General features: G+C 40.2%; 2 protein-coding genes across 3 annotated transcripts in view; one reads left to right on the top strand and one right to left on the bottom strand.

Annotated features, from left to right (window-relative positions):
- Positions 1 to 12,759: 12,759 nt before the first annotated feature.
- Positions 12,760 to 35,091, top strand: LOC113096019 (zinc finger protein 239-like). The gene is made up of 2 exons (XM_026261396.1): positions 12,760 to 12,815; positions 33,587 to 35,091. The coding sequence occupies exon 2, from the start codon at positions 33,778 to 33,780 to the stop codon at positions 34,657 to 34,659; it is 882 nt and encodes a 293-aa protein (XP_026117181.1). The 5' UTR covers positions 12,760 to 12,815; positions 33,587 to 33,777; the 3' UTR covers positions 34,660 to 35,091.
- A 20,530-nt stretch (positions 35,092 to 55,621) lies between these two features.
- LOC113096009 (zinc finger protein 658B-like) overlaps positions 55,622 to 72,089 on the bottom strand; it is a 19,856-nt gene continuing 3,388 nt past the window's right edge. Inside the window, exons 1-2 of one of the 2 annotated variants that reach the window (XM_026261387.1) lie at positions 59,692 to 60,087; positions 55,622 to 59,214 (exon numbers count right to left, since the gene is read on the bottom strand). In XM_026261387.1, the coding sequence (XP_026117172.1) occupies positions 57,584 to 59,214; positions 59,692 to 59,716 (1,656 nt within the window). In that variant the 5' untranslated portion in view covers positions 59,717 to 60,087 and the 3' untranslated portion in view covers positions 55,622 to 57,583. Of the gene's footprint in view, positions 59,215 to 59,691; positions 60,088 to 72,089 lie in introns of those variants that run through there. The other variant, XM_026261386.1, reaches the window with a different exon arrangement.

Genomic DNA, 72,089 nt, shown 5'->3' with positions numbered 1-72,089 from the left:
GAGATCGGAGCGGTCCCGACATTCTTCCCAGCAGAGGAGAGCGGTCTTAACACACCACACACGGCAGGAATATTTGATCAGATTATTTTACAATAATCGGAGCATCCTAAGATTGTCGGAAGGGGTGAATCGGGGCTAAAATTCCATGTATAAGGCAGTAGCTATCATTGGTCATTCTGTAACATTCTTTTGTCTTTGGCGTACCAGAGTTAACATTTAATTTCTTAGAACTTGAAATTGCTTGCCTCTCTGCCAATCTGTTAGCTACTTGAATCAGTGGATCACTTGAACCGCGGATAAACCTCTTGATTTGACCCATATTGTTCTCAAACTTGTACGCTGAACAATAGTGTAATGATCTGTTGTAATTTGCAACATCAGTGAGATGTAGCAAGCAATGCACATTATATGAGATGAAACTCATGCTATACATTCTGCTACCTTTTTCAACAAAATATGTTAACAGCTCATCTGCATAATCACAATGCTCCATTAGGTTTTCACTGTACAAGATGCGCATTCCAATACTAAGTGAAAGGAAGTGAATATACTTCTCCTAATCGAGAACATATTTCAAAATCACTGGTCCAGTATAAAGCAAAAATGTTCGGAATTCAGTTGCTTTCCAGTGCTTCAGTTCATCTAACCCCCTGGGTTTCCTATTGAATTCAGGAGGTATGTGATGTCGGACAGCTTGATGAAAATAAGTAATGGTGCTAAAATGTCCAGCTGATAATCTATGGGCCAAAGGTTCTTCTTTCCACAGCATCAACAGTCGCTTAGTCACTCCTAGATCTACACAATGCATGGGATCTATTGGGAACTGCCTGATCATATCAATGTCCAGATTCAAAAGAATGCTATCTGTTTTGTGATGTTCAGGATTTGTCTTCTGTCTAAATGACTCATTGGTTCTGATTTCCTTTATACAAAAAAAAACATTTTGCTCTCATGAACTCCCTTTACATCACAAAATTCATAGCCATAGCGGCCATTAAACTGAACTATTCCTTCGATGAGGGCTCGTGCTGGTGCATCACATATGATGTTTTTGAGGACAATTCTCTTCCCTTTAAAGCCTGTTTTCATCAGTTCTTGAAGCTCCTCCATAAAATCCCTCAAAAACTCCAAATAATTTGGTTTCTTTGCTCCAGAAAACAGAGCAACAACAAAAGGACTGTTTTTCACTTCGTCAATGTTGATGACAGCACACTGAAGTTGCCACATTGTGAGGTTTTTGGACTTGAAAATGGGTAGGCAATCAATATTCAAAGAAATCTCAAAGTGGTCGTATTTTGAAGTGTCTTGCTCAGACAGAGTATGCGTAAGACCTTCCTTTAATCCAAAATATGTGTATTTGCCACCTAAAAACAAGATTTTACAGTTCAGTGAAATTTCTGACTAATATTGCCAGATGAGTGCATGGATATTTTCAAAGTATTCTCAAACTGCCAGAAAGAGGTGTTTTCAATAGTGTTCGTCCGTCTGCTGGAACATCAATATGTTCCTTCAAAATCTTAAGCAATGAGTGAGAGAGGTCATGGAAATGTTGAATTTCATTGTCTCTGGAGAAAAAGCTGAGTGGGCAAAGCTAGCTCTGAGTAACTTTCACTGGTAACATCCATGGAATCATTTAGTCTATCAATTTCATACCATAGCACTTGATCTTGCATATTAATTATGGTATTCTGTTGTGATTCTGAATCATACTGTTTTTGCAAGTCTTCATTTAGATGCTGCTCCACAACATTCAGCATATTTCCTGAGTCGTCTGATGAGAAGTCTGATTCAAGTTCTCTGGAGGAGTGTTCACTATCAGAAGTGTTTTAATTTTTTTCCTGAAGAGCCAAAAATATCTTTTTTGATTTTCTTCGAGCTTTTTGTTGCTGTCTTTTCAATGCCTTAATTTTTGTTTTCAAATCCTAACAGGCCTTAGCCACTCTCACTGATTACTGTATTTGATAATTTAAGAAGTCTTCTTTGGACAATTGTTGTGTATCCTAAAGAAAGTGTGTATCATAAAGTACTTTAAACTACACTTTTGTAGATCTACACTTTACATTCTTAATGATGTAGTGTTGCATCTGATGTCTGGGTAAAGTTGCTTGTTATGTTAATAAGAGGATGAATGTCAGTCACTTTGAGTTTTGGTAAATGGGAAGTGACGTGGAAGCTTTTAACAAAACAGCTACAGTTCCGCAGATAGAAGTTGTTGTTAAAAAAACTAGTCATATAGCGTGGTGAAATAAGGCTTTTTATCTTTAATATGAGTGTCTAAGAGTAGGCGTACTTCATCTTTTTATGAAGAGCAATGATAGGTTACGCTATTCCACCAGTGCAGCTGTAACGCCACGCCAGCAGAGGGAGCCCTCGCCTGAGTACTGACTGTGTTCCACTCCCTCTGCTTCTCTTGTACTTCCTGTTTGATAGACATTTAAGCATGGCTGCAACCACAATAACGTTGCGAAGTATTGCCAGCCTGTCTGCCTTACCAAGCGTTTTCCCATTGCCATAGTTTGCCTTATTGTGTATGATCTTTGCCTGGTTTCCTCGTCTCTGCCTTTGGATTTGCCCACTGTCTTGTTGTTTGGATTGGACTGCCTATTTGTGTATGATTCTCTGCCTTCTACAATTACGATTCTCTGCCTACTGTTTGGATTTGTCTGCTGTGGATGTTATTAAACTGCACATGGATTCTAACGCCGCCTCCGCGTCATTACATAATACTTCACCACCGAAGAATCCAGCAGAAGTAACGGATCTACAGGCCGCATTGGCTTATCAGAACAACATTCTCACGGAGTACCGTGACCAACTGGCTAAGGCTCAAGTGGCTAACGACTATCTCACACAATAACTACGATCGCTACCACCACCCACACCCATAAAGGTACACTTTGCTCTTCCTGATAGATTCAACGGTTCTGCTGAACAATGTAAAGGTTTCATTCGGCAAGTTGAGATCTTTTTCATGTATCAAGAGGGTAGCTTTGACTCTGATGAGAAGAAATGTGCATTCCTCATGTCACTACTAACGGGCAAAGCGATCGAGTGGGCCGCAGCAGTTTGGGAAACCGACCGTATGTTACAAACATCCTATTCATATTTCATAAAACAACTCAGAGATGTGTTTGAATACCCAGCAGGGGGCAAGGATGTTTCCACTCGGCTACTGCAACTCACTCAAGGCCGCAAATCGGCCGCCGACCATGCTATCGAATTCAGAACAATTGCTGCTCAGAGTGGTTGGAACGACGTAGCTCTTAAGGCCATGTTTCGTCACAGTTTAAGTCTGGAGCTACAGGCAGAGCTTGCTTGCAAAGGTGAGGACTATTCCTTTTCTGATTATGTCACGTTGGCTATCAGGATCGATAATCTCATCCGCACTCACCGCCCTCAACCCAAGTTTACGAATGCCGTGCCTATCTCTTTAACTACGCAGAAGTCTGAATCATGTCATGTCAATGATCATTCCAGTTCTGAGGCCATGCAACTAGGAGTTACCAGGCTGTCATCAGAAGAGAGATCAAGAAGAGTCACCCAGAAATTATGTTTCTACTGCGGTAGTGCAGCCCATCTCAATGCAATGTGTCCGCTCAAAGCCCGGAGGGACTACACGGATAACGGTCGGGTGAGTGTTTTCAAGCGCAATATCAAGAATCTGACTACCATGGTTAAGATAACTACTGAAAACAACTCGTTTGAACTCACGGCGCTGTTAGACTCCGGCTCAGCATTAAACCTCATTCATCGAGACCTTGCTGAAACATACCACATCCCCGTACTACCATGTGACCCATCTATCAAGGTAAACGCCGTGAATAACAAACCCATTGGAAGTGGTATAATTCAACAAACACAACCCATGAAGATGCAGGTAGGCCTATTTCACCAGGAAACTATCACGTTCTATGTCATCGACTCACCATGCCATGAAATTATCCTTGGATATCCCTGGTTATCTGTTCATGACCCAGCCATCTCCTGGCAGAGTGGTGAGATCAAACATTGGTCACAATTCTGTTTTTCCACATGCCTGAATAACGTCCTTTCTAAGCCCTGTCTCACTACCAGTGTCGAAAGTCCGGAGTGTAAGCTTGTCACCATACCACCCCATTATCAGGATCTTCAAGAGGTCTTCAGCAAAACCAGGGCCACTCAACTACCACCTCATCGTCCTTGGGATTGTGCCATAGAATTACTACCCAACGCCATGCCACCCAAGAGTAAGATCTATCCACTGTCACTTCCGGAAAGTCAGGCTATGGACGCATATGTTGAGGAAGCTCTCAGTTCTGGATTTATCCGTCCATCCACCTCCCCAGCTGCTGCAGGATTCTTCTTCGTGGAGAAAAAGGATGGAGGTCTACGCCCCTGCATCGATTATAGAGGTTTGAACAATATTACTGTCAAGTTCCGTTATCCACTGCCCCTCGTTCCTGCAGCACTTGAACAACTTAGGGAAGCCAAGATTTACACTAAACTAGACTTGAGAAGTGCTTATAACCTCATCAGGATCAGGGCAGGTGACGAATGGAAGACTGCATTTCTGACCACTAGGGGGCACTATGAGTACCAGGTTATGCCGTATGGGCTAGCCAATGCACCTGCGGTATTTCAGTCCTTTATGAATGAGATTTTCAGGGACCTCTTGAACAAATTTGTGATAGTCTACATTGATGATATCCTGATCTACTCCAAGTCTGAAGAGGAACACAAGGGTCATGTCAGAACAGTACTTACCAGGTTATTAGAAAATCAACTCTATGTCAAGGCAGAGAAATGTGAATTCCATGTATCAAGACCCTCTTTTCTAGGCTACAACATCAACCATCAAGGTGTGGAAGTGGATCAGTCCAAGATAAAAGCAGTCACTAAATGGCCAAGACCCACCACCGTGAAAGAGCTTCAACGCTTTCTAGGATTTGCAAATTTCTACCGACGTTTCATAAGGAACTACAGTATCACAGCCGCACCTTTGACATCGTTATTAAAGGGAAAGCCATCCAAGTTGAAATGGACTGATCAAGCTACACAGGCATTCGCTAACCTCAAGAACAGCTTTTCCACAGCACCTATCCTGAAACACCCTGACCCCAACTTGCCATTTTTACTGGAAGTTGATGTCTCCGATTGTGGGATCGGTGCAGTACTCTCTCAACGCCACGGACAACCAGGCAGGCTCTTCCCCTGTGCTTACTTCTCCAGGAAACTCACGGATGCTGAGCGAAACTATGATGTCGGAAACAAAGAGCTACTGGCTATGAAGGCAGCCATTGAGGAATGGAGGCACTGGTTGGAGGGTTCCGCTCACCCCTTCCAGGTAATCACTGATCATAAGAACCTCGAATATATAAAGAGTGCTAAAAGATTAAATCCTCGCCAGGCTCGCTGGTCCTTGTTTTTTGCCAGGTTCCAATTTGCAGTGACTTACCGCCCTGGCAGTAAAAATAGTAAGGCAGACGCCCTGTCCAGAAGACATGACCACCCATTGACCGATCATCAACCTGAATCTATCCTGCCACCGTCCATCATCATAGCACCAGTCACGTGGGACATAATGGATGAGATCCAAAAAGAACAGCACAACGAACCCACACCTCAAGGTTGTCCTGCTAATAAACACTATGTTCCGTCCAGGATTCGACCACGAGTCTTATAGTGGGTCCATACTTCTCTGTGTTCAGGGCATCCAGGTATCTCTCGCACACTACACCTCATGCAGAATTCCTTCTGGTGGCCTACTATGATCAAAGATGTAGCCAATTACGTCAAGTCATGTCCTGTGTGTGCACAGTCAAAAACTCCCAAAGAGCTCCCATCAGGTCTGCTACAACCATTACCCATACCGCAGAGACCTTGGTCACACCTATCCATTGACTTTGTCACCGATCTACCCCCATCTGATAATTTCACCACAATCCTTGTAATCATTGACCGCTTCTCTAAGGCATGCAGACTCATACCTCTGAAAGGTCTTCCCACAGCTATGGATACAGCTCAAGCGATGTTCCACAACGTCTTCAGGATGTACGGTATCCCCGAAGATATTGTCTCTGATCGAGGACCACAATTTACGTCTCAGGTATGGAGAGCATTTTGTAAACAATTGGACATTAATGTCAGTTTAACTTCAGGTTACCACCCTCAATCGAATGGACAAGTGGAGAGACTGAATCAGGAAATTGGCAGATACCTCAGATCATACTGTGGACGTGAGCAGCATCGGTGGTCAGAGTTCCTTCCATGGGCAGAGTATGCACAAAATTCATTAAGGCATTCATCCACAGGCCTTACACCGTTCCAGTGTGTGCTAGGATACCAACCCCCAATGTTCCCGTGGTCTGGAGAACCATCACTAGTACCTGCAGTCGACGACTGGATTTGTCGTAGCGAGAGGGTATGGGACAGTGCTCATGTACGGCTGCAAAGAGCCATCAGGAGTCAGGAAGCCCAAGCTAATCGACGACGTTGTCCACATCCCCCCTACCAACCTGGACAAAGGGTCTGGCTCTCCACTCGGGACCTCAAGTTGCGGCTGCCCAGCAAGAAACTCAGCCCACGGTACGTAGGCCCATTTAAAATCTTACGACAGATTAATGTGGTCACTTATGAACTGGAGCTGCCCGTTAACTACCGTATCTCCCCCTCCTTCCATGTCTCCCTCCTGAAACCATTCCACCCGAATACTGACCCCAACGTCGAGAACCAGGAGCCACCTCCACCGCTGGACATTGATGGAACCCCGGCTTATGCGGTAAAGGAGTTGTTGGACTCCAGACGAAGAGGGGGTCAGCTTCAATACTTGGTGGACTGGGAGGGCTACGGTCCAGAGGAGAGATCATGGGTGGCCACCCACGACATACTGGATCCTTCGTTAATTCAGGAATTTCATCAAGCCAGACCCGATCGTCCAGCACCGCGACCACGGGGACGTCCTCGTAGAGCGCCAGGAGGCGCTCGTAGGGGGGGGGATTCTGTAACGCCACGCCAGCAGAGGGAGCCCTCGCCTGAGTACTGACTGTGTTCCACTCCCTCTGCTTCTCTTGTACTTCCTGTTTGATAGACATTTAAGCATGGCTGCAACCACAATCACGTTGCGAAGTATTGCCAGCCTGTCTGCCTTACCAAGCGTTTTCCCATTGCCATAGTTTGCCTTATTGTGTATGATCTTTGCCTGGTTTCCTCGTCTCTGCCTTTGGATTTGCCCACTGTCTTGTTGTTTGGATTGGACTGCCTATCTGTGTATGATTCTCTGCCTTCTACAATTACGATTCTCTGCCTACTGTTTGGATTTGTCTGCTGTGGATGTTATTAAACTGCACATGGATTCTAACGCCGCCTCCGCGTCATTACAGCAGCATTCTTGCTTACTGTTGTTTTACAGCGCTTTTTAATTATTGAAATATAAGTATAAATAAAAAAAGTAATATATTGAAATATAAAGTTAGTAATGTTGTAATGATCTGACATAACAGGCCTAACAATTCACAAATACTGATATGCAAACTAGCTGCAGCTAGCAATTTTGGTGTGATTACTGAAGGTAAGATGGCTGGTGCACATGTAGCATGTGTCAGCAGTACTCTGGTAAAAAAAAAAAAAAAAAGACCATACCACATTGCACATCTTAAAGTATGTAAATAGGCGGTGTAACAATACCATGCACAACTTTTTCTTCTTCTTTACATGTTTTATGGTGTTTGGAAGACCAACTTAGATGGTGCATTTACCACCGCCAACTGGACCGGAGTGTGAAGCATTCACAATGAGCTCACACTTTACACACTTGCTGAGGATCACAGTATGAGGATCAGATGAACTCACGTTGAGCTCACGCTTTACACACATGCTGAGGATCACAGTATGAGGATCAGATGAACTCACGTTGAGCTCACGCTTTACACACATGCTGAGGATCACAGTATGAGGATTGTGTGATGTCACTGTGATCATCGCATGATCTCAAGGGGTTGACTGGGTTAGCGGATGTGACACAGTGAGCTCTCTGTACCGAAGAGGAAAAAGGCAGGCCTACACAACTGCTATTAAACACCTGACAGACCTTCTGCTGCTGTGCAGGTACAGTGACCCTGAGGAAAGCCTGGATGTTCAGGAAAAGGTTTTAACAGCAGCACAGTGATACATGGTGTCACTCTATGACAGGAGTGACTTTGGTAGCACTCTAGATGCACTGCGAGTCCGTCTCTTTGTGAGCATCAAAGGAAATGTGCATTGCCTTGCACCAACTGAAGACATCTTCCTATTACACCTTCGCCGAGACCTGCATCAGTTGGCTGTGTGTAAGCGGGAACACATGGTTCAGCTAACCTACCCAGCTGCCACTGATTTTGGGAGACAACTTGTCAATGGCAAATTGGTGGCAACCCTGATGCTGAAAGAGGCAAAACCTTCTGAACTCAAACACAGCCAATACTGCCGCTGCAATAAAAGCATGTGTACCCGAGGATGCTTCTATGCAAGAGCCAATGTGAAGTGTGGCATTGCATGTCTCTGCACTGCGGACACCAACAGATGTTTAAGGATTGAACTTGCGCTTGAAAACAGGTGTGTGTGTGTGTGTGTGTGTGTATATCCTCAGGTGGTGAGGGTCTGTCCCCAGAGCAGTATCTGCAGTGTGCCACCCTCCTGATTATCACACCTCACAGGGACCTGCACCTAGTGAATTAAGTTATGCTAAATATATTTTTCATTAAAGTTGTAATAGTTGTCATCGGAGGCAATAAAATAATGAAAGTCATTTTGCTGTATTATATTTCTTGTGTGACACATTTCCATTGGGAGAATAGGGTCATGTTGAAATTAAAAAGATGCCTAGGTCATGATGCTTAATAATGTGGACATTAAAAACCCTGTTCAATATCCAGCATGTCTTTCGGAATTTTGAGAGTAGCCTTAAATTCTATTGAGACCGGCTGATCAACTCTTAGTGAAATCATCACAGATCCACTGATTTAGGTTGGATTTTTATTATTTTTTTTCTGTGGAATGAGTAAACTGTTTGGTGAAAAGAATGATGTCATAACTTGGGGGAATAGTTAATAGGAAAATATTGGAAAAAAGTGAGAAAACGCAACTTTTTTTTTTTGCATTAAATTAAAAAAATATATCTAAATATAAATATAAATATATCTAACCCTTACTAGAACCAGGAAGTATGACCATATTAGCCCGGTCCTGTCGACGTTGCACTGGCTCCCTATCAAACATCGTATAGATTTTTAAATATTGCTTATTACTTATAAAGCCCTGAATGGTTTAGCACCTCAGTATTTGAATGAGCTCCTTTTACATTATACTCCTCTACGTCCGCTACGTTCTCAAAACTCAGGCAATTTGATAATACCTAGAATATCAAAATCAACTGCGGGCGGCAGATCCTTTTTCTATTTGGCGCCTAAACTCTGGAATAACCTACCTAACATTGTTCTGGAGGCAGACACACTCTTGCAGTTTAAATCTAGATTAAAGACCCATCTCTTTAACCTGGCATACACATAACATACTAATATGCTTTTAATAACCAAATCCGTTAAAGGATTTTTAGGCTGCATTAATTAGGAAAACCGGAACCGGAAACACTTCACATAACACCCTATGTACTTGCTACATCATTAGAAGAATGGCATCTACGCTAATATGTGTCTGTTTCTCTCTTGTTCCAAGTTCACCGTGGCCACCAGATCCAGTCTGTGTCCAGATCAGAGGGTCACTGCAGTCACCCAGATCCAGTACGTATCCAGACATGATGGTGGATCAGCACCTAGAAAGGACCTCTACTGCCCTGAAAGACAGCGGAGACCAGGACAACTAGAGCCCCAGATACAGATCACCTGTAAAGAACTTGTCTCAGAAGAGCACCAGGACAAGACCACAGGAAACAGATGATTCTTCTGCACAATCTGACTTTGCTGCAGCCTGGAATTGAACTACTGGTTTCGTCTGGTCAGAGGAGAACTGACCCCCAACTGGGCCTGGTTTCTCCCAAGGTTTTCTTCTCCATTCTGTCACCGATGGAGTTTCGGTTCCTTGCCGCTGTTGCCTCTGGCTTGCTTAGTTGGGGTCACTTCATCTACAGCGATATCATTGACTTGATTGCAAATAAATGCACAGACACTATTTAAACTGAACAGAGATGACATAACTGAATTCAATGATGAACTGCCTTTAACTATCATTTTGCATTATTGAGACACTGTTTTCCAAATGAATGTTGTTCAGTGCTTTGACGCAATGTTTTTTGTTTAAAGCGCTATATAAATAAAGGTGATTGATTGATTGATTAAATTGATGCAAAATCATGTAGAAATGTGTTTTAAGAGAAATTCTTCAGTGTATGTTGTCAGCACATGTGTTCTGTGTATCTGGACTGCATTTATTGACAGCCTACCAAATCAACTGAGGATTGGAGGAAAAAAATATTTTTTCAAATTTTTCTGATTGATTGTTCGCAGACCCTCCAATTATTGTCAGGTTCAGCCCATTTTATTGAACTTTTGAGACTTTGGCTCCCCGACTATAAGTTATTAAAATTAACCCCTGCAGGTCTAAACTGCAGTCTATGGGGTTTGCGCAGAAATCTGGGATAAGCGACAGGTGTAGATGTTGAGCATTAAAAACTATGCCTTGACGAGCGATGTATGTAACGCTTAGGTCACAGTATTCAAACATGACTGGAGATAGTACGTATGTCATTTTCCATTTCTAAATGTCCGTTCAGATTCAACAACTGGCGAACAGTGTACCTGACAGCCATTCGGGGAGGATCACAGCCTCACAGTAGTGTAAACAGTGTACGTCCTGGGCCAGGCAACAGAATAGTAATTCCAGTAAACCACACTCAGAGATAAAAGCAGTAATCCAGCATGTGAAGCATGACTCCACATCACAGAAGAATAAAATGACAAAGGTAGTATTCACTGGTTCATAGAAAGAAACTACTAAAAATTAATGCGAGAGAGGAGCGGCAGCCAAATGCGCCAGCGTGCCCTTTCAACTGGAACCGGTAGATGAGGGATTATTGATACATTTTTTTATTTGTATTCCTTTTGGATTGTTCTTCTACAGGTTTTTGACAATACATCCATGCACAAACACAGAAGCTAAAGTTTGGGATTATTTTCATCTGTTTTATACAGTATGTTTCCTAAATAAAACTGCTGTTTTACAATTTTGAGCATGTGGTAGTTTATTGAAGTTTATTGTAAAGCCATTGCTTCCAGTCATTTGATTTTTAATCTTTAGAATGTACAGTGTTTATCTAAAGCAGAGTTGGGTATTCACCCATGTTGAAAGGTACGACAATGAAACAACGTTGTAGTATCAACTTTGATTCTACTGGCAAAATCGAATCAGCCTCCCTGTCAATCGATCACCAGTGAATAAACGGTGAAATTCCGGCTGGGTAGAGTAAGATCTTTCTTAGGTTCAGGAATTAAATTACCTTGCAGCAATGTAGGAGGTAAAGCCTCTTTTTCAATACTTTTAGTTAAAAAGGGAGTAAGTTCATCAGTAAATAATTTGTGCCACTCAGCTGTAAATCCATCACACCCTGGGGATTTATTGTTTCTTAATTCCTCTGTTCCTCAGGAGTAACAATGCTATCACAAAAAAAGTTCTATCACTTTCAGATAATTAACTGAGTCTAGAACTGAGGACTCTGTCTGCTCTAAATACCACGAACTATAAAGATTCATATCAAATTGGCACTGTGGTTTGCTATTTCCTTTGGATCTTTAACAATTTTGCTATCAGTATCAACACAAGTTGTTCAGTTGTTGAGAGGGTAAACTTACACTTTTCAAGATTAAAAAATATGCTGAATTGATGCGGACTTAGTTTTATTCTATTTTATTAGTATTTTTAATTATACTACATCTTATCATTGTCATGTTTTTGTGCAGATCTTTTTTTTTTTTTACAAACATGACAATGATAAGACTTGTTTTCTTTAAAAAAATACCTGCACAAATAAATTAAAATGAATTAAAATGATTGACTTGTTTGATCAGCATTAGAGTACAAAAACGAACTAGTCAAATATTTAATTCAATATAAAACAACGTTGCAGCATGTAATATAATCTATGGAAACACGTGACAATAATATGTAGTCAACAAATCGGCTCACGAAGTAATTTTCCCCTGAATTTCTCTCTCTCTCCAGTCCAGCGTGTGGCGCTAAAACACACGTGTGTTTGTCAAACACCAGCATCAGAGGAAGAAGATTCGTTTCACCGCGTTCTCTGTTGCTTTGTTGTGGTGTTTAAAAACTGTAAGAAAATTAATTTATGTAAATAAAAACATATCTGGTCAGTAAATACCTGTAATATTCTTATCTTCATAGTCGTGTTTACGTTTTGAAGCAAGGAGAAATATATCGGGAAGAATATCAGCTAAAGATGGTGTTTGTTAAAGAGGAGATTGAGGAGAACACGAGTGAAATAAAACACGAGGAACCAGAAACCTGGAGAATAAAAGAAGAGGAACCAGAAACCTGGAAAGTAAAAGAAGAGGAACCAGAAACCTTGAAATTAAAAGAAGAGGAACCAGAAACCTGGAAATTAAAAGAAGAGGAACCAGAAACCTGGAAAGTAAAAGAAGAGGAACCAGAAACCTGGAAAGTAAAAGAAGAGGAACCAGAAACCTTGAAATTAAAAGAAGAGGAACCAGAAACCTGGAAATTAAAAGAAGAGGAACCAGAAACCTGGAAAATAAAAGAAGAGGAACCAGAAACCTTTATAATAAAAGAAGAGGAACCAGAGACATGGAGAATAAAACACGAGGATCAAGGAGGTAACGTTAAGTCTTTATTCATATTAAATGACTGTTTGTGGTACATTAGTCTTATCAGTGGCGAAGCCAGGATGTTTTTATAGGGGTGGCCAAGTAAGGGCCAGCAACCAGTCTGGGGTGGTACAGAAATCTTCATTATTTTATATAAAAAATGCGTTTGACTATAATGTAGGCATAATGGGCTATTTTAGTGCCTTAAACACAACTGAGTACATTTAATTTCTACTTAACTGAATTGAGATTGCAATTTACGACTTAGATCAAGTAACACTGGGTGAATATGAACATTTTTTATTATTCCTCACCTCCAGGTATTTTAATAAAAGGGCTCACTTTAGCTTTATTGCTCATTCAGCTTCTCAAAACTCGTAAATGCTTGTTCTCCAACATTAATCATGGATGAGGCGTGCAGTGATAAAAAAAAAAATGTGAAAAAGGCCAGAAATCAACATAACAGAAGAATTTGTTTATGCATTTAAATGGTTTAATTTTCGCATATTTTATAGTATAAGTGCACTTTACTATAATATTAAATTACTAATAAAAAAATACAAATCAACTTATGTCTGATATTGTGACCTCGAATTGCAGAATAGGCTATATTTTATTTGAACATGCATTTGAGAGACGTGGTTTGCTGCTTATACAAGCACAGTTTGCAGCTTTAATCGCCTTTTCTGTGATTTCATGACTTAGCTGTAGACATCTTCAAGACAAAAAGACTTTAAACAGCCCTTTAATCAAAGAGCAAATAAATAAGTCAAAGCCTGTTCTTGTGTTATAGTTACTTAAATCTAGGCTGTCACACTATATTTCACACACTGGTTGGCCAAAAATATAACATTAGCTCTACTGAACACACACATCTGCAAAAAACACCCTAAGTCTTCAGTCCAGAAAATAGCTTTTCATATTTCATAGAAGTTGATTCTGTTCCCCTCTGGAATTCTTGTTTCCCCTTGGGTTGCAAGGTCTGTGTAATAAACCCAACCAAATATTTTATCAAACATTGCCCCAAAGTAGCCTAAATCGTGCCGCCTGCAAATACACCAAACACAACTGGATGTAAGAAAAGCAAAAAGGGACAAATCTCTTGCTACACTGCAGCATAGTAAAATGATTCTCACACTCCAGTTAATGTTCTATTATTATTTTTCTTCATCTTGCAGTTGTTCCTTTGTTTTTGTCTTATGTCCGAGTTTTTGCAGTTTAATTTTTCCATTGCAAATTAGTATATCTGTCCATGCTGATGTCCAAATGCTGACGTTTCAATATAGAGCAACAATACATTTTAACTAATATTCTATGATTAATCTGTTTACCTTCTTACTGATACAGTGGAATATAGTTCATATAGATCAAACCTATATGAGGAAATTCTAAATTACAAAATTCAAGGTATTTATCCATGTCTTAAAAAAAAGAGCAGAAATATTTAATTTGCATATGTCCTCCAATTTCCAAGTTAATGGTAAGCAACTTCTCTACACTAACACATTTTTTCATAGTAAAGTGTGTATAATGATACACCAACACTTTATAATAACAAAAAGTCAGTGCTTGTCAAGAAACTATACTTAACTGACTTAAAGCAACTGGCACACGGACAATGACCTGTTTTCTAATTTCAGTTCATATAGGCATATTCCTTCAATTAGGCCTTTAGAACCTCATTGCAGGTTATTTGTTTAGATTTTAACAATAAAGATATTTCAATAGATGGCAAACTTAATCACATCTCCTCAGAAGACAATGTAAAGTTTAGAAGAAAAGTGTCTGCTGGACAAAAAGAGGCCAGACAATTTTTATTTTAGAATTAGAAAAAAGCAAGGCATTGATAAATGGTTAAAAAGGCTACTAAATATTTTCCTTTTCAACACTGCTGTGAGACATATAATCTGATTATGTTATGTTAACAGCTAGGATTAATTTAGTGGGGAAAGTCACAAATGCATGTTCAGGACCAAAGATTTAAATGTGTACATTTATTGACCATTACACAAAATAGCCTATGCTATTCTGACTAAATATGAAGCAGTTGTATACTGCATTAATTTATTTCACAGGTTTGGGGCAACAAAGATCATTCTTTCTGACCAAGGCACAGAGTCTGTTTACCAGGTTTATAGTTAATTGAATAAAGGGTGGGGGGGGGGGGGGTCACTATGAATTAAAGTTGTCGTGTGCATATGGTTCTGATTTATACACAACTTTTATGGTTCATTGTATACTTATTCTAGTGTATGTTTTGCATACACACCACACACAATTTTTTTTTAAGCTTTCAGTGCATACATAAATACAACAACAGCAAGGCATATAATACAAAAATAAAAATAAATGAGCATAAATGAATATGTATAAGACAGTATAAAACAAAATAGCCAAAGCCTCAAGCATCACACTGAAATCGGTAATAAATCTGATTTTAAAAAAAAGAAGAAAAAAAAAAAGGAAATAATTTTCGAGTTGTAAAACCCCTCTTCTTAAAACTATTTTCAAGTTTAGGATTTAGGACGGTATTTTGAACCATTTGTCTTGCCGTACATGCAGTCTCGCTTCTTGTGCATGCTAGTTCTGATCGTACTCGGCAACTGAACTGAGATGATGACATCACTGAATTCAAAGATGAACTGCCTTTAACTGTCATTTTGCATTATTGACACACTGTTGGCACACTGACACACCTAATTAATTTTGTTCAGTTGCTTTGAGGCAGTCCTTTTTGTTAAAAGCGCTATATAAATAAAGGTGACTTGACTATGTTTGCGTAAAGGGAAACAGACATTTCTAGGGGATCTGCTGCTGCACCGGCCGTATTCTAACCTTCAATGCTTAACTTAGTTTGCAGGCTACTAAGCTAGCCAGTGCAGTGTAGTTCGACTTTAAGCTGCTACTTAGTGCTAGATACATTTTTCCTACACATTCAGAGAGAACTAACTAAACATTGATTTACCATACATCTCAATCGACTGATTCCAGCGGTTTTGTCGTTGCTACTCTGTGTGACCGTCCTCCTGTGTTTCACGGACCAGCAGCAGTAGGTGCAGCGCGCGCGCTCATCTCACGGGTCACCTGACCTGCATGGCCAAACGTCCGCTGAGCAGAAATCAGCTCTCAGTCTCCGTACAACCGTTACTGTGTTAGTTAAAAATGTAAAACTGGCCCTTAATCAGTTGATCAGCTGTCATCATTGATTGACAGCATTTCTCCTTTCTTGTGTTGACGAACTTGACCAACTAGCTATCAGATCTGGGGTGGCCACAGGGGTGGCCAATGAGCTTTCAGGGGTGGCCCCGGCCACCCCAGGCCACCCCCTAGAATCGCCACTGAGTCTTATGAAGCATTAATCCTCTGGGTCTGAGGGGGTTTGGGGACCTGGAGAAGTTTTGACATTTGTGCTCTTTCATTATCTTAAAAAATGTTAATGATTGAAGTTTGATTACACTCTAATCAGCAGAAACTGTGATACAATAATATGTGAGCAGCATGAATGTAGCCTTCATGTGTTTTTGAGAAAATAAAATGGTTAGTGAAAAACTAATACTTTTAAGTCATTAAATAAGAACATAAAACACACTTTTGTTCACAAGACGTTTGAGAGCTGGATCTCATAGACTAGAGTTTTTGTTAGGGCTGCTCGATCATGACCATATGTCCAAAAATTTATACAAGTGATTTACTTGAAGATAGAGGTGTGTGTGTGTGTGTGTGTGTGTGTGTGCGTGTGTGTATTGTTGGTATAATTTTAAGATTGAATGTGAAATTTTTGCAATGTAAAAGTAGGGTAAACATACCTATTAAGCTCACCAAAATCTAGATTAAAACCTTTTCAGAGCACAATATGTTACAATACAATGTTTATTTATATAGCACATTTAAAACAACCGAAGTTGACCAAAGTGCTGCACAGAGAATTCAAAACAAAGCAGTCAACAACGTAATAAACAATAAAACACAAACTTATAAGACACACTGTAAAATGGATGAGGTTCACCAAAATAAAGGATCATTGCACAGTAAGTAAAAATACATAGACACACACACACACACATATATACATACATAGATATATATATACATACCAAGGATAAGAAATACGTTTTAAGAGTAGACTCTAAAACAGATAGAGATGAGGAAGTCCTGATATGAATTGGGAGACTATTCCAAAAAAAGCACCATAACCTCTGTTTTTGAGACGTTCCTTGGGAACTTGCAATAAACCAGAATCAGCAGATCTGAGTGCTCTTGCCTGAGTATATGGATGTAACAAATCGGATTTGTACTGTGGAGCTTGATTATGAAGACATTTATAGACAAACAGTAAGATTTTAACATCAATTCTGTATTTGACTGGCAGCCAATGAAATGTAATCAAAACTGCTGTAATAGACTCCTATTTGCGCTTCCCGTAAAGAGGCCGAGCCGCTTCATTCTGAACCAACTTTTGATGCGAAACGCATGACTGAAGCTCAGATATACAATGAGTTGCGGTAATCCAATCGTGATGTTACAAAAACATGCATATCCATTTCAAATTTCTTTTAAAGACAAAATGGTTTCACTCTCGTCAGAAGACGAAGATGATAAAAAAAGACTTGACCACCGCACTTATCTGCTTATAAAATGTAAGATTATTATCGAACTAAACAACTATGTTTTTTTGCACATGAAGTTCTATATGGTATGGAAGTTTTAACCTGTTATGCTGTGTTCACACCAAACGCGAATAGAGTGTCAATTTCGCGTAACCTGCGTCTAGTTTGCCGCTTCAAAATTTTGAGATCATACGCTTCGTCATTCATCTTACAGTCGCATCTTAAAGCCTCTTATACTTTCCGCGAGTCCGCTATGGACCGCTAGATAGGCGTGGCGTAAAAATCGTCATCGGAGAGTGTGTGTGGAGAGGCTCTGAGCAGACGATAATGCGGACAGGTGCGCGTGGTCCGTAGTGTTCAAAAGCACAATTGCACGTGTTCAGGCAGTGTGAAAAAGTCCATTGCCAATTGAACCTGTGCAATTTGTCAATAAAGAATATAAAGACAGCGAATTGCTTGTTCACATGTTTGTTACAGAGTGGACAAGCATGCGCTTTCTGAAGTATAAATGGAAGAAGTCCTCATCAGCGCTGGCCGTGTCTGCGTCCGGATTGCTCATGCGGAAAGTATAACACAGGCTTTACAATCGCAACTTCATTGTGCTGTTACTACATCCAGCTGAATTTCACAAAATTGTTCAGCTCCCAAGAGAATCATGTGTAGTAGAATTATTTATTTATTTCAATGAATCTAATTGATTAGAGATCATAATATTTAGTCTATAATATTATAAATCAGGGTGGTTTGTATTGGTGACGTAATGTGTGCGCGGCCCGCGAGACTTGTAGCTAATTGGACCATAATGCGGCCCGGTGGGAAAAAAGGTTGAGAACCGATGGCTTAAAGAGTTTCAGGTGCTTTGTCGACGATGATGCCACCTTCAGATAAAAAGTCAGAGGTATGGAAGCATTTTAGATTTCGTAAGCAAGACGCCGACGATAGTCGTTGTGGACAAGAACAAAGCATTTTTCATCCTGCATTAAACTTGTATTTCTTTAACATAATTGTATGCATTTGAAAATTAGAGCCGGGTTCTGTTTTAATGTAGGCTACCCAAGTGTACCTAAAATAAAATAGTTTACTATACAGGTTTATGGCTCTTAAAGGGTTAGTTCACCCAAAAATGAAAATGATGTCATTAATAACTTACCCTTATGCTGTTCCAAACATGTAAGACCCTCTTTTATCTTCGGAACAGAGTTTAAGATATTTTAGATTTAGTCCGAGAGCTCTCAGTCCCTCCATTGAAGCTGTGTGTACGGTATACTGTCCATGTCCAGAAAGGTAAGAAAAACATCATCAAAGTAGTCCATGTGACATCAGAGGGTCCATTGGAATTTTTTGAAGCATTGAAAATACATTTTGGTCCAAAAATAGCAAAAACGACGACATTATTCAGCATTGTCTTCTCTTCCGTGTCTGTTGTGAAAGAGAGTTCAAAACAAAGCAGTCTGGGTATATTGAATTAGTTATAAATAATATGTTGTAAAAAAAAAAACTGTCATTCAAATAAAAATGAATGTATTCATCAGTAGTTGATGCAATGTTGAAACCCTTCTTAAACCTGAAATTATTTAGGTAAATCCAGGTCAAATGCAATTGCCACCTGACTAAAGACTGATCTTTGTGTAAAATGTCCACAAAACTGGACTATACATATTAGGGCTGCACGATTCTGGATAAATTGAGAATCACGATTTTTGGGGTCTCCTATAGAGATCATGATTCTGAACTAAATAAAAATAATGTGTGACAAAATATTATTGCTGTAGTCGATTTAAAAGTGCCTAATTAATCTGAATGAATTATTAAACATTTTAATATACACTACCAGTCCAAAAGTTTTGGAACTGTAAGATTTTTTTTTTTTCTTCTCACCAAAGCCTACATTTATTTTATCCAAAATACAGCAAAAGTAGTATTATTGAGAAATATTTTACAATTTAAAATAACTGCTTTCTACTTGAATGCATTTTAAAATGTAATTTATTTCTGTGGTCAAAACTTTGTTTTCAGCATCATTCCTCCAGTCTTCAGAGTCACATGATCTTCTCAAATCATTCTGATATGCTGATTTGCTGCTCAGGAAACCTTTTTTATTATTAGGGGCCAAACACTGAAGGTGCAAGGCACCTATTGTATCCATTAGCGTAATTTTTTTTCTTCCGCCGCAAGTCTATGGCAGCCCATAGAACCGCTTGTGGGAAAGTTGTATAATTTGCCACACTGATAAAGGACAGTCCCATCATTAACTATAGCAAATTTTAAGTCTCTAACTCCAACTCTCTAGCGCCACCACTTGTCCAAAGTTTCAATATTTTTATGTCACTAACTTTTGAACTATAAGCTAGAAAATGAAAATAATTTTTTCTTCTGAATCCTTGGCTCATACCAAGTCGAATTAACCCCAAAATTCAAGAATTAGTCGCAAGAATTAGTTTTTTCACTATTTTCAACTTTTCAAAACCTACTTTTCAAACTCGTCCTAGACCAGGGGTGCCCAACCCTGGCGATCGACTGTCCTGCAAAGTTTGGCTCCAACCCTAATTAAACACACCTGCCTGTAATTTTTAAGTGAGCCTGAAGACCTTAATTAGTTGCTTTAGTTGTGTTTGATTAGGATTGGAGCTAAACTTTGCAGGACAGTCGATCGGCAGGAGCAGGGTTGGGCACCCCTGTCCTAGAAGGTTAGTCTGATTTTAACGAAAATTGGATCAAATCATCTTTAGACAGAGCTAGCAAAAAGTTATGGAATTCAAATTAATTTGTCCAACCGTTCTTGAATGACATGTGAACAAATTTGAAGAAAATCACTCAAATTCATGTGAGGCTATATCTCAGCAACGGTTTGGCATATTGAGACCAAACTTGGAGTGTGTTATAATAACCATGACCTGAGACTACCTGAAGTGTTTCGACGCAGCACCACCTAGTGGTCAGGAGATATTAAAAATGCATATTTTTGCTAATAACTTCTGAATAGTTCGGCCAAAAATCACACAACTGGTCTCTTTAGATTCAGTCATGTTGAGACGAATGATATCCATGATTGCCCGTGTCAGCCATTTTAGGCATCGGCCATTTTGAATCATATTTAAAATGCTGTATTTATTGAACGCATTATCGTATTGTTTATGAAAATAATTACAAAAATATTTGGCTCCATGCCCTGAAGGTACGAGTAATAATGAGTTATTATGAAATGTCTAAAAAATGCTAATAACTTTTGAATAGATTAGACTATTGAAATGAAAATGGTCTCCCTATATTCTTTGGGTCATGCCGAGAACATTGATTCCAATTATGCCAAAATTGGCCATACTTTCTGTCCGCCATTTTGATTAATGTTGAAAGTCTACTTTTTCAGACTCCTAGACCATTATTCAGATTTTCACAAAATTTGACGATGATTGAGTATTTTAAAATGTAACTTACCCTAATTGCAAGTAATTAAATTTTGGAATCTGATTACATAAGATTTATAAATGCTGTCATTCAATTAAAAAAATTAACTAATCAATCACTTTTTTCCCTGAAATTAATTGCGATTAATCCCACTTAACATTAGTTTTTAAATATAATTTTATACTGGAACAATTTCACATTCAATCTTCAAATTAATGTACAAACAACATAAAGAGAGTATACTTTCAATACTTGTTTTAAGGCATTTATTATGACTGAAGGCCAGTGATAACAATTAATATTAATTTCACTACTATTTCCCTAAAATGTTTCCCCTAAATTTAACCATTGATTATAGCCATTCCACATTGCATTAATTGCTATCAATTTTAACATGTATTAGACTTAATTTATTCTTTCAAATTTAAAGGGGGGGGGGTGAAATGCTCGTTTTCACTCAATATCCTGTTAATCTTGAGTACCTATAGAGTAGTACTGCATCCTTCATAAATCCAAAAAGTCTTTAGTTTTATTATATTTTTATTATATTCCGGCAGTTTTATTATATTCCGGCTGGAGGCGTGATGTGTGGGCAGAGCTAAAAAAATCACCAGCGCGAATAGGCTTTTGCGTTGAGAGCATGTGGAAGCTGTGACATTACCGTGAGGGAAAACCCATCATCCAAAACAAACCATGGCTTACAGTCAGATTCAGCCGTTTATTTATGATCCAGAATCAGATCCAGAGGCTGAAACTGAACGAAAGCAGCAGCAGCAACGACTCGCGCCGAGCAGGGCTCGAACCCGGGTCTCTGGCATGGGAGGGGGACGCACTAACAAGGAGGCAGAGATATTTGAAGCAGTTTTACTCACTGCCTGCGGTTCCAACACACGATCGTGACCCTTTTTCCTTGGGATTGCATCATCCTTAAGAAATAAACGATACGCAAATCCGTCGTCAAACTGGGCCTTGTGAACAAGCATCTTCGAAATGCAGGGAACAAACAAAAACACTTGCACAACTCCGTTGATTCTCTGTAAAAAATAAACTCCATCCACTGGTCCCTTAATGCTGTTTTTTTTTTGGTAATCTGTGCAGGGTTGTCTTGCCCTGGAAACCAAAAACACACTTCTTTTGTGACTTTTCGCGACGCTCTCGCTCTGATCAGTGAATCGCTCTGATCAGTGAAATGTCTGTGCTGCTCAGCCTCGCTATAAGGGAGCGCGCGCTCTTCCAGCAGAAGTGCGTCAGGACCCATATAAGGAAATTCCGCTCCATCTAACGTCACACAGAGCCATACTCGAAAAAAACTTTCCGAAACTTGTGACAAACCGGAAGGAGTATTTTGGGAACAAAAATACTCCTTCAAACGTACAACTTAATTTTTGAAACTTTGTCCATGTTTAGCATGGGAATCCAACTCTTTAACAGTGTAAAAAACTCAGTATGCATAGCATTTCACCCCCCCTTTAAGTGAACTTAAAACAATCTTCACATAAACCCATTATAATAAATGTCATAAACCTGTGCCCTTCAGGATAAATATACAGGAATTGAATAAAGTTATCAAACACTAAATTCTAAACTAAATACAGATGGATTCTTAAAGCTATAAAAGTTATGATTACCTCTATTTTTCTTCTTTATTAACAGGCATCACAGCAGCTGGTTATTAGGTTGTTTTGGCTGCTATTTCTTTAAAAGTCACTGTGGAGCATGACACAGATCTGACACACATCGTGTTTTCTCTCAACTCTCTTTACATTTTCTGACCCATTTCAGTCTCTACTAATGAACTGACGGACTGAATCAGGTGTGTTAGATGAGAAAGACATATAAAGGGTAACTAAACCCCTGGTCAGAACCTGACTCCACCCACTGGCAATATTTGAAAAATGCTGAAAACTGGGCAGATCACAGCAAAGATAGAGGGACGAGCTGGGGGTGGGGCTGAGCGGGTTGGGCGTGAACCTGAGACCCGCAGTGAGGAATTGATTGACAGCTGCTGTCAGAGTCGTTAAAATGGAGAGTGACTGTAGTGACGCAAGTAGCTTTGCAACAGAGCGTTCATTTGAAGTAGAGGACTTTTCCTCCCCACCTTCACCTGAAGTGGAGGATGTCAAGGTGTCTGTGGCCTGAGCCTAGATATATTGCGGTGATTAATATGCATGATATTGTTATCGTGGGCTTGGAATGCATTTTAAGAATAGTATTCCCATCAGCTGCTTAAAATGCACAACATCGCTGTATGCTGCTTGAAAGAGCTCATGCGCTCTTATGTAAACGAGCGCATGAGAAGCACATGGAGGAACACGTGAGAGACGCGCTGAATGAAAAAGCACATTCACTCTCTGACAGCAGATGGTGCTAAATTCAGCCCTTACCCTGTAAACACAGTAAACTACATGGTCTACACATGCCCTAGATATTGTTTGAAAGTGTTTTGTTTTTTTCTTTTATTGTTCATTCACACTTTATATTATGGCTTCATTAGTTATCATAAACTGCCAATGAAAAAATCATTCTGAACATTCATTAATCTAAGGTATATTGCAATATACAGTGTATTGCACTGTATATTATGTTAAATCATTTTCTATTTTTAAACTGTCTTTAAAATCATTCAAAATTGAATCATTCAAGTCAATTTTTAAATAATTTTCATTTTCAAGTTCTTAAATTGTTTGTTTTATTTTTGTGATAATTTTTCTTCATGACTTTTTTTACATTTATTTTTGAATTACCATTGTGTACGAAATGTGCTATATGAATAAACTTGCTTTGTCTTGAATCTTAATGCATTACCTAAGGTTAACTAATGAGGTCTTATTGTGAAGTGATACGTATTGGTTTTTATAGTTCTTTTGCACTTAAATGTGTAAAACATTTAACTTTTATATGTTTTTCTGTATTGCTTTATTTTTTAAAACTCTTATACTGTATTATGACCACTTTTTTAAAACAAAATTTCAATACGGTGATAATACCGTACACCGTGATAAAAGAATTATCAATTAACCGCAACTTGAAAATTTTATACCGACATATCCCTACCTGAGCCATATCATTTCGAGCCGCTGGTTCAAACTGTGATCTTGACTCCCACATCAGGCATCCGGGCCAGTCTCCGAGTAAGGAACTGCATCACTTTTCAGCGCGAGCTGTGTGGAGAAGCCCATTTCCACTTCCATTGCGTTGGAGAAGCAATCCCGCGTAAAATGCAGTTTGCACACCCCATCTTTAGGCAGGAACTCATGGCCTTCTAGGCCAATTACATGCAACCACTGGCAGTCCAGCAGTGCTGTTGCAACCAGCAACACTACACCAGAGCCATATAGAGGCCCTGCACTACACCTACGTACCATCCTGACCACTGTAAATAAATCTACGCTAACTTGAAGCTATCCTAGCTGCTGCAATACTATGTTAACTAACTATGCTTTTAACAATACTAACATTACATTAACAACTATGCTAATTAACTACATAGGCTACACAAAATAATCTAAATAAGTGTATAAATGCTACGCTAGAAAGATTCTAAAATACTCTATCCTGATTGTTTTCAGTACTCGCAATTCCAATTCCTGACTCACTACAGTGATTTTGATGGAACAAGATGGTTTTATGAGCTGGAAACTGCTTACATCACTTGCCACCGCAACCATCCAATAGGAAAAATTGCAGTAGCCACCGTTCATCCGGAAGAGGGCAGCACTCAGATGTTTTTACACCATATATTGTAGAATTAAAACACTTTATACTCCAATGCCAAAAAAGTTACTTGAATCAATGAACAGCACTAATAAAGCCCCATTCTTACAGATCATTAACTAAAAAAAGTTGGTCTAGATTTTAGTTACTCTTTAATGTCGTAAATGTGACCCATATTCATGTATAACATTTCATGCATGCACAGGTTTAAAGAAGCTTTAATCGCCTTTTTGGTAACTTCATGCGTTAACTGACTTGCATGCTCGTAGTATCTCAATTTGATATAAAAAAATACAGGCTACGTCTTGTACCATCATCTTTGTGTGTGCAATGGAAGAGCATGTGCTTCGAGCACAGTAGTTAGCATGCTCGTTTGACTCGTGCCTGGCACTGAAGTGAAGTTGACCAGTTGCTTCATTGCAGTTTGGTACGGCAGAAATGCATTGATTTTCAATAAAACGCTGTGCAGTGAATGCATGCTGAAATTATTGTTGCGTGGCTACATAAGTTTAAGCATATGTGATGAATTGCCGTGATTGGTCTGACTAGCACGTGAGAGAGACAAGGGTGCATGCTTGTGTGTGTGTGTGTGAAGGGTTTTTTTAAAGGCTATACTCTTTCAATTGAACTTGAATGTGAATACCTTTACTACTTAAAAACAACAAAGCTAAACATCATATCTAGTCAAACCATATCATGACATTGCTACAAATACAGTGTGGGATTAAAATCAGCGTACATCAATGTATAGGCTTAGGCCACGTTACCTTGTTTCATCGACGCTTGGTGAAACAGCATGGAGTGGATGTTTTCGGTTCAGATGCTGAATCATTGGAGTCAAACTGCTGTGGAATGCCAGGTTTACTTTGCAGTAGACACATTGCACCTTGTTCTCTTCTTTTTTTAAGAATGTAATGATCCCAAAGTTTAGACATTCTCTGCCGTTTATGGACATTTTTACTCTCTGCCATCATGCCAAATAAATTCAAAATATATGACGCGCTACGGTGTGCTTCCTGAACATTGAACAACTGTACGTGTGAATCAGATCCCTGCGCGTATAGTGCGCCTCATAGGAAATTTATAAGGCTTCGAGGCAGAGTTTTTGCCTCTAAAAATTTTTTGTAATCGATTTAATCGAGTAACCCGTTGAATCATTTCAGCCCTAGTGTAGACGTTATTTGATTTGAAGCCGTTTGCGCATTTTAAAAGGGAGAGTACGTGCAGTGATTCGTGAAATTACACCTCAAATAAGGTTTTCAAATTACTTTATTTAATGAAGAAATCTGAATTGAACCTCATTCATCATTTTAATTATTCACCCACGCCGGACAGAGACTGAGACGGTGCACTGCATGTCGGTCCAAATCTCTCACGGCAGGTGCATCATCAACTAGAGATTTTTGAGATCTGCCTATTTAGAGACTGCCGATCAAAAGCCGCGTTTCCACCGCAGGAACTTTACCCAGGAACTAGGGACTTGGTCCGGTACTTGGTGTGTTTCCACCGCAGGAACCAGGAACTAAATAAAAGTTCCGGGTAAAAAAATGCCCCCCAGAAAGTCCCTGCTGGCGAGGTGGTACTTTTTTAAAGTTCAGGAACTTTCGGGGGCGGGACTTTGGCGCTAAACATCCTGATTGGTTGAGTTGACGCAGCATTGGTTGAGTTCAACCACCATTTATTCGGATCAACATTTTCAAAATATTACTGTTATTGTGTCATGAAATGTAATTTTAAAAGTATTTCAGGCGAGAATGTAGTTGTTTAAAACTCAAATCTGTTGTTTATTTATAAAGACAGCGCCTATTTAAAAATGTGTTTCGCCGGTCTCTGAGACGGTGAGCTCCACACGATCAGGGAGAGCTCAGTGATCATCTATCCGCCCAGAGGCAGCCTCACCTTGGATAGACCTTCTGATATGTGCCGCTGGCTCTGATGTGTCTTTAGTGGTTAAACATAACATATAATTCAGCTGCGGGGTAAATCTAACAGGTTTTCTTTGGTCTGTATTCAATTTATCTATATGTTAAAATGAAAATAAAAAAGGCAAGTCTATATAATATTTCGTTTCATTGTAATGGATGTATATAACGTTACACATATCCCTGAACTAATTACATTTCTGCAGCTGTTATTATGTTTAAATGAAAACGAAAGGAGGCAGTGGTATTTTATATCCTATTGCGTTTTATTGTAAATATACTGAGGGGAAAATAACAGTAGCCAAAGCCATCTGAGTTCACGCAGCATTGGTTGAGTTCAACCACCATTTATTTGGATCATTTTCAAATATTACTGTTATTGTGTCATGAAATGTAATTTTAAAAGTATTTCAGGCGAGAATGTAGTTGTTTAAAACGCAAATCTATGGTTTATTTATAAAGACCGTGCCTATTTAAAAAATGTGTTTCGCCGATCTCTGCGACGGTGAGCTCCACTCGATCAGCGAGAGCTCAGTCCTCATGTATCCGCAGAGAGCAGCCTCAAATCGGCTAGACCTTCTGATATGTGCCGCTGGCTCTGATGTGTCTTTAGTGGTTAAACATAACATATAATTCAGCTGCGGGGTAAATCTAACAGGTTTTCTTTGGTCTGTATTCAATTTATCTATATGTTAAAATGAAAATAAAAAAGGCAAATTTATATAATATTTCGTTTCATTGTAATGGCTGCATATACACATATCCCTGAACTAAGTACATTTCTGCAGCTGTTATTATGCTTAAATGAAAACCAAAGGAGGCAGTGGTATTTTATATCCCATTTCGTTTTATTGTAAATAGGAAAATTGCAGTAGCAAAATCAAGCGTACTTTAAAAAAACAAACAAATCAGCAGTACTTTGTATTGAGAAACGCGCGCAGACCTACGTCACCAGTCTATTTGCCTAATCTACCCGGTACTTTACACCACGGTGGAAACGCAGAAAGCAACAGGTCTGGGGGGAAAAAAGTTCCTGGGAAAAAAAGTTCCTGGTAAAAATGTTCCGGGTAATTTCGGTGGAAACGCGGCAAAACAGTCCCAAGCGATTATTGGCCAATTGTAATCGGTAGCCGATCAATCGGAGAACCCCTGCTGATTATTCTTATAGACTGAAACTAAAGTGGTAATGTCAGGATACAGAATGAGAATGAGACACAATAACGGTGTGCTAAGCGAATATGTTTTGTGAAGTGCTTCGTGTTTTCGTTTGACCACTGAATGGGATCCTTATCTGGTGGAATACATGGCTCCAGCAAGAACTGTTCCCACTCGTCTCGGCTGGACTCTCTGTAATCATCGCTGAAGAACTGGCTCAGCCTTTTCCGACTAGTGGGCATTATATCCTTTTATCGTTGGTGACACACCACTCGCATCAAGGAAAATGTTCTGATAATGTTCAAAAAAGTTTTTTTTTCTCTCATGTTTTTATCGAGAAACCTGAGATGTTTGTGCCGAGTGTCTAGGGCAGACGCGAGAAGAGGAGTTTACACTGCATTATACAAGTTAGCGGTGTTTATTCGTTGCTTGAGATGCCGCAACAATGTTCTTGAATTTGGTCACTTTCTGTGATTCTCCACTGCATATTTGAAGTACTGTAGAAGACCGCAGTTCTTAGGGTCCATTCACATATCGTGTCTTTTGCACGCTCAAGTTCGTTATTTCCAATGTAAGCGCGTGGTATGCGCGCTCATAATGGAAGAGACGCGGTCAAAATGCGCACGCGGTGCAACGTGCCCGCTTTTTCCAGGTGCGTCCTCACCACATCGAGTTAAAAACATCTCAACTTTTCAGAATGCCGCAAGCGCACCGCAGGTCATGTGACAAGAACTAAACATTCAGCTTCATCCTTTCCCTTAACAACGTTGAAAGCTCAGCCAAGATGAAGGAACAGCTGATCATAGCTGTATATGGATTGCCATTCTTTATTCATTCATTCATTATTTTTTGCTTGCATACATCTTCAAATATGTCGTAGAGAATCACAGAAAGTGACCAAATTGGGTTTTATTTTGATTTTTTTTTTGCAAAATTCGAATATCATTTTTATTTATCGAATAATTAGAGCAGAACGAATATTTGAATGTTCGACTATCCGTGCATACCCCTAATTCTTACAGTGAAAAAGTGCTGGTTCAAACACCCCCCCCCCCCCCAATATGATTATGATTTTGTTATTATTAAGCCGCCCTAACAAAAACATGTTTCTGGACATGGGTTCATTCTTTTCCAGCAGGACACACATCTGGAGCGCTAAAACAGTTGGCTCCCCAGTAACGGCTGTACACAAAGCAGTGCTGAGCTCATGAACACTACTTTACGAGATAAAGTGAAAATGACATCAAACCTTTTCTGAAGACTGTTACCTTCAAAGAACCCAGTCGGGTTTCCAGGGGGTTCCCCGATACAAATTGCGTCCCGGGGTTAAAATGCACGGTTTACAGTCCAAACTAGTCCAAAACTAGCCAAATCGCGTTTCCAGAGGTTTCCCCGATAAAAATTTAGTCCCAGGGTTAAAATACTCGTTTTTTGGCAGAATTGCATTGGTAAAATTCACATTTTAGGGGCTAAATATCAAATTATTGGGAATGGGGTCGCTTCAACCCGAGGACATGAAAAATAACTACTTCAACCCGAGGACATGTAAAATAACCGCAGATTTGTCAACACTGGTCGGACTTTGCTACACAGAGCCGTAGTTCATTGACATTCTACTTAAAATCGCTTTTAAAATCGGCAATGAATCGACTACGATTTTGTGTAGATTGTCATTGAACTACGGCTCTGTGTAGTAAAGTCCAATCAGTGTTGCCAAGTGTGCAGTTCTTTTTTTCATGTCCACTGGTCGAAGCGACCACAATCCCAATAATGTGATATTTAGCCCCGAAAATGCAAATCTTACCAATGCAATTCTGCCAAAAAAACGAGTATTTTAACCCTGGGACTCAATTTTTATCGGGGAAACCTCTGGAAACGCGATTGGACTAGTTTTGAGAAGCAACTGTGCAGAACCTGGCAATCCTGATCTGAACGCACGTGCTAGAAATAGACTAGGAGCGCCTTTATTGACTAGATGAGCATTAAATTCACCTTTGATTTTTCGCACAGCCCTAGATAATGTATATTGAAATATCATAAAAACAGTTTTCTGTTAATCTGTTAAACTAACTGTATCTGAGATTAACCCTTTTTTTGAGGTGATGTGGGCTTTTACATAATAATAATAATAATAATAATAATAATAGTCACATTGGTAACACTTTCTATGGAGCCTGTATTTATGAAACATTATAATGGTATTCTTAAGGCATTATAATGAATGCATAATGCATAAAAAACGTATAATATTTTATATAAACTCATAAATAATCATAACGTCAACGTGTTCCAAACCCGTGAGATCTCCGTTTATCGAGAACGAGTCAGTCTGTTGTTTGTTATCTGGCTCGGCTCAGTATTCATCTTCAATTCTCTCTTCACAGCAGTTCAGTCAGTGCACTGTTTGAGTAAATGAATTACTCTGGGATATTGGTTTGTTTTAACTCAGAGGGAGTGTCAGCCACATGAAAAAAGTGAACAGCTTAAGTCATTTGTGGATTAATGCTTATTGGAGACGCTAACCATTTAAAGAACATGATGGTGACTTATTAATGACATAATTTAGATTTTTGGGTGAACCTAACCCTGTAATACCCCAACTGATTTTTTTTTTATTTGGTTACATTTTATTTTGATGGTCCCCTTAATCAGTTGACTATAAGCAATTTTGCAACTACATGCCATCTAACTCTATCATTAGAGTATCGGTGTGCTCAAGAATGGCTGAATCTAATAATACAGAATAAGCTAACATACTTGCAAAGACCCTTATAGTTTATCTGTTGGTTGACCATCAAAGTAAAGTTAGCATATATTTAGCAGACATACTAATACTTGACTGAACGCAAGTTGATATGTAGTTGCAGAGTTACTTATCAGCTGTCTAAAGGGACCATTAAAATAATAAAACTGATATTACAATAAAATAGTTCAAAGCAAAGTGTCATATCACACATTAATCTGGTATCTGATATCTGATCTTATGGCTGTTAGAGAGGGGGAAAAAATACAAGTAATTACTACTTATTAGTGGTTTTTGACTGCTTTAAGTAGCATCAGAAAAACGGCAAGATTTGGGACTTATAATACATTATAACTATGAGAAATACAGGTGCTGGTCATAATTAGAATATAATCAAAAAGTAGATTTTAACTAATTCCATTCAAAAAGTGAAACTTGTATGTTATATTAATTAATTACACACAGTCTGATATATTTCAAATGTTTATTTCTTTTAATTTTGATGATTATAACTGACAACTAAGGATAATCCCAAATTCAGTATCTCAGAAAATTAGAATATTGTGAAAAGGTTCAATACTGAAGACACCTGGTGCCACACTCTAATCAGCTAATTAACTCTAACACCTGCAAAGGCCTTTAAATGGTCTCTCAGTCTAGTTCTGTAGGCTACACAATCATGGGGAAAACTGCTGACTTGACAGTTGTCCAAAAGACCATCATTGACACCTTGCACAAGGAGGGCAAGACACAAAAGGTCATTGCAAAAGAGGCTGGCTGTCCAAGTACATTAATAGAGAGACAAAGAGAAGGAAAATATGTGGTAGGAAAAAAAGTGTACAAGCAATAGGGATAACCGCTCTTTAGAGAAGATTGTGAAACAAAACCCATTCAAAAATGTGGGGGAGATTCACAAAGAGTGGACTGCAGTTGGAGTCAATGCTTCAAGAACCACTACACACAGATGCATGCAAGACATGGGTTTCAGCTTCGCATTCCTTGTGTCAAGCCACTCTTGAACAACAGACAGCATCAGAGGCATCTTGCTTAAAAAAGGACTGCACTGCTGAAGAGTGGTCCGAAGTTATGTTCTCTGATTAAAGTAAATTTAGCAATTCCTTTGGAAATCAGGTCCCAGAGTCAGGAGGAAGAGAGGAGAGTCACACAATCCACGTTGCTTGAGGTCCAGTGTAAAGTTTCCACAATCAATGATGGTTTGGGGTGCCATGTCATCTGCTGGTTTTGGCCCACTGTGTTTTCTGAGCTCCAAGGTCAACCCTGCCTTGTGCCAGTTTTAGAGCACTTATGCTTCCTGCTGCTGATCAACTTTATGGAGATGCAGATTTCATTTTCCAACAGGACTTGGCACCTGCACACAGTGCCAAAGCTACCAGTACCTGGTTTAAGGACCATGGTATCCCTGTTCTTAATTGGCCTGCAAACTCACCTGACCCTAACCCCATAGAAAATCTATGGGGTATTCTGAAGGGGAAGATTCAGGCAAAAGGAGATATTGGGGTAATGGGGTATTCGGGCAAAAGGAGCCCCAACTAAGTATTGAGTGCTGTACATGCTCATACTTTTCAGTTGGCCAAGATTTCTAAAAATCCTTTCTTTGTATTGGTCTTAAGTAATATTCAAATTTTCTGAGATACTGAATTTGGGATTTTCCTTAGTTGTCAGTTATAATCATCAAAAAATAAATAAACATTTGAAATATATCAGCCTGTGTGGAATGAATGAATATAATATACAAGTTTCACATTTTGAATTGAATTAGTGAAATCAACTTTTTGATGATATTCTAATTATATGACCAGCACCTGCATAATCCATGGATGCAAGGTTTTCATTGTCTTATAAATCATCATACTCTTAAAAGCTATACCCACAAATAAGTAAATATAATATATGGCATAAAATGTCACTTTATTATTATTTTTTTTTTTTCAATTAATATGAGTTTCCTATCCTGTATATGGTCCCCCAGTGGCTAGAAATTTCGATAGGTGTAAAAAAAAAAAAAAAAAAAAAAGCCCTGGGTGTCCTGCTCTGCCTTTGAGAAAATGAGAGCTTAGACTTACTGTATTCATGTCGTGTATTCATGTGTTTGTTGTTAATTGTGGCGAAAGCATTTTGTGAGAAAAAACGCATTGCAATGACAAGATCACTGCATTTGCGCGATTATCAGACTCTGTCTACTCAATACTCATCACTGCAGCCTTTCATGTGATTGGAAAAGAGTATTATAATAATTATATAATCAACACTTTCATGATTTGTTAATCTGTAATCTGACAGCTGTAATAGTAAAAAAAAAACAAAAACATAGTAAACGTATTTGAGAAAGGGTTACAGATGATTTTGAATGCAAAGATTTCAGCCAATCACAACTGTTGCCGTTTACTTTGAGTCTCACAGCAGACACGCCCCTTCGAACAAAATTTTAAATGTAAAAATTATACTAACAATATAAGTACACATCAGGAAACATAAAAAAAAAGCATTTAAACAAAGAAAATAATCCATGTCATGGGACTTTTAAAACGGTTCTCATGAATATTCATGAGATGATATAACATAAGTTTTTTTTTTAATAATGCATTATGCATTCATTATAATGGCTTAAGAATACCCTTATAATGTATTATAAATACGGGCTTCATAGAAAGTGTTACCATTACATTTATATAGTGCTTTTCTGGGTACTCAAAGCTCTTTACATGAAAGGGGGAATGTCCTCGTCCACCACCAGTGTTCAGCGTCCACCTGGATGATGCGATGGCAGCCATATTGAACGGCCAAATACACACCAGCTTATTGGTGGAGAGGAGAAAGAGTGAAGTCAATCAATGTATGGGGATGATTAGGAGGCCATGATGGTCAGAGGCCAATGGGGAAATTTGGGATTTTTAATGACCACAGAGAGTCAGGACCTTGGTTTAATGTCTCATCTGACCCCAGAAGATTAATTCTACTGACAGTTATAACGTTTCAAGTAGTAAACAAATAGCAAATAGGGGACAATTTTTTTTCAACAAAAAGTATGTTACATAATGTTGTAGTTGATGAAAAATATTAAATAGTTCTCCTTGTAGAAACACGGGGCTTGTGTATGTAATGTTTTAAAAATATTTGTATATTTGCAGGAAGGTTTAGTTTATAAAATTGTATCAGAAAGAACAAACTTTTTTTAAATTACTGACAAGTGAACTGTTTTTGCTTTTATTTCAGAGTTTATTGAAGAAAGTGAGGAGAACAAAAAATGGAGTGAAGTTGAGAAAAATCATGTCAAAACTGGAGAAAAACCTTTGAGTTGCTCTCAAACCAAACAGAAACATCTAAAGAAAAGAAGAGCCAAGAAACCTTTCACCTGCACTCTGTGTGGAAAGAGTTTCACATACAAATGTCATCTTGATTTTCACATGAGAATCCACACTGGAGAGAAACCGTTCACATGTAATCAATGTGGGAAGAATTTTGTACGGAAAGGAAACCTTAAAGAGCATATGAGATCTCATACTGGAGAGAAACCGTACACTTGTGATCTGTGTAATAAAACATTTTTTAGGGCTTCAGACCTGAAGAAACACCAGACAGTTCATACAAAGGAGAAGCCATATTCATGTTATTCGTGTGGAAGGAGTTTTTCACGTCTTCCATATTTGAAAGAACATCAGAAAATACATACTGGTGTGAGAGAGTACATGTGCTCTGAGTGTGAAAAAACTTTCATTACAGCGAGTGGTTTAAAACAGCATGAGAGGATCCACACTAGAGAGAAATCTTATAATTGTCCACACTGCAAAAAGAGATTCAGTGATTCAGGAGACCTAAAAACACATGAGATGTCCCACACTGAAGAGAAACCTTATAAGTGTTCACACTGTGACAAGACATTCAATAGGTCAACAGACCTGAAAACACATGAGAGGATCCACACTGGAGAGAAACCTTACAAGTGTTCACATTGTGACAAGAGATTCAAACAGTCATCACATCTAAAAAAACATGAGAGGATCCACACTGGAGAGAAACCTTATAAGTGTTCACATTGTGACAAGATATTCAATAGGTCAACAGACCTGAAAACACATGAGAGGATCCACACTGGAGAGAAGCCTCACTCATCACAACTTAAGGATCACATGAACATCCACACTGGAGACAAACCGTGCTCATGTGATCAATGTAATACAACATTTTTGAATAGATTCATGCAATTCGGGTGGAAAGAGTTTTTCACATTTTTCAATTTTGAAAATACATCAGAAAACGCATACTGTGAAAAAGCACAAGTGCTCTGAGTGTGAAAACGCTTTTACTTCAGTGGGTGGTTTAAAACAGCATGAGAGGATCCACACTGGAGAAAAACCTTATGAGTGTTCACACTGTGACAAGAGATTCAATCATTCAACACATCTGAAAACACATGAGAGGATCCACACTGGAGAGAAACCTTATCACTGCACTGAATGTGGGAAGCGCTTCAGTCATTCATCTGCTCTACACATACATACAAAAAACTATCACCGTAAGGCCCCGTACAAACAGAGATGCATTTAGATGTACATGTACAAATTTTGTATCCTCTTGGTGTGTCCTCTAGAGGGATTCTGCGTTTTGGCAGCATGAAACTGCTAATTTTTCTTAACAGGTCCCAGAGTGGATCAATCTGAAAATGACACCTTTGCATTTTTGTGTGTAAAGCCAATTAAAATATTTTGTGAAACAATGAAGTAGGGGTGTGTGATATGGTGATTTTTGATTTTTTGTTTACAATAATAATGCATTTACACTCTGCTTTTGAAGAAATATTGTAGTATCATGCTACAGTGTACATTCTGTCAGCTGCATTCTGGTGTCTCTGTTTTTGTACAACCTCACATGCATTCACATCAGTGTTAACTCTTTAGAGTTACTCTCACGGGTGTCTGCACTTATTTGCAGACACAAAAGTACATTATTTGCATGTGCTTTAAAGTCTTGCTAGTTAAATGTTTAATTCATGCGCTGGGCTGATGTATGCCTTTTCTGAACGTCACATAAACCCGAAGCGTACACACCAAAAAGCCTGTCAAACAGCGCCTGATCTCTGAACTAAGTTATCTGTTGCGCTTATACTGTCAAAACACAGAAGGTTTACAAATAGACTCCGATGGTTTGTGTAAAATGAAAATAAGCAGTTGAGAGAAAACATGTTGATAGCTCTTAATGCAATGTTGAATGGCTATAGTCAATGGTTAAATATAGGGGGACAGTTTTAGGGGAATAGTAGTGAAATCAATATTAATTGTTATCAGTGAGACTGGCCTTCAGTCATAATAAATGCCTTTAAAAAAGTACTGATAGTATACTCTTCTCTTTATGTTGTTTGTACATTAATTAGAAGATTGAATGTGAAATTATTCCAATATAAAAGTACATTTAAATCTTTCATGTTAAATGGGATTAATCACAATTAATTTCAGGGGAAAAAAGTGATTGATTAGTTAATTTTTTTAATTGACAGCATTAATATATCTTACATGTTATCTGGATTATGTAATCAGATTCCAAAATTTAAGTACTTGTAATTAGAGTAAGTTACATTTTTAAATAATCATAATCGGACTACAGTTACTTTTTAATTAGATGCGATATACAATGTGGACATCATTATTTTAGATCAGATTCCAATCGGATACAAAGATAATCGTATTTGGACTAACAGTGTGAATGTAGTTAACTACGTCAACATTTAAGCCATAGTCTGCGCTTCTTTTACACATGTACTTTAACTGTACCTCTCAACCACAAACGCCTTCTTTAAATCACTTTTTTGCTCTCTTCTCTTTAACTTTTCACAGAACTCGAAATGTTTTTAACCCATGCGACCGATTAGTACAGACCAAAACTCGAGTCCCGAGTCCCATTCAGAATATAAATTTTTCAGCAGCAATAATCAGCCAAATTTGCAAGTCCATTCAGTGGCATTGATTATGTTCAGTGCCTCCAAAATGGCCGACTTCTGGATTGATGACGCGCCGAAAAAAACCCTCTTTGTTGGTTGTGATTATACACAGTCTATGGATTAAACACAGTAGACTATAATTATATGTATTTATGGTGTAATTACAACATTTTTGTGTCAATGCATGTTCATATTCATGCAAACAATGCTGTGTTACTTTAATTCAGCATGTGCAGCGCAGAAAACTTAGTGTTTGCATAGGGCTGTTCGATACCACAATTTTTGGAATCGATTCCAATTCCTGGATTTGATGGGAATCGATTCCAAGAATCAATTCCTCACTATTGTTTTCTATTATTTTCCAATTCTTGTTTTTTTTTAGATCGAAGGAAGCGAATCTCTCCACGATGACTGCAGGATAAGGTATCCTTCATATAATATGAAGCTTTGTTTGTAACAAAAAAAATTTATATGAATTTTTTTTTTATTTTGTCAGCTTTGCCCGTGTTTATTATAATTATCATTGGCTGATAGAAATGTTTTATAAAATAGTATTTTAGATGGTAATGATCAAGACCCTCAATGACATCATGATTTATCCTGTCATACAGCGCTCAAAATTGTGGACAAGCCAGTTGTACCGCAAAATAACCTCCAAATAATTTTTTTTAATATAAAATTGAAAATAATCTTTTCTCACACAACTGTTGTAATTATGGCTTTGGTGAATTTTGCTTCTGAAATGGAAGGCTAGATCCTAAAATTCAAACTCATTTTCTTTCTGTTTATTTTCGTGAATTTAGATGTGTGCAGCCTTTGTCGGATGTAGCCTTCTGTTAGATAAGCTTTGTTGAGCTGAAAAAGACTCTGAATGAGAAGTCGAATCGACTGTGCGGTGACCTATGGAGTGAAGTGTTGAACACAGCTGAGCAATGTGATACTGCTGTACAGCCCTCTGCAAAAAAGCTAAGCTCTCAATTTAATGCAGACCGTGAACCCAGTACAGGAGTCAGATTCGGAATGAGAAAAAAAGATAGTTTTCATACAACCCTTTCTACCCTGTTCTAGATCAGATGCTCAATGAGCTTAACAGAAGGTTTTCTAGCAAAAACTGTGAAATAATGACTGGCATCCAAACTCTAAACTCTTCAAGTGATGTGTTTCTCAAAGAAAAATCCCTGTTTTCATTTGCTAGGATGTATGAATCAAATATTGAGGACTTGAGGTATAAACTACATACGTTCATAAGAAATTTAGAAATAAAAATACAAAGTGGCATGCAGAACCCCTCCAGTGTAGTAGAGCTGGCATTAAACCTGTCTCTGGTCCACAATGTCAGATGACAGATTAAGCAATTTAGGTGTTGGCCTTACCAACTTAGGTTTAGGCAAAGGCCTTACCATCTAGATGATTTTTTTTTTTAAATCGTAGAATACGTTATCATCAGTTTATTGGTTAATCTGACTGATATTGAATATGTAAAAAAAATTGTAAAAAAATAGATAACGGAAATTCATTTACAGTTACTGGAACTAATACTGAATATTTAATGCAAATGTATAATAAAAAAAAAAAAAAATGATTTTTTTGTTGCTGATTTAACACGTGTCATTTAAATGTGAGTTAAGCGAGCAGTTTTTGAGATTTCAGGGTTCCCCCATTCATTACGCTAGGTTTTGTACGAACTGCCCGGAGGCATTGCAAATATTGTAGTCCAGTTTCTGCTGATTAGAGATTAAGCAAATGTCAGTCATTAATGTGTTTTTAAGATACTTAAAAAGCACAAATGTCCAGGGGATGTTAAAACTTCTCCAGGTCCCCCAAACCCTTTAGACTAATGTAACCTTACCACAAACAGTCATTAAATATTAACAAAGACCAACCTCCTCGTTCCTCGTGTTTTATTCTCCAGGTTTCTGGTTCATCTTCTTTTATTTCACTCGTGTTCTCCTCAGTCTCCTCTTTAATAAACACCATCTTTAGCTGATACTCTTCCCGATGTATTTATCTTTGCTTCAAAACGTAGACACGACTATGATGATGAGATTATTAAAGGTGTTTACTGACCTGATTCCAAAACTGTATTTATCCTGTTTACAGAAATTATATTTCTAACAGTTTGTATTAAACCAGCGCCACATTAAAACAACAGAGAGCGCGTGAAACAAATCTTCTTCCTCCGAGGCTTAATGGTGTTTGAGAAACACACAAATGTGTTTTAGCGCCACACGCTGGACTGGAGAGAGAGAAGCGGTGAGAGTAGGGGAAATATCTTTCTTGTACATCCCAGCAGATCAGATACCAAGCTTCAGCTGACGCTGCGTGTTCAGCTCATCCAGCTTCCACACTGATCTCCTCAACCTCCAGGATGATCAGAGCTACTTGCTCCTTCTCCTCAGGCTCTAGATCCGGTGATCTAGTCCTGTAAGCTCTAAAAATGTTATCACATCCTTAAACCTCTGTCTATCACTCAACCCCTTTCCCAATAAATCCATTATACTCACTGACCTGTTCTTTATATTTTTTAAAAGATCACTACGCTGTTCTTCATATTTACTACACTTAAAAAACACATGTTCTACTGTTTCAACCACACCACATTCATCACACATACCATTTCCATGTTTTCCCATTAATGCCAGTGATGAGTTTAATCCTGTATGCCCCATCCTTAGTCTAGAAATCATTACTTCTTTTCTATGTCTTCCATAGCACAATTATTGTTTTCCCTACTGACTTAACCATATTATAATACCACCTACCTGTACTGCCACTTTTCCATCTGTGTTGCCATATTTGTGTTATTTCTCTATTAATTATTGATCTAACTTAATTTCTTCCTAAAGGTATCTAAATATCTATCAAGTCTTTCCTTAACGCTTCCTTTGCTAACTTATCCGCTATTTAATTTCCTGCTATTCAAATATGTACTGGCACCCAACAAAAGTATACAATTATACCCTCTATGCTCAACCTACCCAGATAGCAATTACATTTGGCCCGGATCCGTTTTAAGCCCCTTGCCTCCGTTTCTATCTTAGAGATGTTTTCTGATTGTGAACCAGATCCATGCCAGATAGAGGTTTCAGCTTAAACATTCTAACTGCCATCAGTTCAGTATTTTTATCATTTTACAGATCTGGCCCAGATCACTTTTCCCATGGGTAACCGAAAGACATCAGCTGTGTCTGACACTGACTTGGTCCAGATCTGCAATATGAATCTGAGCCGATACTGTTTTCACATAGGCTACACTGGTGTGGCCCGAATCTGTGATACATATCTGAGCCGACTGCATTTAAAAAAGGGCTAAAAACTGCTCAGGCCCATATCTGCAAACAGATTTGAGCCAACACTGTTTTGACTGTCAGAGACTACCTGATGTGGACCACATCCGAAATGCTTTTCTCAAACTGTGTGAAGAACTCTGTGGAATAAACATTTTCAAAACAACATGGTTACCTGTCTGCATTTTTTTTTCTATCTAGAGCATGAGATAAATGCATTGTCATTAAGCTGAGCAATATTATCAGTGTTTAAAAACTATACAGCAACATTTTATGATGCTATAAGGTCCGTTTGAGCTCCGTTTTACGACAGCGCCAAAAATGCCAAGTAAAGCACCAAAAAATTATAAAAAATATCAAACCAAGCTGTCAACGGAGATTTATCTGACCAGCTAGGCTACCACACATAAGTTTTTATGTGTCTATGTGTTTATTATGTACATCTATTTTTATGCGTTTATTCTAATTTACTGTTTATTACTTAAATGTGCAAGTGAAATGCTGTTTGCTTGGTAGATAGCAGTTACAGGCTGTTATTTGCGCACCAGTCTGTGTTATGTTAAAGCCGCATCTGCTATAGCGCTACTGCGCTATACAAATAGCCTATGAGTGTAGCACAGAATAGACCAATTATAGGATAACCGAATCAACGTTTTAATATCATAGCATATATTTGCGCTAATGTGCTGAATTTTAAAAGTTACTCTTAGCAATGTCCAGACGAGTAAAAAACTTTTTGCGCATTTTAATAGTATGCTTGCCTAGTGCGCACTGTCGGTTACGTTCAATAATAATAATAAAAACACACACACATGTGTCACAGGTCGGAGCAGACCACAGATGTCGTGAGTCTCCCCCCTCCCTAGTTTCCACCTCGAGGAGGTCCCAAGAACACCCCAATGACCAGACGCACGAGAGAGAGTGGGTATAATTAAAACAACTTTATTTAAATTATTTAAAAGGTGTGAGGGGAAGGGAAAAGGGAATCTAAAATCCACTCTTGAGGCCAGAGAGTATAGGTCCGAGTCGCTTCTGACTCTGTCACGGGGACTCTCAGGTAAGCCTGTAGGTGAATTGGTGTCCTTTCCTTCACGTGACTCAACAGGGTTTTTCTCAGTAGTGCCTTTGTGTTTCTCCTGCAGGAGAGCCGTCGGTGGGGCCCTTCCAGTCCCTGCACGCAGAGCAAAGAAGGTAAGTAATTCTGATTAATTGGGTGGGGTGCGTACCTGACGCCGTTCGCCACGAGATTCTGGGTCCGCGGTTGGAAATGCCTAAAAGGTCCACAGGTAAGTATGCAGGTGAATATATTGGGGTCTTGGCCTTCAGTGTATAGGTAAGTATGCAAGAAAGATACACAATCCTTAACTTCGTCCAGGTAAACCCTACGGATGGAGTTTGCAGGTGAGTATGCAAGGACGATGCACTGGTATTTCACTCGGGGCGTACAGGTAAGTATGCAGAAGGACAACTGGGTCTTTACTTTGGACGTACAGGTGAGTATACAAGGGCAACTAGAGCTTGACTCTGGGCATACAAGTAAGTATACAAGGACAATACACTGGCTCTTAGCTTTGGGTGTACAGATGAGTATACAAGGACAATATGCTGGCTCTTAGCTTTAGACGTACAGAGGGGTATACAGGGGCAACTGGAGCTTGACTTTAGGCATACAAGTACAGTATTGTTCAAAATAATAGCAGTACAATGTGACTAACCAGAATAATCAAGGTTTTTCGTATATTTTTTTATTGCTACGTGGCAAACAAGTTACCAGTAGGTTCAGTAGATCCTCAGAAAACAAATGAGACCCAGCATTCATGATATGCACGCTCTTAAGGCTGTGCAATTGGGCAATTAGTTGAATTAGTTGAAAGGGGTGTGTTCAAAAAAATAGCAGTGTGGCATTCAATCACTGAGGTCATCAATTTTGTGAAGAAACAGGTGTGAATCAGGTGGCCCTTATTTAAGGATGAAGCCAACACTTGTTGAACAAGCATTTGAAAGCTGAGGAAAATGGGTCGTTCAAGACATTGTTCAGAAGAACAGCGTACTTTGATTAAAAAGTTGATTAGAGAGGGGAAAACCTATAAAGAGGTGCAAAAAATGATAGGCTGTTCAGCTAAAATGATCTCCAATGCCTTAAAATGGAGAGCAAAACCAGAGAGACGTGGAAGAAAATGGAAGACAACCATCAAAATGGATAGAAGAATAACCAGAATGGCAAAGGCTCAGCCAATGATCACCTCCAGGATGATCAAAGACAGTCTGGAGTTACTTGTAAGTACTGTGACAGTTAGAAGACGTCTGTGTGAAGCTAATCTATTTTCAAGAATCCCCCGCAAAGTCCCTCTGTTAAAAAAAGGCATGTGCAGAAGAGGTTACAATTTGCCAAAGAACACATCAACTGGCCTAAAGAGAAATGGAGGAACATTATGTGGACTGATGAGAGTAAAATTGGTTTTTGGGTCCAAGGGCCACAGGCAGTTTGTGAGACGACCCCCAAACTCTGAATTCAAGCCACAGTACACAGTGAAGACAGTGAAGCATGGAGGTGCAAGCATCATGATATGGGCATGTTTCTCCTACTATGGTGTTGGGCCTATTTATCGCATACCAGGGATCATGGATCAGTTTGCATATGTTAAAATACTTGAAGAGGTCATGTTGCCCTATGCTGAAGAGGACATGCCCTTGAAATGGTTGTTTCAACAAGACAATGACCCAAAACACACTAGTAAACGGGCAAAGTCTTGGTTCCAAACCAACAAAATTAATGTTATGGAGTGGCCAGCCCAATCTCCAGACCTTAATCCAATTGAGAACTTGTGGGGTGATATCAAAAATGCTGTTTCTGAAGCAAAACCAAGAAATGTGAATGAATTGTGGAATGTTGTTAAAGAATCATGGAGTGGAATAACAGCTGAGAGGTGCCACAAGTTGGTTGACTCCATGCCACACAGATGTCAAGCAGTTTTAAAAAACTGTGGTCATACAACTAAATATTAGTTTAGTGATTCACAGGATTGCTAAATCCCAGAAAAAAAAAATGTTTGTACAAAAAAGTTTTGAGTTTGTACAGTCAAAGGTAGACACTGCTATTTTTTTGAACACACCCCTTTCAACTAATTGCCCAATTGCACAGCCTTAAGAGCGTGCATATCATGAATGCTGGGTCTTGTTTGTTTTCTGACAATCTACTGAACCTACTGGTAACTTGTTTGCCACGTAGCAATAAAAAATATATTAAAAACCTTGATTATTCTGGTTAGTCACATTGTACTGCTATTATTTTGAACAATACTGTATGTATACAAGGGCAATATGCTGGCTCTTAGCTTTAGGCGTTCAGAGGGGTATACAGGGGCAACTGGAGCTTTGCTCTGGGCATGCAGGTGGGTATACAATGACAATACTGAATGGATACAACTCAAAGACCCTCGACGAGGTGGACGTCAGGCTTTTCAGCTCGGGAGTCTAGAGAAGGTGTATATGTCACGACAACTGTAGTCTTCTTCAACGGGGCAGACTTCCCAGACCAACACTCAACACGGTTGCCTCCAACCGCGGAAACTCTCCCACGACGACTCAGAGCCTCAAGCTCAGACCTGTAGGACTGGTAAGCAGACAGACAGAGTTCCTTCACAAATGTGCTTAGCTTCAGTGAATATGTGGAGAAAGACACACCACCTCTCGAATTAGACCAAGAGTGGATAAAAGTACAGATTGAAGTTGCTGCAAGTTTGGCCTTCCACGGCCTCAGCTGGGGCTACCACGCTTGGTGACTTCAGGTAGGTTTGTGCCACCGGGTATGTACCTCAGGAATGACTCGAACGCTTCCCTCTCCTCTCTTCCAGACAACGGACCAGAGATCTAGACAGGGGCGAACCTCTGAAAGCGCTCCACAAACAGGTATTCATACACAAGGGCTACACAGCTGGATGTTCATATAGCAGCCAACACTCCTCTCAGTCGTCGTCCCCCACAATATGCACACTGTTCCTTACTTGCTATTGTTGACACGTCACCACTCGGCGGAGTAGGGGTCCAAAAGCCACGAGCGGGCATGTATATAAAAGACGGTCATCTCACAACACCGGTGCACGTTCTTCTCCACAGGGTTTTCTCTCCCAGCCTAGAGGGTGATTACTGACGACATGACACAGCACGACACTGCAGACTTCAAGTGTACACACAGCAAAGAAAAGGACTCACCCACTGCACTCCACACACTCACAGTGAATTAGGGTCAAAACCACATAGTTCCTGGACGTTGGGGATTAGTTCCTGGACGTTGGGGGCACCGATGCAGCAGACGGCCAGAGGAAATGTCACAGCCACGACAAGGCACCAGACTCCTTTTTCGCTGGTTCCGGCTCACCCACCAATCCTATTACGGTGGGGCCGCTCACACTGGTCACAACTCACAAGAGGTATATGGATATCCCACACTTGTAAAATAACTGTTGACTCGATGAATATTTCAGTGTACTCACACTTTCATTAACACTATCCTTCCACTTCTCTTCCAGATAACCGACACAAATGGCAGCACGATCTCCTTCCTGCAATCTTAGCAAATCTTCAATGTGTGTTAACTTCACCTCACACAATGCATCTGAACACAATGCTCCAATAAAGATATTCGTATACTCAGCCCTGTGTGTGTCTCTCTTTGCCCAAGCTCCACAGTACACCATACACTCTCTCTCCACCTCTCTCCTCCGCTCCGTTGCACCCACAATAACTACTGGGAATCACCAACCACTTCCTGTGTTTCTGATGCCCTATTTATGTGTCTCCTCTTCACCAAATTGCCCAATCAGTGATCGCCACGCTCCACAAGACACCTGTTCCCAATAACACGCCGATTTGGGTTCGCCAGCGTTCCCGGAAGTGGCGGTGTTTACGATATATGGTCCGGGCGGAACCAATCTCCGTCACTTTTAGTTCCACCCTTACAAAGTCACTCCGTGACATCCTCCCCCGCCAATCCGTTCTAGTCCCTAGAACGTCTCTTTGCCCACTCACCGTAACGGGCAGGGGGGCATCCTCGGTTCTCTCGCTGGGACTGCCGAGGTGGCGAAGCAGGGTCGACTCTGGCAGGCACATCCACAGGGCCCCTTGGGACTACTCGGGCGGGCACATTCACAGGGCCCCTTGGGACCACGGCCCATCCCCCAATCCACGGGGCTACGGGCGCCGGCTCTTTTGGAGCCTCCTCCATGGGGCTAGGGTAATTTGGACCGGGGCGGATCATGTTACGGTGGACTACTCGGTCCGACCCGGCCTTCCCTTCTGGGCGAATCTTGTACACGGGTTGTCCAGGCCGCTGCTGGCCTTGGATCACATATTGAGTGGTCTCCCACCGGTCACTCAACTTTCCTTTACCTTGTCGCCTGTGGTCCCGCACCAGTACTCTTTCTCCAGGGAGTAGGGGGGCCTCTCGTGCCGTCCAATCGTATAGCCGCTTGTTCTTATCTCCGGCCACTCGTATCTGCTTGGTGACTTGCTCATAAGCAAAATGGAGGCGTTGATGATGACGGCCCACCCACTCGGTCAGGCTCACCTCTTCCTCGGCCACTGCTGTTCCCAACATCAGATCTGTGGGCATCCGCACATGTCTGCCAAACATTAGATAAGTAGGGGCATACCTCGTAGTACTGTGTACACTGTTATTGTATGCCTGGATTAGATTTGGCAAGGCACTCACCCAGTCGTTCTGATGATCCCTGTCCAATGTGCCCAGTAGGCCCAGCAGGGTCTGATTAAACCTCTTGCACCCCCCGTTACCCTGGGGATGGTAGGAAGTAGTGTGAGTCTTCGTACACCCATACAATTGGCACAGTTCCTTTATCACTCGAGACTCAAAGTTGGGTCCTTGGTCCGAATGCAGGAACTCGGGGCATCCGAACAGCTGGAAGACAGCCCTCCACAAGGCCGTGGCGGTGGTGTTAGCCGTCTGATCTAGGGTAGGAACAGCCCAAGCATATTTCATAAACAGATCAGTGACCACAAGAATGTTCTGATAACGGTCCATGTGTCGGCCCAGCGTCAGGAAGTCCATAGCTACCATGTGGAGAGGGGCTTTTGCATTTATGGGGACCCATCGGTGCTCTGGCCTCTTGCCTTGATTTAAATAGAGTACATCGGGGACACGCCTGGATGAAAGCACTCACTGATGCCTCTAGTCCTGGTCAATAAAAGTGTCGGCGCAGAAGGGACACCGTTTTCTCCTGTCCTTGATGCCCCAGCTGGTCATGGTAAGCCGCTAATAAAGCTCGTACCTGATCTTCTGGTACCACAATCTGGCAGATCTCCTCATCTAGCCCCGGATCTCTGATGATTCTGCACAGTACTCCATCTCTCAACTTGAGCTTCGTCCATTGCCCCAGCAACTTTCGTCCTGTCCCAACTTGGGCTTGCCTTTCCGCCGGTGTTGGCCTTCAGCCCTGTTCCAGCCATTGACTCAGGGTACTCACCTCTCTGTCTCCCTGTTGCCTCTCCCTCCATCGGCGGGGGTCCCATCCCCAACTTACGGGCACCACCTCTCGTTGACCTCCAGGCGCTTCCACCACGCCTACCATGTATGAAAATTGAGGGATGTCTCTCGTCAATTTGCCCCCTCATCTTGAACATTGTGAACACCTCCCTCATTACTGGTTCAGTTCCAAAAGCCCTTAAAATTGCAGCTATTACACCAGTCCTTAAAAAGCCTGGATGTGATAAGTCAGATCTATCTAATTACAGACCTATCTCAAACTTACCCTTTCTTGCTAAAGTTTTAGAACGTGTTGTTGTGGCACAGCTCCACTCACACTTGTCTTCCAACAAGCTCTTTGAACCTTTTCAGTCAGGGTTTAGAAAGGGACATAGTACAGAAACAGCCCTGGTTCGAGTTATGAATGATCTGCTTATCTCAGCTGACTCTGGAGCCTCCACCATCCTGGTCCTGTTGGATCTTAGTGCTGCATTTGATACAGTGTGCCATTCTATCCTGATAAACAGCCTGGAGAGATGGCTTGGTATCACTGGTACGGTACTAAACTGGTTTAATTCTTACCTCACTGATCGTACCCAGTTTGTTGTTTTGGGAAACAACAAATCTGAACTTGGACAGGTCTGTCATGGGGTTCCTCAGGGATCTGTAATGGGTCCTATATTGTTTAGTGTGTATATGCTTCCTTTGGGACAAATTATTAGGAAATATGGTTTGGGGTATCACTTTTATGCAGATGATACGCAAATTTACATCAGCTCCAAGTCTGATCCTACTCACACCTCAACAGTTCTTTCAGAGTGTGTGCTGGAAATAAAAACATGGATGCACCATCATTTTTTAAAACTAAATTCTTCTAAAACAGAGGTTCTACTCATTGGTCACTCCAGCAGCTATCCATAAGGGTAGTAATCTTAATTTGACTATGGATGACAGTGTAGTACTTCCATCTGCTCAGGCTCGTAACCTTGGAGTAATTTTTGACACTCATCTGACACTAGACTCTCACATTAAGAACATTACAAAATCTGCTTTCCATCACCTCAGAAACATTGTAAGAATTAGGCCTTTCCTCACTCCACCCAACGCTGAAAGGCTTATTCATGCATTTGTTACTTCGAGGATTGACTACTGCAATGCACTATTCATTGGCTTACCTGCTAAATTAATCAAACGCCTGCAGTATATCCAGAATTCAGCTGCTCGTATTCTCACATATACTCCATCACGTCAGCATATCACAGGCGTGCTTTATAGTTTGCATTGGCTTCCTGTACAGTCACGTATCGTTTTTAAAACTCTAACATTAACATATAAAGCTATACATGGAACTGCCCCTTCTTATATTTGTGACTTAGTCACCCGATACATGCCTTCTCGTTCCCTTCGGTCTGCTGATTCCCCTACTCTTCAACAGCCTCCCTATAGATTAAAATCTATGGGGGAGAGAGCTTTCTCTGTTGCTGCACCCAGGTTATGGAACGCGCTCCCGATTGCTCTTAGAGAAGCTCACACAATAGCCAGTTTTAAGAAGCTGTTGAAAACTCATCTTTTTAAAATTGCTTTTATGGACTATCAGTAATATTCTACTATGTTGTACTATAATGAATATTTTATGATTTATACTTTTTTTTTTTTTTACTTTGTATTTGCATTTATTGTAGTTTTTGAATTGTATTTCTCTGTAGCGCTTTGGGTTCTAGAAAAGCGCATTATAAATAAAATTTATTATTATTATTATTATTATGTACCCCTCCTCTTCTTGGTCTGATACTGGTTCTGATGGACTCCTCGAATTCCCCACCGCCGGGAGTCGGGACAAGGCGTCGGCATTGGTGTGCTCTCACCCCGGCCGATACTGGAGCTGGTAATCATAATTCGCGAGCTGGGCCACCCACCGCTGCTCCACAGCCCCCAGCTTCGCTGTCTGTAGGTGCACAAGCGGGTTGTTAACGGTGACCACTGTTACCTGAGCGCCCCAGAGGTAGTCTTTGAATTTTTCGCTGAGTGCCCACTTCAATGCCAACAACTCCAGTTTGAAGGAACTATAATTGGTAAAGTTCCTCTCAGCAGGATGAAGACTCCGACTAGCATACGCAATGACCCGTTCCACTCCCTCCTGCCGTTGGGCTAGCACTGCCCCCAAGCCGAGGTTGCTGGCATCTGTGTAAAGAACGAAGGGTTTAGTGAAGTCGAAGGGCATCCGGGCCCATTCAAAAAGACCAAACGGGGTCGTGAAGGCGGTCTTTTCCCGGTCTACCTCTTCCACCTGCACCTGCCAATATCCGCTGGCCAAATCCAACGTGGAGTACCAAGCTGATTTTGTTAAGCTGGCGAGTGAGTCTTCAATCCTAGGTAATGGAAAGGCATCCTTCTTAGTCACTTGGTTCAGTTTTCGGTAGTCGACACAGAACCTCCAGGCCCCTGTCTTCTTCTCCACCAGTACAATAGGAGCCGCCCACGGGCTGCTGCTTTCTCGAACGATCTCCTGTTCGAGCATACCTTGCACCAGAGTCCGAACCTCAGTATATAAGGTAGGTGGTATCGGCGATATCTCTCGCGACTGGGTCCAGCTTCCCCCGTGGGGATCCGATGTTTCACTATGTTCATACATCCGTAGTCTTCATCATGGGCAGAGAATACATGCTGCCACGTCCTTAGAAGTTCCTGTAGCTTACATGTCTGAGTCTGCTCCAATTCCTCGCCTCGTAGGGATTCGCCCAATAGATGGCCGGGCACCTCTTCCCCAGCCCTCCGGGAGGGCGAGTCTACTTGAGTCAGGCCCACTTCGACCACTGTAGGGCATACCTGGCGGAAACTCACGTCCCTTTCTTCTTGCACTTGAAGGGGTTCCACCATCGTTACTCTTGCCAGACGTTTGTGTTTGTGTAGATGTATGGCAAAGGGCTTCTCATTTCGTACCTTTACCGTAACTCGTCCTTGTCGGACCACCGCCAGTCCTCGGGCCACTTCCACATACTGACAATCCAAATGGGGCTCTACCAGTACCCAGCCTTCTGGCCCGTGTTCTTGTTGGGGGACCCTTACCCATACTATAGCCTCACTTCGGGCCCGTACGGACAGTGCATAGTGGCAAGCTACTCGACCAGTCTCCTCCCGGTCCCTCCGGACCCTGGTCATCTGTACCTGGCGACAATCAGTCACAACACGTTCCCATTCTTGTCGTTCTGCAGGCGGTATTTTCTGAACGGTCTTGGCCTGAAATAATTCCTCCCAACACTCCGAGAGGACGTTCATACCGAGGAGGGCTCAATGAGTTCCCAAGCAGTGGTCTTGGACAATGATCACTCCTTTCTGGGGCACGACAATTCCGTGAATTTCCAAGTCCGCTAGTCTGTAGCCAATATAGGGAATGTCTAACCCATTTGCTCCCTTCAGGGTGAGCCAGGGGGCCTCTGTTCCTTGCATGTTCTGTTTCCCAAACAGCTCTTGTGACAGACTCTCAGAAAATAGGGTGACTTGCAATCCAGTGTCAACGAGACATTGTACCTTGATGCCACACACGTGGACCTCCACCACAGGGCTATGCCCAATCATCTTGTCCTTCGAGCCAGCTTCTATAGATGGGTCATCTAAGGGGGTCCCGACCACACGACCCACTGTGGCCGGTCGACCTAAAAACCCCCCTCCGAGCCTCTTCGGGGACCACACTGTCGACTGTAGTGGCCAGGTTCTCTGCAACGGTTACAAATCGGTCGCCCCTGTTCATCCCACTCGAATCGAGGGCTGGTAGGCCAGCTAGGTCGCCTTCCTGGGTCTCGGTCACAATCTAAATACCCACGGTCTCGGGTGTCAGGCCTTACCTCTTGCCTCGAAGTGCCCAGTCGCAGTTCCTCCAAAAGTGTCTTAGATAACTTCGTCATTTGTTCACGGACATCTTTGAGGAGTTCCGACTTCAGGGCCTGTTTCCAGTCTGCTGCTTCTGGAACAGCCGTTGCACTGCCACTTACGGCTGCACACAGAGGGGGGTCTTTTACTTCAGCCTGATCGATCTCCAGAGCCACCGCCTCCTTCTTCAGATCCTCGAATGTAAGCTTAGGGTCTCTTTGGAACTGCACTCGCAGGCTCTGACGTACTGGGCCTTCTCTCAACCCCAGCAGAAATTGGTCTCTCAACAAGGTCTCTCCGTCCCCGAGACCATGATCTTGACGTCCTCGTAGCCTTGTAAACTGCTCTCGCAGTCGCAGTGCAAAAGCTCTGATGGGTTGTCGGGGGCCTTGTTTACAGTTAAAAAACTGTGCTCTAAGGACAGCTACTGGGGTGGTATCGCCATATTGTTCCGTCAAGAACTGGAAGACGGTTTGAGCGGTGGCTCGGACGGCTTCTGGGGCGGCCTGGACTTCCCGCCGTGCTTCCCCCTCTAGAGAATTAAGAACAAATTGCAGCTGCTGTGCTGCACTCAACCCTTGAATCCCAGCCAAATATTCGATCTGAGCTTTCCATTGGGCTAATTGTACTTCAGACTCAGTTCCGAAGGACTTCTGGATCCAGGGGTTCCCTATAAACACTGGCATGACTCGGGGTAGGGCCTCTGGCAAATCGTTGTCGGCCATTGGGGAACCTTGGTTGCTCAACCTGAGGGGAAATCCTGCCGACTACGCCAAAATCTGTCACAGGTCGGAGCGGACCACAGATGTCGTGAGTCTCGCCCCTCCCTAGTTTCCACCTCGAGGAGGTCCCAAGAACACCCCAATGACCAGACGCACGAGAGAGAGTGGGTATAATTAAAACAACTTTATTTAAATTATTTAAAAGGTGTGAGGGGAAGGGAAAAGGGAATCTAAAATCCACTCTCGAGGCCAGAGAGTATAGGTCCGAGTCGCTTCTGACTCTGTCACGGGGACTCTCAGGTAAGCCTGTAGGTGAATTGGTGTCCTTTCCTTCACGTGACTCAACAGGGTTTTTCTCAGTAGTGCCTTTGTGTTTCTCCTGCAGGAGAACCGTCGGTGGGGCCCTTCCAGTCCCTGCACGCAGAGCAAAGAAGGTAAGTAATTCTGATTAATTGGGTGGGGTGCGTACCTGACGCCGTTCGCCATGAGATTCTGGGTCCGCGGTTGGAAATGCCTAAAAGGTCCACAGGTAAGTATGCAGGTGAATATATTGGAGTCTTGGCCTTCAGTGTATAGGTAAGTATGCAAGAAAGATACACAATCCTTAACTTCGTCCAGGTAAACCCTACGGATGGAGTTTGCAGGTGAGTATGCAAGGACGATGCACTGGTATTTCACTCGGGGCGTACAGGTAAGTATGCAGAAGGACAACTGGGTCTTTACTTTGGACGTACAGGTGAGTATACAAGGGCAACTAGAGCTTGACTCTGGGCATACAAGTAAGTATACAAGGACAATACGCTGGCTCTTAGCTTTGGGCGTACAGATGAGTATACAAGGACAATACGCTGGCTCTTAGCTTTAGGCGTACAGAGGGGTATACAGGGGCAACTGGAGCTTGACTTTGGGCATACGGGTAAGTATACAAGGGCAATACGCTGGCTCTTAGCTTTAGGCGTTCAGAGGGGTATACAGGGGCAACTGGAGCTTGACTTTGGGCATACAAGTATGTATACAAGGGCAATACGCTGGCTCTTAGCTTTAGGCATACAAATGGGCATACAGGGGCAACTGGAGCTTTGCTCTGGGCATGCAGGTGGCTTTACAATGACAATACTGAATGGATACAACTCACAGAGCCTCGACGAGGTGGACGTCAGGCTTTTCAGCTCGGGAGTCTAGAGAAGGTGTATAGGTCACGACAACTGTGGTCTTCTTCACCGGGGCAGACTTCCCAGACCAACACTCAACACGGTTGCCTCCAACCGCGGAAACTCTCCCACGACGACTCAGAGCCTCAAGCTCAGACCTGTAGGACTGGTAAGCAGACAGACAGAGTTCCTTCACAAATGTGCTTAGCTTCAGTGAATATGTGGAGAAAGACACACCACCTCTCGAATTAGACCAAGAGTGGATAGAAGTACAGATTGAAGTTACTGCACATTGGGCCTTCCATGGCCTCAGCTGGTGCCACCACGCTGGGTGACTTCAGGTAGGTTTGTGCCACTGGGTATGTACCTCAGGAATGACTCGAACGCTTCCCTCTCCTCTCTAGAGATCTAGACAGGGGCGAACCTCTGAAAGCGCTCCACAAACAGGTATTCATACACAAGGGCTACACAGCTGGATGTTCATATAAGCAGCCAACACTCCTCTCAGTCGTCGTCCCCCACAATATGCACACTGTTCCTTACTTGCTATTGTTGACACGTCACCACTCGGCGGAGTAGGGGTCCAAAAGCCACGAGCGGGCATGTATATAAAAGACGGTCGTCTCACAACACCGGTGCACGTTCTTCTCCACAGGGTTTTCTCTCCCAGCCTAGAGGGTGATTACTGACGACATGACACAGCACGACACTGCAGACTTCAAGTGTACACACAGCAAAGAAAAGGACTCACCCACTGCACTCCACACACTCACAGTGAATTAGGGTCAAAACCACATAGGACCGGGGATTAGTTCCTGGACGTTGGGGGCACCGATGCAGCAGATCGCCAGAGGAAATGTCACAGCCACGACAAGGCACCAGACTCCTTTTTCGCTGGTTCCGGCTCACCCACCAATCTTATTACGGTGGGGCCGCTCACACTGGTCACAACTCACAAGAGGTATATGGATATTCCACACTTGTAAAATAACTGTTGACTCTATGAATATTTCAGTGTACTCACACTTTCATTTACACTGTATCTTTCCACTTCTCTTCCAGATAACCGACATCCGACACAACTGGCAGCACGATCTCCTTCCTGCAATCCTAGCAGATCTTCGATGTGTGTTAACTTCACCTCACACAATGCATCTGAACACAATGCTCCAATAAAGATATTCGTATACTCAGCCCTGTGTGTGTCTCTCTTTGCCCAAGCTCCACAGTACACCATACACTCTCTCTCCACCTCTCTCCTCCGCTCCGTTGCACCCACAATAACTACTGGGAATCACCAACCACTTCCTGTGTTTCTGATGCCCTATTTATGTGTCTCCTCTTCACCAAATTGCCCAATCAGTAATCGCCACGCTCCACAAGCCACCTGTTCCCAATAACACGCAGATTTGGGTTCGCCAGCGTTCCCGGAAGCGGCTGTGTTTGCGATATATGGTCCGGGCGGAACCAATCTCCGTCACTTTTAGTTCCACCCTTACAAAGTCACTCCGTGACATCTGCAGAGTTTTATGGGGGGGGGGGGGGGTCTGCAACTCAACTTTGGCTTCTTCTTCATTTTGTTCTCCTTCTCTCACGGTGTGCGTTGACTGCACTTTCCTACCAAGGATGATCGTTTCTTCCTCTGTCATCTTCTTGGGCTCTTCAATATTCATGTCGTAGTCGTAGTGTCGTAGTCACGGGACCAGGAATATTATCTAGCGCATAAACTGCCAGCCTGCTTCAGGTAAAGCTTCATATTTCGCATCTAAAATAGATATGATTCAGGCTTTCAGGTTGGCTGTCAGTTGTTCATCCTCATCCGATGGGGCAAATGTGTTGTCTTTAATGACATGAAGCACAGGGAGAAGAGATTATGCTGATTATGCTGATCTGTGATGTGGCTGTCTCTTGGCACGTAGCATTGTGGCTGCATTCAGTTTTTAATTATAGTGTATGCTCTCTTTTAAATTAAATTATTTATAACTATTATTTTTACTTAATTCAAATAAATATTTAAGAAAAAATGAATACTTAAAAAAAATCAAAACAACGGTGGGGACGGTGTCACGGTGGAAAATCATGTAACCAGTGTTGCGGCTTAAAACCGTTGCGGCTTAAAACCGGTAACACCGTTAACTTCAGTCTGTGTGCCCTGAATTTATTTAATATACAGGTTTCGCAATTTGAGTTGAATTCCTGAAATAGATTAACTTTTCCACCACATTCTAATTTACTTAGATGCAGCTGTATATGGACCAAAGTGCTTCAGGGCAGTGGCTATAGCTAGGGCCAATAATATGCACCAATAAAGGACTATAGGCCAATAACAGTCGCAGGAGGGGGGGGCACGATGCCAATGTTGAAATGCACAAATAGAACCCTGATTCCAGACCCACACCAAAATATTGGTCTGGACTGGGGCAACGATCATCTTACTGGGAGATAAGCATAGACTGGATGGCAGGAGGGCCACTAAGACCTTTTTCCACACTGAAAGAAGATCCTCAAGGGTATCGGCACCACAGTACAGGTCATCAGCGACCTTGGCCATCTTTCCCTGCTAAAGGAGGTCGCCAGTCTTGACAGCTATCACCTGCGGTCTATTTAAATTCCCATTCTTCAGTGTCTCTTCCATCGCATTGCTGCTTGCAATTAACTCCCTTCTCCAACCCCAACTCCACCGACTGAACCAGTAATCCAATCTAACTTTTGTTTTTTCTTTACAGTCTCTTCATTGGAAGCAGTCGCTCACATTTTGTTTACAACTCACGTAATTGTAAGGTGTAATTATATATATGCTTATAATGGTTCTGTTCTGTACCTCAGGGGGGTTTGTCTTGCTGCTCTCTCCGCTCTGTCCAAGCATGGACAGGCGTGTGGAGTGTTGCCCAGAACATAACCATACCGCCAACATTAATTGTATGCAATTATAATTGTCATAAATATACTTGACGGAAGTGGTCCTGATTGAAGTGAAATTAATGTTCAGACAACTTGCAAAATAGTAAAACCAACATAAGAAAGAATTGTGATAAAAATCGTGAATTGTGATATTTTTGAAAGAAACTGTGGTATGAGATTTTTTCCATAACGCCCACCCCTACAGTATCTTCCTGTTCTGCGTCCGAGTCAGGATTAGGGGTCAGCGGTCTCTCTCGACGTTCCCAAACACTCAACCTCGGCAGCTGCTCCTGGTAGTGGTTCCACTCAAACAGTGTAGGGAAAACACCTTTTTTTCAGACGAGCCCCTTCCATAAAGTCATCAGGTCTGAAATGAACGCTACACACCATTGTGTTTTTGTTGACTTGGAAGTCATCTGTCCTGATCTGAACGTGCCACTTTTTTCTGAGATCCTCCTCCACTGGAAATGAATGGAAACTCACAGTCGAGTTGTATCTTGCTGACACAACGGCACACAACAATGTTCCGATCTAGGTCGCATTAGCTTTTGGTATCGGAAAACTATTTTCTCCATGTTTAAGATGCCAAAAACTATATATACTTACAACCAGAAATGTTTGTCGCTTTTAAGTTTTGCGCCATACCCAACGATCTCGTGAGGGTTAGCGTCAGATGTAAATATGGAACCGGAAACTGTTAGCCCAGTAGAGAGTATGGTCGGAAACACGTCACAGTTCCTGCTGCATAGAGCCTATAACGGACCAGAGGGAATATAGATGTATCCATGTATGATTCTTTTTTAAAGAAATTCAGATTCACAAACCTTCAAGGACCCGTGGGGATAGTGTGTTAATAATTAAGAACAAAGATACTGTGGTGGTAGCCAAGGACAAGCAGGACAGTTGTGGGAAAAATTGTTGATTTATTCTTCCACCAAAACAATAACAATAATGTTAATCAAATCCACAAAAGCAGATATATCAAAAGTCCAGTTCAACATAATTCCTGCAAACTCAACTAAAACAAAGGAAAAATAACTGAACCAAAACAGGCCTACAAAAAGAATAAATCTGCCCTGCTAGCAGAGTAACAATACAATGTAATAACTGAAATCAGCCCAGATGATCAACTGACTGACTGGGTAGTACCAACAACCTCTAAATATACCCATGTAGTTCCTACCAAACAAAATTAAAAAGTAAACAATCAGATAACACTTTAACAGAAATCCCAAATAACAAAAAGATTCACAACAAAATGTGCATTTTAACATTTACTTAAATGTTGGTGACTCATGGAATGTGACCGTTCACTCCATGGCCAGAGACTCTAGGACTCTAGGAAACATAAGAAGTGTGCAGCTTTCTATGTTCAATAAACTGTTAAATAATCTTTACTGTGTGTGTGTGTTTTTTAATCAGAAATAAGGGGATTTAAAAATAAATTACTACAACGAATAAAACAAACAATGGCTTATTTTCAGGTACAAAAGGTTTACTTGGCAGGAACATTCAAGAAATGCAATGAACAAATCTAAAAATAAAACACTATATAGACTGATACCTAAAGCAACTGTAATACTTAAAACTGTAATTCTTTTTAAGTCAAGAACAGAGAGTGATTTTTCTCTTTGCACTTCATTTTATTACCCTTAAAAAATAGTTTTATTTCATTTAATTTTTGGCCAAAATGTAACAACTTTTTTCTTGTAATTTAACAAGTTTATTCTCAATATTTTGTTTCGACATTTCTCTCAAAATGTAACGACTTTAATCTCAAGAGGTTTTTTTAATTTTTTTATTGCATGGCCTTAATCCTCTTCTGTGGATTGCCGTCAGCACAAGTGAAGTGGGAGAGTTCAGGCGGCAGAGTATTCTGCAAGGTCTTAAAGCTTTTCTTGAGAGGCTACATTCACAATTCAAACAATGATTTGTGCAAAACAATGATTGATTTGTTATTTGTATGGATAGGATGGCCATACGACGTTTACCTGCGAGTACAGGACAAACTGTGTTTTGTATAGCTTTCATACAGAACACTTCTCTGATGCCTTAAATACTTAGGATAATGTAACCAGAAGATTTAAGATATACGAGTATGCTTTTAAGTTTTTCTTTCCTCATGAGTTTACAATACCTTAACAAGCAAATCAATTCAACATTAATTTCACGGTGTGTCTGTGAAAGGTTGAGGTAACATCGTAGAAGTTTTGTGTGCATTTGAATGTCATGGCACGTACAACACAAAGTATCTTACACGTAACATAACGTAACATGGAAATGCACAAACTACCATACCATACCATCAAGGCATAGGCCACGAAGTGTTGATGAAATAACACATTAGCGAACCAGAGAGAATATGGAATTTTTTTCCAGAAAACTTCTTGCACAAAAAAGTTCCATCTCAACTCCTTACTTTCATTTTATTATTAGTCTACTTGTGAACCTTCTGTGTTTTGACAGTATAAGCACAAAAGATAACTTAGTTCAGCGATCAGGCGCTGTTTGACAGGCTTTTTGGTGCGCACGCTTCGGGTGTATGTGACGCTCAGAAAAGGCATACATCAGACCAGCGCATGAATGAAACATTTAACCAGCAAGGCTTTAAAGCACATGCAAATAATGTACTTTTGTGTCTGTGAATAAGTGCAGTGACCCGTGAGAGTAACTCTAAAGCCGATGTAACACTGATGTGAATGCATGTGATGTTGTACAGTTCAGACAGAGACTCCAGAACTGCAGCTGACAAAATGTACACTGTAGCATGTTACTACAATATTTCTTCAAAAGCAGATTGTAAACACATTGTAAACACATCAGATTGATCCACTCTGGTACCCAATAGGATACAAAATTTGTACATAAACAGCTAAAGGCATCTCTGTTTGTAAGGGGCCTTACTGTGATAGTTTTTTGTATGTATGTGTAGAGCATATGAATGACTGAAGCGCTTCCCACATTCAGTGCAGTGATAAGGTTTCTCTCCAGTGTGGATCCTCTCATGTGTTTTCAGGCTTGTTATCCTATTGAATCTCTTGTCACAATGTGAACACTCAAAAGGTTTCTCTCCAGTGTGGATCCTCTCATGTGTTTTTAGATGTGATGACTGTTTGAATCTCTTGTCACAATGTGAACACTCAAAAGGTTTCTGTCCAGTGTGGATCCTCTCATGTGTTTTCAGGTCTGCTAACCTACTGAATCTCTTGTCACAGTGTGAACACTCAAAAGGTTTTTCTCCAGTGTGGATCATCTCATGTTTTTTCAGGTTTGTTATCCTATTGAATCCCTTGTCACAATGTGAACACTCAAAAGGTCTCTCTCCAGTGTGGATCCTCTCATGTGTTTTCAGTTCTGCTGACCTACTGAATCTCTTGTCACAGTGTGAACACTCAAAAGGTTTTTCTCCAGTGTGGATTCTCTCATGTATTTTCAGGTATCCTGACTGAGTGAATCTCTTGTCACAGTGTGAACACTCATAAGGTTTTTCTCCAGTGTGGATCCTCTCATGTGTTTTCAGGTATGCTGACCTACTGAATCTCTTGTCACAGTGTGAACACTCATAAGGTTTTTCTCCAGTGTGGATCCTCTCATGCTGTTTTAAACCACCCGCTGAAGTAAAAGTGATTTCACACTCTGAGCACTTGTGCTTTTTTACACCAGTATGTGTTTTCTGATGTATTTTCAAAACTGAAAAATTTGAAAAACTCTTTCCACCCAAATAACATGTATATGGCTTCTCCTTTGTATGAACTGTCAGGTGTTTCTTCAGGTCTGAAGCGCTCAAAAATGTTTTATTACATTGATCACATGAGCACAGTTTCTCTCCAGCGTGGATGTTCATGTGATCCTTAAGTTGTGATGAGTGTGTGAAACACTTCTCGCACTGATTACATGTGTAAGGTTTCTCTCCAGTGTGGATACTCTCATGTTTTTTTAGATGTGTTGATTGATTAAATCTCTTGTCACAATGTGAACACTTGTAAGGTGTCTCTCCAGTGTGGATCCTCTCGTGTGTTTTCAGGTTTGTTGACCTACTGAATCTCTTGTCACAATGTGAACACTTAATAGGTTTCTCTCCAGTGTGGATCCTCTCATGTGTTTTTAGATGTGATGACTGTTTGAATCTCTCGTCACAATGTGAACACTTATAAGGTTTCTCTCCAGTATGGATCCTCTCATGTTTTTTCAGGTCTCCTGAATCACTGAATCTCTTGTCACAATGTGAACACTTGTAAGGTTTTTCTCCAGTGTGGATCCTCATATGTGCCATAAGGCTTCTTTTTTGTGTAAAACTCTTCCCACATTGTTTACAAGTGAACAGTTTCTCTCCAGTGTGAAATCTCATGTGAAAATCAAGATGACATTGGTATGTGAAACTCTTTCCACACTGAGTGCATGTGAAAGTTTTCTTAGCTCTCAAAGGTTTTTCTCCAGTTTTGACATGATTTTTCTCCTCAATTTCACTCCATTTTTTGTTCTCCTCACTTTCTTCAATAAACTCTGAAATAAAAGCAAAAACAGTTCACTTGTCAGTAACTTGAAAAAAATTGGTTCTTTCTGATACAAATTTTATGAACTAAACCTTCCTGCAAATGTAAAAATATAAGGTTTAAAACATTACATACACAAACCCCAATGTTTCTACAAGGAGAACTTTTCAATGTTTCATCAACTACAACATTATCTTACATACACTTTGTTGAAAAAAAGTTGTCCCCCATTTGCTTTATTCTAAAGATTGTTTCTATTACAACAAACAATCTTAAATTACTTGAAACTTTATAACTGTCATTAGAATTAATCTTCTGGGGTCAGATGAGACATTAAACCAAAGTCCTGACTCTCTGTTATTTTTAAAAATTCCAAATTTTCCCATTGGCCTCTGACCATCATGGCCTCCTAATCATCCCCATACATTGATTGACATCACTCTTTCTCCTCTCCACCAATAAGCTGGTGTGTATTTGGGCGTTTTACCGCAATATGGCTTCTGTCGCATCATCCAGGTGGACGCTGCACACTTGTGGTGGACGAGGAGATTCCCCCTTTCATGTAAAGCACTTTGAGTACCCAGAAAAGCACTATATGAATGTAATGGTAACACTTTCTATGAAACCCGTATTTATAATCCATTATAAGAGTTTTCTTAAGCCATTATAATAATATAGCATTATAAAAAAAAACATGGAATATTCATGAGATGATACAACATATTATAATATTTACTTATTTGTGGCTATAGCTTTTAAGATTATGAAGATTTATAATAAAATGAACAGGTTGCATCTACTTTTTACAATGGATTATAAAGGTACTGGTCATAATTAGAATATCATCAAAAAGCTGATTTATTTCACTAATTCCATTCAAAAAGTGAAACTGACAACTAAGGAAAATCCTTATTTAAGTATCTCAGAAAATCTGAATATTACTTAAGACCAATACAAAAAAAGGATTTTTAGAAATCTGAAAAGTATGAAAGTATGAGCATGTACAGCACTCAATACTTAGTTGGGGATCCTTTTGCCTGAATTACTGCAGCAATCCGGCGTGGCATGGAGTCGATCAGTCTGTGGCACTGCTCAGGTGTTATGAGAGCCCAAGTTGCTCTGATAGTGGCCTTCAGCTCTTCTGCATTCTTGGGTCTGGCATATTGCATCTTCCTCTTCACAATATCCCATAGATTTTCTATGGGGTTAAGGTCAGGCGAGTTTGCTGGTCAATTAAGAACAGGGATACCATGGTCCTTAAACCAGGTACTGGTAGCTTTGGCACTGTGTGCAGGTGCAAAGTCCTGTTGGAAAATGAAATCTCCATACAGTTGGTAAGCAGAAGGAAGCATGAGATGCTCTTAATTTTCCTGGTATATGGCTGCGTTGACCTTGGAGCTCAGAAAACACAGTGGACAAACAAAAGCAGATGACATGGCACCCCAAACCATGACTGACTGTGGAAACTCTACACTGGACCTCAAGCAACGTGGATTGTGTGCCTCTCCTCTCTTCCTCCTGACTCTGGGACCCTGATTTCCAAAGGAAATGCAAAATTTACTTTCATCAAGAAAGGTGTCAATGGTCATCTTTTGGACTGTCAAGTCAGCAGTCTTTCCCATGATTGTGTAGCCTAAAGAACTAGACTGAACTAGACTGAGAGACCATTTAAAGGCTTTGCACATGTTAGGAGTTAATTAGCTGATTAGAGTGTGGCATCCACAATATTCAAATTTTCTGAGATACTGAATTTGGGATTTTCCTTTGTTGTCAGTTTTTAGTTATAATAATCAAAATTAAAAGAAATAAACATTTGAAATATATCAGTCTGTGTGTAATGAATTAATATAATATACAAGTTTCACTTTTTGAATAGAATTATTGAAATCAACTTTCTGATGATATTCTAATTATATGACCAGCTGTATTTCCTGTATTTCTCATAGTTATAATGTATAAGTCCTAGGGTTGTGCCAATAGATAGTATCGTTTATCGACGATAGTCAGAGATAGACGTAAGCAGATTTCTCTGTCGAAAGTCAAGATGATATTAGGCTCATTCTCCTATTAATGTATTAAATTATAATAATAATAACTATTATTATTTTTATTAGGCGGCTTATTATAATTTGGCTATCAAACTGCCCAGCTATTTCACTTCAGCACCGCATTTCACACACACAAACAAACACACACAGCACGCGTACACCGAGACTGATCACTTAACTTATAACGCACACTATGTGGTGATGACGTAGAATGACTATGTGAGAACAACTATGAATAAGTTTGCGCTTTGCCACCTCGTTATTATTTTCATGCACAAAACTCAGGGTTTTGGCCATTAAAAAGTCTCCATCCTCAAACAGATGTACATCATCTGCAGATAGAAGGTATTTCATTGCACTTTAACAAGTAATCTGAATGACCTGTATGTGTGCAATATTTTAAACGAGCCCTTACTAACTTAGTTTAATACCACAGTTAATGTTAGAATGCATCTCATTCTTGTTTCTGTGGCCTGGCGTCAGACACGTCATGAGGCGAGCAGTCCAGAGCGCTGTATGACTGATGCAGTTCAGTTCAACTTTATTCCAAATATATCAACTTACCGGTTTCAAATAATTTATATTTAACGTGTTCGTTTATGTACAATATTAGTGTTAAACTGTTGGACCTGATGAAATCTACTATTGATTTTCACCGTTGTCTGATTTTGCAGAACATTTAGACTGATAACGTCTGTGTGCAGATGCGGCAGATTTGTCACAGGACGCGTGATATGACAGTTGCGTCCAACTATATATGAACTAGCTGTTTTAAACAGTATTTTTATATTTAACGTTAGTTTATTAGTTTGCTTGAAAGTATATATTTTTTTAATTATGTGATTACATAGGCTCTCTCTCGCGCGCCTGTGTGGTTTTAAACACCAAATAGTTATGCTATGACAAGAACATAGAGTCTCTCTCTTGCTCCACACATGCACGATAATATCGTGTATCTTTGGCTGACGATATGACGATTTGAAAAATGACCATATCGCCCAACACTAATAAGTCCCATATCTTGCCATTTTTCTGATGCTACTTTACTTAAAGCAGTCAAAGACCATTTATAAGTAGTAATTACATTTTTTCCTCTCAAACAGCCATAAGATCAGATTTCTGATACCAGATTAACGTATTGTGGTGGAAAAAATTCATTAAACACTGCTTCTGTATGCTTATATATATATGCATGTGTTTTCTTAGAACTGCTGTGTGGGTTCAGAAGGGCTACACCTGGGGGGAAACAGATGTCTGAGAAATGACCTGAGGGGGTCACCTAATGCCACGTTTCCACCGCAGGAACTTTACCCAGGAACTAGGGACTTTGGCCTGGTACTCAGTGTGTTTCCACCGCAGCAACCAGGAACTAAAAGTTTCGGGTAAAAAAAATGCACCTCAGAAAGTCCCTGCTGGCGAGGTGGTACTTTTTCAAAGTTCCGTAACTTTCGGGGCGGGACTTGGGCGCTAAACATGCTGATTGGTTGAGTTCACGCAGCATTGGTTGTGTTCAACCACCATTTATTCGGATAAACATTTTCAAAATATTACTGTTATTGTGTCATGAAATGTAACTTTAAATGTATTTCAGGTGAGAAAGTAGTTTATTAAAACTCAAATCTGTGGTTTATTTATAAAGACAGAGCCTATTTAAAAATGTGTTTCGCCGATCTCGGAGACGGTGAGCTCCACTCGATCAGCGGGAGCTCAGTCCTCATGTATCCGCAGAGAGCAGCCTCACCTCGGCTAGACCTGCTGATATGTGCCGCTGGCTCTGATGTCTCTTTAGTGGTTAAACATAAAATATAATTTGTTTTGGGTAAATCTAACAGGTTATCTTTGGTCTGAATTCAATTTATCTCTATGTTAAAATGAAAATAAAAAAGGCAAATTTATATAATATTTTGTTTCATTGTAATGGCTGTATATTGTAACGGTGGCACGCCATTGCAAAAGGTTTTTTTTTTATTAATTCGGGCGCCAGGTAGAATTAAGGTCTACCACCATAATATATTATACCGGGATAGCTCGTAAGCCACCAGTTACACAAAACATCCCACAAGAAAGATTTAGTGTAAATATTTATATTATTCTTTTACAAAACAAACAAACAAACAAAAAACATTTCTCACAACAGAGGTTACAATAACGAATCACAATGACTTTTATGTAGGTCAAGTGTTGTAGGCTCGCAGTAATCAATAGTCCATGATTTGCAAAGTTTAACTCAAGATATCACACTCATGCAAAATCGTCATGCTCAAAAATAATCATACAAAACATGAACAAAAGAAAAGCGCTCGCTCTGAGCGTATCTTGAAAGAGTTAGAATGAGTAATTATGAATGTTCGTTTGTGTGTGTGTGTGTGTGGGTGTATAACGTAATGTGTGTTTATCACTCACTGACGTGACTGCACAACGCCACAGAGGAGACTTTCGGGCTTGAATGGAATGGATTTGGAGTGAGTACCTGAGGTAAGGCTTTAACACCCGGCAACGCTCGGCAGCTGGTGTCTGTTGGTTCCAAAAATGCGGCGATTAAATCCCTTTTTGCAAGGGCGTGCCACCGTTACATAAGTATCACATAGTATCGTATACACATATCCCTGAACTAAGTAAATTTCTGCAGCTGTTATTATGTTTAAATGAAAACAAAAGGAGGCAGTGGTATTTGATATCCTTTTTTGTTTTATTCTAAGTATACAGAGAGGAAAATTGCAGTAGTCAAAGCGAGCTGACTGAAGTTATCAAGTACGCTGCGGTTTGCAGAATTACCGGATTTGCATCGTCGCAGACATCACACTCCTGAGTCGAATGCACAAAGTCCGAACTACCGAGGATGCAAGTCCTAAATCTGCGTACTTTGTATTGCGCGCAGACCTACGACACCAGTCTATTTGCCTAATCTTCCCGGTACTTTACACCGCGGTGGAAATGCAGAAAGCAACAGGTCTGGGGGGAAAAAGTTCCTGGAAAAAAAAGTTTGTCGTCTAGCTCTTACAATACACACATAGTGGTTTGCTGGTGTCCATTAGAGCCTTTAATTATCGTTCTGTATTAATGAGCTGCTTACTGACACACACACATATCGGAAATCGCGCAGCTCACACATCCAGGAGAAAATAAACTTGTCAATGCTGCCCCAAGACTTTTATTAAATACAGTTTGAATACTGAATCGCTACATTATATTTTCCAGCGACGAGAGGATACAATTGCTGTTTTTAAGAAAACTCACTCTAAAAAGATAAACGCACAGACGCGAATACACCCAACTTTCATCTCTCTCTCTCTCGAATAGGTAATATTTAAAAAATGATTAAGCGATTTCTAATTACTGGGGGGGATTAGTCTACGGCAGTTATCGCCCTGATCAGACATATGCTGTGGCACTATCATGCATTCTGTAATGATATGACGTTAGCAAATATTAGCAATTTTTTGCAAACATTTCTGTGAGTAACATGACCGTTAATATGAACTCTCAATTGAATGAAACATAAAACCAATGATTACTTTTCCTTAAAATCTTTATGCCATAAAGCTTACATTAATGTGTCTTTTTGTTCGCCGTAGCAGCCATGTTGCAGAGATAATTCATACCCCTTCGTTTGAAGTGTGGTCCCGAAATATCTTCATTTGAAGGGCTATCTGGCCCTTCCCCTTACCCCTTCCCCTCCAACCAATAGAGAATCGAGACACCCCTACCCCTTCACGTGAACGCGCGAAACAAAGGGGTAGGAAAGGGGAAGGGCTAAGGGGTAGAATTGGGACTGGGCCTTAATTTTGCCACAACAGTGTGATATGACACATTTGCTATTTTTATTGTAAGATCAGTTTGACTATTTTGATGGTACCCTTTAGACAGCTGTGGATAACAATTACATATCAACTAGCGTTCAGTCAAGTATTAGTATGTCTGCTAAATATATGCTAACCCTTTTTTTGATTGTCAACCAACTGATAAACTGACTATAAGTGTCTTTGCAAGTATGTTAGCTTATTCTATAATACTTGATTCAACCATTCTTGAGGACACCGATACTCTAATGATAAGAGGTAGTTGGCATGTAGTTTCAAAATTGCTTATAGTCAACATTAAGGGGACCATCAAAATAAAACGTAACCATATAAAACTAGAGTTGTTCCGATTCCGATACTAGTATCGGAAATATCTCCGATACCACAACAAATTATGGCATCGGCAAGTACATGAACCCATACCGATCCAATACCATTTTCTTAAACAAGACCTAGTCATGACCGCTAGCTTTGCCTAACCGCTGCACGTTTTTTCTTCGCTGCTCAGAATGCATTGCAAACACAGGAAGTTGTGCTGTGTTGCCACAAGCAACCCGTTTAGAGCAGCGTAGAAAAAATGAAGACAGCACTTAGCAGCACTGATCTATATATGACTGGATCGCTCATCGCGTTCTAAACTGCCAACAGACAGTGAAGCCGCTTTTATATTATAGATCAGTGGTTAGCAGTATGTCTCTGTAGTACTGGTAGTTACCGACTCCCGAGTATATTCGGTACCCGCAGCTGCGTTCAGTCACTTCCGTGTTAGTCCAACATAGGGCTCCTGACAGTAGTCGAATATATACTAGTCTGTGAATATTAAACTGCAAAATACTATTTAAATATTACTCCTGCAAATTCTGCATCTCTGTGGGTGACGGGCTCAGATGCGCGGGAGCTCGCTGTTTTGTAGTCTCTGTCGTGTGTCACTATAGGAGGACACGAACGCATAAACCGTCACTTCGTGAGAATTTACCGTTTCATTTGAGAAAACTGTCATATCATAAACACAGACAGTCAAAGATCTTCATGGCAGCCCATTAAAATAAATGTTTGGTTTAACATGAGTAAATTGACAATATATTAAGCTACTGTTGTAGCCTACAGTAGATTTGGCTATGTCTCTATGTAGTAATAATAATACGTCTCTATTAATAATAATTATGCCTAGACTTTTCTTTTTTTTTACTTGTTTTGTTGAAAAGAGATTGTCTGATTAATATATCATTTTTATATTCCTAGACTTATTTGTTGCAGTTTTTAATACAGTTATATTGTAAAACTAAAATACCTTTTTTAGTTTGCGGTGTCAGATTTTTGGCTGCATTTGAAGTTCTTTTTCACTTAAGAAAATAAATAATATTACTGCCAAATTCATGTCAGATAATAAAAATACTGTAATAAATACAATAGTTCACCATTTATTTACTCATGTTTTATTAAGGGATCAGTCTGAAGCACACCATAAAATAATTCTAGCAATTTACACAGGGCTAGTAGTATATACAGCTGTATTTACAGATACACACCCAGTTATTGGATCAGTACTCGGTATCGGCCGATACCCTTAGCCCAGGTATCGGAATCGGTATCGGGAAGAGAAAAAGAGTATCGGAATATCTCTATATAAAACATTGCTTTTTTCAGTTGGGGTATTAAGCTCACTTCAACTAACATTAGCTCCACAGAAACACTCAACATCTAACCACTAACAAGCTTTAGTAACATACTGTACAGATCTTAATGTCAAGATATGATACAGGCCATTATACTATAAATGAAGTAGATATATTATGGTGTTCATTGAGTGTTATAAATAATCATACTTAAATGTATAACCACAAATATGTAAGTATTATGACATTATAACTGACATGATTATTCAAATTATTATTATTATTATTGTTATTATGTAAATGCCCACATCACCTCAAAAAAAGGTTAATCTCAGATACAGTTAGTTTTTGGAAGAAGGCGTGCTGAGAGGAATGAGACAGAGGGGGTTTCCCAATCAGAAATCAAGCCTAGTACTGGACTAAATGGACCTTTAAACCAGATTAACAGAAATCTGTTTTTACGATATTACGATATACATTATCAGTGTTTCTTATACACTGATTTACCACTAAAGGCTTTTGACAATAAACATGAGCACAACATGTTTTAAAATCTCAACATGGTGTGGGTGATTTATATGAAAGTATCTTTGAAGGGAACTGTTTTCAGAAAAGGTTTGATGTCATTTTCACTTTATCTCATAAAGTAGTGTTCATGAGCTCAGCGCTGCTTTGTGTACAGCCGTTACTGGGGAGCCCACTGTTTTAGTGCTCCAGACGTGTGTCCTCCTGGAAGAGAATAGGGCTGCTTGATTATAGCAAAGTCATAATCACAGTTGGGGGGGGGGGGGGTAATGTAATTAATGTAACAGCACAGTCTTCAATGTAAGAATTAAACATGCTTTGTTTTTTCAGTCAAGAAAAGTGAGTGATTTTGTCTGTCTACTGTTTGATTAATATTAAGCACAGAGACAGCAAAAATAATATTACAATTAATCGATTAATCATTAACCATAATGCTGCAAAATGCATCTATTGCAGGCAGCTGCCATGACGCAAAAGCCATACACACACACACACACACACAAAACGCTTTCTCACTTGAATTAATGGGGTTTTAGTCTGAATAAAATGCTAGTAGCAGGATTATAAAATAAATAGATGTGATTATGATCATTTCATAAAATGAAGAGAGCGCGCCATACGTTTGAGATCATTTTACTTTGTTGACTATTTTCTATCCCGCACGGAGACCGCTGAATACGCCTCTTTAATTGGTTTTGTGATGCTCGTTGTTGTATTTTAAAACACAATTGCAATGTTTTCAACTGACATTATGGCATTAAAACATTATGACAATTATTACAGTATTTTTAGAATTTTTGCGTTCCGGTACGGCTAGCCTATTTGTTTGTAAAAAACAGACATACAGTGAATTAAATCGTGACTGTATGTGCGTGCAGACGACGAGCGAGCGCGGGTTTGACTAGATTTATTTGGAGATTACTGCTCATGTCTCATTCGGCACAAATCCTAATGTTTCTTTATTTGCAATATATTTTAATGTTAAACTATTATTTATAATGTAAACTACTAACACATTCGCACATAGACAGAAAAGATGATCCTCTTCATATGAGCAAAAATGTCCTTGAACCAGCAGAGTGGACCGGTATACTACGGTCTATTTAAACTGACGTTTAGTTGACTATTTTATTTTGATAATGAACAGACTGCGATTTAAGTTTGAATTGCTAGAATATACGTGTGCGCAAGGCTCGAGGGTGATAGAACAGCTGAGACAGAAAACAACAACAACAAAAAAAAACTTCTCGCAGGGTTAGGAAAATGTCTCTAGATGCCGTTCAAGATAGCCTTCATTAATGTGGCTTTGTTCTGTTTTTATTTCTTAAATCTTCTAAGTTGAGAGATTTATTTTTATTAACTTTCACTTTTAATCGCATCTCTTACTGTGTGTGGTACACATGGGTAGGGAAATGAAAGATTTCATGAAATTAAGAATTCGTTCTATTTATTAATTTGTTCTTGTTATATATCGTCACCGTCACTCACAGCCGCTCGCACGTGTTCTGCGCAAGAGCCGCACGCAGCCCACCATTAAATCAGTTAACTGACAATCGACAGCCCTAATCGTTCAATCTCTTATCGACAATTAACCGATAATTGATTAATCATTTGCATACCTAAGTCTGACACCATGGTATAATGAGCATACTCGCACGCTAAAGAGAGCAGCCCGGAAAATGGAGCGCAGCTGGAGGAAAACAAAACTAGAGAGTCGTAGTTTGCTGACAAGCTATGCAATATCACGTTCATAATCGCAGATGAATCGCATACGATTACGAACGCGATATTGCATAGCTTGTCAGTGAACTACGGCTATGTCTATTAAGTGCCGCTCCATATGAAAGCAGGTGATGGACATTTACCGCTAATCACAGAACCGGCTTTACTAATGAGACACGCATGACAATCGCATGTGATTAATCTTGCCGCCCTATTTAAAATATTGCTTATTACTTATAAAGCACTGAATGGTTTAACACCTCAGTTGAATGATCTCTTGTTAAATTATAATAGAATATCAAAATCAACTTCAAGCGGCAGATCCTTTTCTTATTTGGCGCCTAAACTCTGGAATAACCTACCTAACATTGTTCGGGAGGCAGACACACTCTTGCAGTTTAAATTTAGATTAAATACCGATCTCTTTAACCTGGCTTACACATAACTCACTAATGTGCTTCTAATATCCAAATCCGTTAAAGGATTTTTAGGCTGCATTAGTTAGGTAAACCGGAACCGGGAACACTTCCCATAACACCCGATGTACTTGATACATCATTAGAAGAATGGCATCTATGCTAAAATTAGTCTGTTTCTCTCTTATTCCGAGGTCACTGTAGCCACCAGATCCAGTCTGTATCCAGATCAGAGGGTCACTGCAGTCACCCGGATCCAGACATGATGGTGGATCAGCACCTAGAAAGGACCTCTACATCCCTGAAAGACAGCGGAGACCAGGACAACTAGAGCCCCAGATACAGATCCCCTGTAAAGACCTTGTCTCAGACGACCAGAGGTGTCAAGTAACGAAGTACAAATACTTCGTTACTGTACTTAAATATAAATTTGGGCTATCTATACTTTACTGGAGTAATTATTTTTCAGCCGACTTTTTACTTCTACTCCTTACATTTTCACGCAAGTATCTGTACTTTCTACTCCTTACATTTTAAAATAGCTTTGTTACTATTTAATTTCGGCTTGTTTTCATTCCCGCTTGTAATCATGCAAAAAAAAAAAAACCTATCCAGATAAATCGCGCCATCCGGATAGAGTGAATTTGATTGTGGTTGGATGAGAAGTATAAACATAAACCATTCCGACACCCTATTGGTTTGTACGCGATCCATCGCACCTGCACATGACACACATCACACTCCAGCAAGGACATAGCCAGTTTTGGGTTAGTTTATCAAAAAATATATTTCTTTAAAGTAGGGTTGGGTATGGAACCGGTATCCGATCGCCTCAGAGTCAGTCACCTTAAATTTCATATGAAACCGGCGTCAGACCGGTCTCCTCCCGTCTTTCAGCGTTCTCTTCATACCGCAGACCGCGGCGGAGCAGCGTGAGCTCAAACAGAGACAGAGGACACAAGGTATGCGTTTATCGATAGATTGTTAGAATATCCATATCTGTGCAGTACTTTGTCATAAATACGGTTTACAAAAGGTCACGAAGAAGCAGTCGGTTTCTCATCTACTGTAAAGTTTTCGCTTGTCACTGCTCATCACACCACAGCCGTTTCCTCCAGCGAAAATCTAGCCCTTAACACATATAAACGAACATGTACTTTAATTACACTTATTTAAATATACTTAATTTAATCATACGTACTTTATACATACACTAGCTACTGTGCAAAAGTTTAGGCACGTTATTTTCAATTAAAAGAATGCTGTTCATTTTGCTGTAGTGTGTCAGTGAAAAATATCAGTTTACATATCCAAACATTCATTTTGCCGTTGTCAAACTGCTTGTGCATTCAAAATCGCACTAGATTATTATTCAAATTAATGGCAAACTGATATTTTCTACAGACACACTACAGCAAAAGATATGAATAACTGGCTTAAAACCATTTTTTGGGGTGAAAATACTATTTCTTTTCCATAAGACTTTTGCACAGTACTGTATTTTAAAAATGACATTGTTGCTACTTTATAAAGAATGAGCATACAGTAATTCACACAACTGATTAAAAACAGAGACAGACAGCACTCATCTTAACTAAATATCAGAGATTGACAGAGATACAGTAGAAACATTATGTGTGGTTTTGTATTAAATAATGACCCAGATTGTGAAATACATTTATTAGCCTTAGATTAAAGGAAGCACAACTTGGGAAATGAGAGCATCCAAGGTGAAAGCTATGGATTTATTTTAAATATTTGTAATGTTCTTTAAAGTTATCCATAGTTTTTTTTTTAGGTTCTTTTTTTTTTTAAGGTATCGGTTCAGGCACCGGTAGGGTTTTAAAAGTATCGAAAAGGCACTGGACACTACTTAAAAGTTATTATTTCTCACTGGCTCATTTACCAAATGCTTCCTCCAAGTGCTTCCTCCTCCACAAAGTCAGCTACTGTAGGTAGTTCGGTAGAGAGACATTTGAATAAATTATTGTTTGCGATTGATGACGTGATTGACAATATTGTGATTACTAGGCTTTACCAACTTTGTAACTCATTACCCCCCAAACACTGGACATAGCACTAGCAGACATATGTACGGAATTCAGGAAGCTATCATTCAAAAAGGTATCAGGATGAGTTATTTTTCATTTTTAGTTTTTGATTAATCACTTGGATTAATCATTAATTTTGACAGCACTATAATGTTTATTGTAAATAGACAACGATACAAGAGTAATTGTTACTAAGCCTGCACCAATGTTCTTGTCCATTCCCCTCACAGATTCCTGCAGCTAAGCTTGGATGTACATTTACATTCAATCAAAGGTTATTGATGACATTCCTCTGAAGTTTGACTTTTTGCACCATAACAATACTTACTGGAAACTGGTCATCATATCTCTAGCTCTTTAAATGTATTTGCATTGTACTAAAATGCGTTCATTTTCAATGGGTATATAGGCGTCTGAAACAGGTAGCCTAGTGCATCCCAATTTTTTCAACATTAACCTTTTATAGGTCCCGTTTTACATGCGTTTTTTAAGCTTTGATTGCGTTTACAGTGTGCAGTATAACATGTGCTCATGTTTCACGTGTAAAAAAAACCAGTATTTTTCACACAATTCACCAATCTGTATAGCGCTGTTTTCACTGTCATAAAAACGGGCTGATGACTTCCTTGTTCTATAAAGCATACCTGCCAACCTTGAAGAAATTTTATGAGTACTAAATCAAAACATTAAATAAATGTGCAAAACCA

This window comes from Carassius auratus, unplaced genomic scaffold, assembly GCF_003368295.1.
Source record: "Carassius auratus strain Wakin unplaced genomic scaffold, ASM336829v1 scaf_tig00215844, whole genome shotgun sequence".
NCBI lineage: Eukaryota > Metazoa > Chordata > Actinopteri > Cypriniformes > Cyprinidae > Carassius > Carassius auratus.
Note: the sequence above shows the minus strand (reverse complement) of the source record. Positions and strands in the feature narration are given on the sequence as shown.

Bases quoted from the DNA above. Each gene is read 5' to 3' on its own strand.
- LOC113096019 (XM_026261396.1), top strand. From the start codon at position 33,778: ATGAGAATCCACACTGGAGAGAAACCGTTCACATGTAATCAATGTGGG.